We start from the raw sequence: 72,089 nt of genomic DNA on the forward strand, positions 1-72,089 counted from the left end.
TTTGCTAAGGGTTTTAATCATAAAGGGATGCTGGATTTTATAAAATGCTTTTTGTACATCTATTGAGATTATGATATGATTTTTGTTTTTAATTCTTTTTTTGGTGTATCATATTTATTGACTTGCATATGTTAAACCATCCCTGCATCCCTGGTATGAAACCCACTTGATCATGGTGTATTATCTTTTTGATATGCTGTTAGATTCGGTTAGCTAGTATTAGTGGAGGATTTTTACATCTACGTTCATCAGGGATATTGGTCTGTAGTTTGCTTTTTTTGTTGTGTCCTTTCCTGGTTTTCTATGAGGGTGAGATGGGCTTCACAGAATGATTTAGGTAGAATTCCCTCTTTCTCTATCTTTTAGAATAGTTTCAGTAGGATTGGGAAATCTCAAATATCATTTTATTTTACTCATACTTAGTGTGATTCTCTAACACAAAAAGAAATTTTTAAAAATGATCTGTCTCTTTCACACACACACACATGCACATACTCAAAATTATAACCCAATCCTATTGCCACGCTGGTAGGTCGCTCCTCTACACTGATCTGTGCCAAAAAGTAGGCCTGTAGGATACTGAAAATTATCACACACACTCCCCTCCAATGACAAGTTATCAATATCATCTAATAAGCAGTTGTGGCAGATTATACTTTCCAAAAATGTTTATAGCAGCATCTCCTAGCTTCTGCAAGTGAACTTGCCACTCTGAGATAAAAAGGTGAGGTCTAACTCCCCTCCTCTTGACTTCTGGTGGGCTTAGTCACTGGCCGGAACACTACAATGTGAGATTTGAAGTGCTGTCTGATTTCCAAGTGGAGGTCAGGAAGCCACCTAACCTCCACTGGGTTTCTTGGGATGTTTACCCTCCAGAAGTCTCCTCTCAAATTGGTTTCTCTCAGAATCCAGGCGGCAGGCTGTGAGAAGCCCAGTCACATGGAGAGGCCACATGTCAGTGTCCAATCAGCATTCCCAGCAGAGCCGAGCCATTTAAGTCTCCCAGTTGAGGCTCCCAATATTATGGAGCAGGGAAGGCATCTCCATGTGGCCTGTCCAAATTCCTGACTCAGGACCTGTGAGCATAATGGCTGTTATTTTATGCCACTAGGCTGTAATGTGGTTTCATATCCATAAAATTTAGAAACACCAGTTCATATTCAGTTTGTTCTCATCATTTCAAAAATTTGCCTTTATGGTTGACATGTTTAAATTAGGATCCAAGCCAAGGTCACACATTGATTTTGGCTGACGTTTCTATTAAATATGTCTTAGTCCACATGAATTTCTGCATTTTTGTTTTTTATTTTGATGGCATATATTCATGAAGAAGCTAAGTCTTTTGTTTTATATAATATCTCCTATTCTGTTCTAACTGATGTATCAATCAGCCAAGCAGTGCTTACCATCTTCCTCTCTGAGTTGTTTCCTGTAAGAAAATGGTTGGTTAGATCCAGTCAGGGTTGGCACACTTTTTCTGTAAGTGGCAGAGAGTCAATATTTTAGGCTTTATGGTTCATTCAGCTCTACCATGGTAGAACAATTGGAGACATGGGAGATATGTGACTGAGAGTGACTGTGTTCCAAAGAAACTTTATTTACAAAACAGACAGCAGCCATGGGCTACAGTTTGTTGGCCCTGATGCAGATGAAACCAGAATAATCAAATACAAAAATGAGTACAAAATCTAGAACCATCAAATATTTATAGAAAACAAACATCAAGAAAGGAAAATAAAACTAAACAAATTTCAGAACCAACACCTGAAGAAATAGAGTAAATAAAACAAACAGATGAAAACTTTGAGGGTATACCAAATATTGAACATTCTAGAGAATTAAAAGATGCTATCATATTCCTGAAGCAAGAACAGGCTGTTATGATGACAAGCATTTAGATATCTTAGAAATTAAAAATGCAATCATCAAACTAAAAATCTTAATAGATGTGTTGAGTAATAGAATAGACATAACTGAAGAATATAGACTATAACTACAGAGTATGCTGAGAAATTGTTCCAGAACACTATATTAAAGGGAAAAGAAATGGAAATACTATAGCAAAAGTTTGGAGACATCAAAGTTAGACCCAGAAATGCCAACAATCATCTAATAGAGGTCACAGTCAAAGAGACTAGAGAGACAGAGAAGAAACAAGCAAAGAAATAATAATAATAAATATTTTCCTGAGCCAAAAAAAAAAATCCCAAATGTGATATGTATTTATTTTTATTTGAAACAGGGTCTCACTTTGTCACCTAGGCTAGAAAGCAGTGGTGCCATCACAGCTCACTGCAGCCTCTAACTCCTGAATTCAAGCAATCCTCCTACTTCAGCCTCCTCAGTAGCTAGGACTACAGTTGCACACCATCATACCTGACTAAATTTTAAAAAATTTTTTTGTAGAGACAGCGTCTCACTATGTTGCCCTCTACAATTTTTTGTAGGGGCTGGTCTCGAACACCTGCCCTCAAGCAATCCACCAACCTCGGCCTCCCAAAGTGTTCAGATTACAGGTATGAGCCAATAATCCCTGCCAAAATGTGATTTTTTAAAATAGATATGGCCCACTGGGTAACAACCAGCATTAATTAGGGGTGAGAAGATGATACATGGACACATAATGATAGAGTTTCAGAGCTCCTGTTATAAAGAGTTCTGAAATCCCCTCCATACATATCCAGTCTTATTCAGTAATTCTGGGTTGGAACTTGGAAATCTGTCATTCACCTGTTCATTTGGTTTCAAAAACAAATCTAACATGCAGACAAAATTCACAACTGCTATTCTCTAGAGCAATAATCTGGGACTCTGTACCTAGCCACCCTTTCCTGCAGTCTGATGCTGGTTGTAGAGTGAGGTGCTTCTGGGCTTCTCTTGTGCTAACTGGTTACTTCTTCCTTGTGCATGAGCCACTGCCTGGAGGCGCCTCTTGTTAACTTCCTCCCCTCCCCCACCACCCACCAGCACATAGGATCCTCCTTTGACCTTTGACCTTTGACCTTTGACCAGGGTTTTGCTATCACTCCCCCAATGCACTTGGTTCTCTAACATTTCCTGAACTGCTGCTCTCTGGGCCAGCCAACCCCTGTGCTGGGTCCCCTGGTTCCAGACTGCTCCCATCCCTACTGAGGCCTCAGGATACCAGCTCTGCTGTGATTCATTTTCCCATGTAATCAACACAATAGGACAGCTTGGTGTGTGCAGAACTGTGCTAGGTCCTGGGAAAACAAAGCTGAATATGGCCTGATGCTCACCCTTAAGGAGTCCCAGGTGGAGGCAAATGTGGAAGGAAAAAAGTGGACTACATCGTGATGAGGCGGATCACCCAAAGTTTCTCCAAAGACGGTCCAAGGACCACCTGCACTGACTTTGTCAACGTTCTTAAGAAATTTCAGATTTCCAGCCTTGACACCCTGGATCATACTCTTGTGAGGATGTGGCTGAGGAATCTGCATTTTAAGCAAGCTCAAGTCATTTTTATGATCACAAAAATGTCATAACCATATACCTTACAGAGCTGTGCCCCAGGTCTATGATTTAATTCGGAAGGTGCATGGGGAGTATACGCAGGGATGATGGCAGAGGGGCTGGGTCGGTGGCTAATGGGGGTCAGATCCTACAGGCCTTGTCATTCTACGGAGTCTGGGCTCTATACGACGAGCTGTAGGGAACCAGTGAAATGTTTTACGGTAGGGAAAGGGGGAAAGGACAACATGGTGTAATTCTAAGAGACAACTCTTATTAGCCGGGTTGAGGGTAAATAGAGGCAAAGTGAGGAGGCTGAGGTTGGAGGCAGAGAGGCTAGCACAGGTGATCCGTGATGGGGACCTGACCTGGTTAAGTGGCAAGACAGAGAAGGAGAGATGGGAAGTCTGCTTGGGAGGTAGAATAACAGTGCTTGGTGGGAAGGATCACTGCCCTGCCGGGCTTGCTCCAGCTCTAGTCATCCTCTGTCTTGATCTGCCGCAGTTAGCAAGCCCATACCCAGCCTAATACACTTGGCCTAATATGCACCGATGACGAGAAGAGAAACACACACTGCATACTTCTGCAGTGTTTTTAGACCTTATCTAATCGGGCTGGGTAAATTAATTACTCTTAATAATTTGTTATTATAGTGAAATATTTGCCTTTTTTAAAAGCTAAACATTATATGCTATTTTCCTAATGGTGCTTAGTTGTCTACTCTTTGAATGGTTCACGCCTAAACCACTCTCCCAGGTCAGCAAACCATCCCAGGGCAGCAACCTCAAGAAGAAGCAAGGGCAGAACTGACCATCTCGTCCTTCCTGGACATGCCTGAACTTTCACACGGTGAGAGCACACACGCACTTTCATAGGCTGCTCCAGACGGCAGCGAAAACCACACATTTTACAAGTGAGTTATGAGTGATCACACAAAGGGTTACTCAATCTGTTTCCAGTTGACTAAGAGTTTTGAGGTAAATCCTTTGAAGCTTGCATAGTCACCTGGGACTTCAAAAGTAAATTATTTAGAGTTGTACAGAGTGAAATAGTGGTTATTGCTGATTAATCTTGATAAACACGACACAGCAATGAAGTAGGTATTACAGAACTGCATGCTTGATAAAATGAATTATTTCTATATAAGAGAGACATAAAAATGCTGTAACAATGGAAATAAGTTATATGCATAATCATAAGATTCAAATTGCTGCTTATAATTTACAAAGCACCATCTCATTTATTACTTCAGTTGATCCTCACAAAATGTTCTAAGGTGCATTATCTTACTATTCCCATTTTATAGATGAGGAAACTGAGGATCAGAAAGGCAAAGTGGCTGACAGATATAGTTTGTATATTTGTCCCCACTCACATCTCGTGTTGAGATGGAATCCCCAGTGTTGGAGGTGGGGACTGGTGGGAGAGATATTTGCATCATAGGGGCAGATCTCTGGTGGCTCGGTGCTGTCTTCCCTACTGTAAGTGAGTTCTCACGAGATCTGGCTGTTTAAAAGTATGTGGCACCTCCCCATCCACACTCTCTCTCTTGCTCCTGCTTTCTTTTTTTTTTTTTTTTTTTTTAAGGCTGATCATCTTGCTCCCACTTTTGCCATGTGAACACTTTCCACCATGATGGTAAGCTTCCTGAGGTCCCTCCAGAAGCTGATGCCAGAGCTATGCTTCCCATACAGCCTGCAGAAGTGTGAGCCAATTAAATCTCTTTTCCTTATAAATTACCCAGTCTCCGGTGTTTCTTTATAACGATGCAAGAACAGACTAACAGGACAAGGACACACAGCCAATAAAGTGGCATCGTTGTATATTTGTTGCAAGTAACAGAAACCCCAAATCAAACCATGTTTTCTAAACAGTATTGTGAATGTATAAACATATGTTACAGAAAAAATCCAGTGGTATGGTGGGCTTCAGGCATAGCTTGATCAGAAATTCAGCTCTGTTTTATTTCAATTGTCTTGGATTTACCCTTCTTTTTGTGCCAGTTTTGTTCTCATCCTCTCTTTCTATTAATAGCAAAATACTGAAGCAGTCTCAGGACCCACCACACCATCCAGAAGGAGAAAGGATGTTTCTTTCTCCTATTATCAAACAAGGGTCATAGACTTCCCTTTTCTTGCACCAGTGACCAGCGAATGCCAAAACAGGCCTAGGGTATATATCCATGCATGAGCCGATGCCCATGGCAATTAAAGCTACAACCTAGAGGCTAAAGTTGGACCAGTAGCATCCAAGCTTTGCAGCTGCTATGCCAAGTGGGAGGGGTAGAATGGATGCTGGAGAGTAAACCACAATCCACCACAAGCCAGGACCTGAATTCACAGCTTATGACTCTAAATCCTAAGGATTTTTTTCCTATACATTACATGTTGTTGTCCTTACTTGTAGACCTTATGGCTCTAAATAAAGCTGCTATTTTTGCGTATAAATGTGCCTTAAAAGGCTCTCAGGTGACCCGACATCTTTTCCAGCTGCTGCACACCAACACTGGACATTTCTTTGTGTGTGCCGCCATGATCTGTGAAGTCTTTTGCTTTTCTAGTTATTTCTCTAACTCATGTTCCTCTAGATTCTTTTGCCCCATTCATTTTTGTTTCAAACACATTTTTGTCTCTTTGTGTCAGAGCCCAACCAGGAAGACAGAAATCATTCCAAATATTTAAAACAGAGAAAAGTTAATGCAATTAGATCAAAGAAACTTAGAAGCCAAACAAGGGATGGTGAGGCAATCCAGAGACTAGCAACAGCAGGAAGTTGCCGCCACTCCTAGGCTGGAGGGACAAAGGGAGGAGGTGATGCTAGCAGAGTCCAGGGACTGGGATTACCCAGAGGAAGCTGGAAACATGACAGGCTTCCTGTGCAAACTGGAGTCGTGGAAGACAGGGAGCAGCTGCCAGAGATACCATACCAGGACAGAGGGAGAGGGAAAAATACCTTGACGTCTTCTTTCCTCCTGCTCGTCAAACTCCCACCAGAGCCTCCCATTAGCCAAACTCCGCTAGAAGCCAGCTAACACAAGGGCCTGAGAACTGCAGCCTGGAGGGGTCAGGCCCCCCCACAATACAGAACAAGGGAAGGAAGGTGAGGATCTCACGTCACACAGTCCAGAACGAGCTATAGTTACATGATAAATGTCATAGATGTTCATTGAGGAAGCTTCAGAAAATACAGATGTGCAAAAATGAAAAGGTAAAAATCATGATTCTATTAGTTCTAAAGGGGTAAGTCTCAATCAGCCAGTCCCAGGGTACTGCTGAATGCTACCTGTGTCTCATTAATGATTGAGCAAGCCATGTTCGAGTCATTTCCCTATCAATAGGCCAAGCACTCTAGCGGTGTGACATTTTGTTATACACGCTCTGAGAAATCCAATTTCTCCTTTCTATTAAATCAAAAGAAAAAAAAAAACCCAGAGTTTAGAAAAGTTGTTAAGAAAAACTTTATTTCTTCTAGGAACGTGTTTTTGCTTTTTTTTCCCAGGTAACATATGTCATACGATTTATCAGGTTTTCTCTTTTTGCCCAGGCTACTAGGAAACTCAAAGATACATCTCGTGCTCAAGATCAGCAACTTTAACCCTTTGGATAGACGTGTGCTTCTTCCCTCTTCCCCATGTTCCAAACTGTATTTTATCATATCAGCTCTATTATGCATGTGTGTGTGAAGAAGACAGGGATAAATATAGCCACAGAAGGGAGAAGACCTTGAGTTATTGCCCCAGAGAGTTGCTGGGCATCACTTGCCCTGTCCAACTTCGTCCACTCTACGCCAGCTGGCCAGCACTGGGAGAGTCATCTGCCACACTAGAACAGACTCTGTCTGTCACCCTCCTCAACAGCAGATGGCCGCTCCGCACTCATCCGTGTCATACATCATTGCCTAGTGAGACACCACCATCCACTGTGCAAATCACTAAGCGTCTTTGCCTCCAACTCTGTGGTAGGCTGGGAATTATGCCTGTGTGCTCAAATCGACTCCGGTTCAATAATTTTTCAGCTAAGGGGGCTCGACTGAGCAACTTGACAATGGAAAGGGTGGAGCTAGGGGCCGTCAGTGGGATTATGGTTAGATTTTTAATTAGATGGGGCATTTTAATTAGGTTGGGCAAAAGCTTTTTCAAGGAGGTGAAAGCATTGTCTCCTCCGGCGAGCACATCTCTGGCTTATTTAGCTTACTTGATTCACAAGTTAGTCCCTCTTGAAGTGTTTTTCTTGTACTTTGTTTATTTGAGGCTGATGGTCTGGGCACGGGGCCCAGTTTAATATAATTTTTACTGTTGCTACCACATCCCAATTTCTACTGAGATGGTTATTATCATTGTTGTCTAAGACACCTTACAGTGGCAATGCCGCCCCTTTTCTACTTCACCTATTAGAAATGAAACTGATACTTACTCCCATGCCATTGAGACAATGTGCTTTTGTGACTCTGTAGCATAGTAAAGTAGATATTTGGTAATTATCTAGATAATTTGATGGGGATAGGGAAATAGTTCCAATCACTTAGGTCCTAGAGTTTATCTGTGGGTCTAAAGAACATGAAATTCCCCCCCCACATTGCTTACAATTTCCTCTGAGTTCTATGAATACATAGGCTGCTTTTACAGCAAATTTGCCTCCCTAATTATGTTTTACATAATCTAATACATTCATATTAGTTTGCGTCCTCTAAGCATATACCAGCCAAAAGACACCTTGGCTGGAAGGCTAGAGAGGCAAACTGACCACAGGCATCATCAGTGTAGAGGTGACAGCTGACAATAATAATATAGATTCGGCACTGACAAAAGAAAGGAAATAGTGCAACATTTGGTTTGAAAACCGTGTGCGCGTGCGTGCCTGTGCGTGTGTGCACGCACGTGTGTGTGCACGTGTGCCTGTGTGTGTGTGCATGTGCCTGTGTGTGCACGTGCATTGCCTGTGTGTGCGCACGTGTGTGTGCGTGCGCGTGCATGTGCCTGTGTGTGCACGCGTGTGCATGTGAGTGCACGTACATGTGCCTGTGCATGTGCACGCATGTGTGTGTGCACGTGCGTGTGCCTGTGTGTGTGTGCGGCTTGTGTGCACGCGTGCATGTGCCTGTGTGTGTGCGCGCACGTGCGCGTGTGTGCGCAAGCATGTGCCTGTGTGCGTGCGCGTGCGTGTGCCTGTGTGTGTGCACGTGTGTGTGCGCACGTGTGTGCGCAAGCATGTGCCTGTGTGCGTGCGCGTGTGTGTGTCTGTGTGTGCACGTGTGTGTGCATGCGCATGTGCCTGTGCATGCACGTGCGTGTGCCTGTGTGTGTGCACTCACGTGTGTGTGTGCGTGAGCCTGTGTGTGTGCGTGCGTGTGCATGTGCGTGTGCCTGTGTGTGTGCGTGTGTGTGCACGCGTGTGGGTGTGCCTGTGTGTGTTCCAGTTTTCCATTTGGGTCTGACTCTTAGCATGAGTTTAGAATGCAGGCGTTTAAGGTGAGGGATTGTAATAATAACCCACTTCAGGAGTGTGGACATTAGCCAATAGACATGTACCTCTGGCTTCCCACCAAGACCTGAGGTGGAGCCTGGGCCTGGGCTTGTCCACAAGGTTCATGTCTTCAGCAGATACAGTCTTGCTGTAGAATTGTACTGCACTAACAATGAGACTCACTGGAAAAACAAATAAAATGCTTTAGATGTTTAAATGCATTTCCAAGTATTCATCTTCCAAATATTTAGACTCTGAGCCGATTTGGGCCAAGAGCCCAAGCTTCCTGTGCATGCAGGATGGTTCCAGAAATCTCCTGAAGATCAGCAAGTATGTAACAACTTAAAATATCATCCTCTCAGAGCCAAAAGAATAATTCCCTAGGTATTGCTCCAGGAAATCAACTAGGTGTCTCTGTCCGAAGTCCTCCTTCATAATGTCTATAGGAGCACATTAGTTTTAGTAACTTTAATAACTTCTTACAAAGGCCTCCATGAGACCATGGTCTGTGTCCACCGTGAGATTCCAATATAAACAGGAGTGGGAAAGGAGATTTGGGAGTTGAAACGTGTAGGATGAAAAGTGAAAAGGGAAGGGCGAGAGGTGCAGAAAGAACAAACAGCCTATTGAGGATATTGCTAGCCATAGAAGGTTTTGATGCCTGAACCAATTCTTGAAGGGTAAGTTTGAGTAAACCAAGGTTGTTTGTTTTGTTTTGCTTGCTTTTTTAACAGAGGGGAGGGGTGCTGGTGAATGACTTCCTTTTGCATTTCCATTTCTCTATATTCAGTAGTAAGGTAATTTATTCTCCTTTTTCCAGCCATATCCATACTAAAACATTGTTTTCCTTTTTCTTTCTAAGCCACCACAGCAAAAAGAAAAACAAAATCGTAGCACTGCCAAGGAATTTATCTACTTCTAAAGTTCAGCAAGCATATCTTTATCTAGGAAGCTCCACAAAATAAAATAAATACCTTCCATATAGATTTTGATTCTAGGATACCCTTATTAGTGTTTTGTTCAGTCTTCCTTGTGGACTAAGTAGAACAGTGAAATTGAATCTTACGTGCACTCAACTTTTGTAAGTTCAATTATATGAGAGAGAGAGAGAGAGAGAGATAGAGAGAGAGAGAGAGAGAGAGAGAATATGTTGGTCTTAAAAAGCACATGCCCCAGAGTGAACATGAGAAATGAATCTATTGTGCCTGACCTGTCTCCATGCTCAAAGATAACTCACCATGCAGTCTCTTGCTTAAAATACACATTTCTCATATACATGACCCCAAAATTCAAGTAAACTGCTTCACTGATACTCAAACAAGAAAACAGCCCTGCTTTCCAATGACGGAGGGAAAACTGGCTGTGAAACCGTGTGCCAATCTCTGACATGACACCTCCCTAAGAGAGTTGCAAGGGTAGTTTTGATAACCTGTGATTTTCATCTTGGGGCTGTCTTTAGAACCTGGCCCTCTCATCAACCACATCTCTGCTGAGTTAATCCCCCTTGGCAAATGCAAAAGTAAAAATAAGTGGGATCATTTTTCCGAGATCTCTGAATTTGTGCCAAGGCTAGAAACGTTGCTTTCTCAAACTCCATGGCCAACTACAAAGCACATTGCAATCTCTTTAGCCTTTTCACCAATTTGGAGTACAAAAATGGTCCACAAACAAAAGGCACAAGAGACAGGGAGCCATTTGTTCTTTTATTCATCAAATATTTGTGGAGTGCTAATGATGTAACAGGAACAGGATTTAGTGGGGAGCTACTGCTGAATGGAAAAAGGAGTCAAAAGCCCTACTTTGACTTGGCAATTATCAAGCTAGCTTGGTAACCTACTGTTGACTTGGCAGTTACCAAGCTTGCTAGCTTGCTGTGTGACATTTGAAGAATTGCTCAACCTCCCTGAGTTTCCTTTGCCTACCTGACCAAAAAATGTGAAACAATATGGCACATAAGTCCTAAGGTTTCTCTCAGTTATATATTATGTGAAATTGGCTTAGAAATATTTTTTAAAACCTGAAAGAAATATAACAAGCTTCCTTATAGCAACGTTTGTCTAATACTAATAAGCACTTTGCCCTTGGTGGCCTTTTTTCTCAGCTTCACTCCCCAGTGTTATGGTCAATTTCACCGCCTATCTCTCTTCCACATGCATTGCCATTCGCTGCTCCCCCTCTCCCACTCCTGGAGCTTCCAGTAGACACATAAACAAAATGAAGGGGTTTCTTCCTAGGTTTTCTTCCCTGTCATAGTTGCTGTTGTTCAAGCCCTATCAGGATGATTCAGGCTTCAGTGTTTTGATTAAAAGTAGTGATAACCATGTTGTGGACAAAAGATATGGAAATAGATCTCTTGATTAATCATACTTTTGGTTGTGTAAATGTTTCATTTTCAATGACTACATCGTTGGTAATATGACTTTTGTGTTATATCATCAGGCATGTGGGCCTGTTCACACTTAGTTATTGAATTTGGCATAATAATGGCTCAAGCACCAATTGTCTTTATCTCATCTAACCGAAGGAGTAATAACAGAGTATTGGTTACTCTGGGGGGCAAAAATTACTTCTATAAAATGCTTAAATGTTTGTGATATTATATCAGGGAATATTAGCCAAATATTACTTTACGCAATACCCACTTCTTAGTTGTTCTATTCAATCAATAAATGCATATTGGAAGAGGGCCTTCTCAACCAAGAGTTGTGCTTAATTCACCCCCTGAGCATTCAGGAGAAGACTGAGTAGAAATGTACAATTTCCTGAAATAGGAGGCAATACGGTGGCAAGTCAGGATGCCTCAATTTGAGTGCCACTTTTGTAGGTGACCAAATATTTGATCCTAAAGTAGCTACTCTGTCATTTTGAGCTTCACATTCTCCACAAGGACTTTAATAACTCCTGCTTTATCTTCTTCACAAAAATTTTGTGAGGATAAACTGATGGTGTAAAAAAAAAAGAGTAAGAAGTATTACACATACATAATGCTTACTTGCCAAGCGTTTCATATATATTCACTTATTTACTTCTTGTAACAACCCTGTCTTATAAGACACCAGTCATTGAGAGGTTAAGGGGCTTGTTAATAAAAGGTGGAGTTGGCATTCAAATTAAGACAGCATTCATACTTTTATCCTCTATATGATAATAAATTATACAGAGGTAGCTACTAAAATACTTTTAATGCATAGAAGGGAAGAAATAAACTTTTTTCGCCCTCTCCCACTTTTAATGGAAATGTGGAGGTGGGAGAAGATAAATATCTGCAATAGTTTTAGTGCACGTTACATGATTAAGATGACTTTGCTGGGTTAATAAGATGTTTCACATTCTGTAGTTTTTCTCACAAAGTTATAATGCTTTTGATTATTAGGTTTAAAAATATCATGCATTTATGTAACAATTTCCTATTTTCCTCCTGAATTTGCATGCCAATGAATTACAATTTTTTTTTAATATCACAACACTACAAATTGCTGGACTCAAGGGAATCTAGTATCTCATGCATTCTGCCCGCTTCTATAAAGCAGGCCGAAACTTGAAAATCAAAGACACCAGCAACCTTCCAGCAAACAAAGGCAGTCATTATGTTTCCTGCACTTAGGAGCTTTTACTCTGCCAGGCAGATACAGAGAGCACTCATCTCTTTCCAACTCCCAAATCTCTTGACTTCCTCTTTCTCCTTCTCTCTGGCCAGGGCCTTTTGAGAGAGATGGCCAATAAGCCCCTTGTTTCAAATCTTTGCAGGAACAAGTGGATGCTACTCTCAGTGTCCACTAAACCATAAGTCCTTTGAGGATACAGGAAGACATCCACCAATCTCAAGATCAAAATGCAACAAGAGGAAGTCTGCAAGCAAAGAAGATATTACCCACCAACACCTCTTACAGAAATGGCAGAATCTCTGGGAATAGTAAACAGTTTATTCTTGCATGCTACATATACTAACCAAAGGTTCAGGAAAAATACTCTCCACTTAGTTTTACCTTTAAAAATGTTCTATTGTACAACAAACTACACTATCAAGAATCGAGTATTGGCCAGACGCAGTGGCTCACGTCTGTAATCCCAGCACTTTGGGAGGCTGAGATGGGCGGATCACTTGAGGTCAGGAGTTCGAAACCAGCCTGGCCAACATGGTGAAACCCTATCTCTACTAAAAATACAAAAAAATTAGCTGGGTGTGGTGGTGGGTACCTGTAATCCCAGCTACTTGGGATTCTGAGGCAGGAGAATCGCTTGAACCTGGGAGGCGGAGGTTGCCAAGTGATCTTAGAGTGAGCCAAGATCGTGCCATTGCACTCCAGCCTGGGCAACAGAGCGAGACTGTCTCAAAAAAAAAAAAAAGAAAGAAAGAAAGAATAGGGTATTACAATACATATTCTCTCTGAACCTCATAATAATTCTATTCTATACTTGAGAAGGAGCCAGTGACAGGATTTGAACCTAGGTTCAACAGATTCCAAAGCTGCCCTTTCCTTAACAACATACTGTCCCTGCATGGATTCCAGAGATCAGAAAATAGTCACTTATGATCATATTTCTTAATTGTTTTATTCTACATTCTAAAATATGTATAGTTGTACCTTATCAGGAAAATAACAAAAAGATCTAAAGAGAATAAGTGGAAAGTTATGTGAATCGTTCAGGTTTTAATCACTAAAAGCAACATATCCACACCAAACACATTAAAGAGCAATCTCCTTTGGGTTTACGGCTCTTGTGATGTTTCCCCAGCCTTGACTGCTAGGAAGAAGCAATTGAATAAGCCCAGAGAGGGTTACCAATAGACAACCAAATCAACGTAGGAGGTAAACTTGAAAATAAAATGGTTTAAGATGGGATTGACTGCTGGAAAATCAGAGCAGCCATCTCTTTTTAACATGACAGTACATGTCCCAAATAGTGTCCTCCAACCTATAATTTGCCTGTATAGTCCAGTCAAGAAGGACTGACTGCCCAAGGGCGTGGAACTGAGACTGAATCTTCTCTCTTGCCAATCCCCCTTCTTCTTCCCACTAACAATCCAGCAGATTTCAGTCTCAAAGATGGGAGTTTAGACTTGATAGCTCTTCACTGACCCTATCCCTTCCCAACAAACCTAATGTTTGTATCTTCACTTCTCTGCAGATGGTTTTCACAAAGAAAGCATTCCTAATCACTCAGGAGGAACTAGGTCACCACCACGAATTGTCCTCCAGTTAAAAGCATGAGCTCTTCTGGACACGAATTCTCTTCTAAGTGTGAGGATGCCGTGACTGTGACACAGGGTAAAGTGGGATAGAGTGCTTAATCCCCAAGAAACTCCATCAGGAATAGGAAAAGGCCAGTTTTAGGAGCACTTAATGTTGTCCAACAAGTCCAACTGAAATCAGGAGTGGTTAATCTTCATAAATATAATATCTATCATTAGTTATTCAGGAAATATGGGAAGTCAGTACCAGGTCAGATGGTCCAAAACACACAAGTTAATTAAGCAGCCTCATGGAGGTGACACAAGGCATGAGTGATGCCCAAAGAAGGTGACACGCCCAGTGTAGCTGGTTACAAAGCAAGCCTCCTGATAGCTGGACATGTTTTGAAATACTTGTAAACTCCTTGGGTAAGCATCTCCCATTCTTGTGATAAATAAACACTACCAAGGAAAAAGTACTAAACCACTAAATTGAAGTTTGAATTGATAAAGACTGGTAATGTGCACAATACTGAATGACCTTGGAGCCTCTTTGATCTGTGCATTTCTATATGCGGCTCAAGGCCCCATTGAAACCAAGGAGTTTATGTTTGGGCCAATAAATAGAGCTAATAAAAGTTCACCCTTGGACTGGGACTCTTTGAATGGCTGGAACATGGGTCATTTATGGTGTTTGATGACTGTGAATGCCAACAAACTACTGAGTATATACGGCTTCTTTTACACCCTCGATGAGAAAAGCCTGCCTGTAGCATGTAGGAGAATAAACAAGAGAATAAGCAACCTGATGCCACTCATTGAAACTTCATTTGACAAATATGCATTGAATATGTGCTATGTGGCAGACAGCCTTGAAGCAGGAGGGATACACAAATGAACCAAATGTAGGCCCTGCCTGTGGGACTCCAGACTAGACAGAATGCACTTAAGTCCACATAGCAGTAATACACGTCGGACGGTAAGGATGGCTGAGCAGAAGGAAGAGCAATGAATTCTCCATAGGAAGACTCTGGAAGGCTTTAACAAGGAGGTGCTCTTTAGCTGAACCTTAAAGCATAAGTGAAAAAAAAGAGTAGAAAAAGGTGATGTTTTGAGCAGAGAACAGACACTGAGCAAGAAGCAGAAGAGTGGAGGAGTCGAGAAAGCTGGACAAAATTCTAGAAATGTGGCATGGAAGGAATGCAAGGTCTGAGGAGGGAAAGGGAGTCAGGACCAACTACGAATGGTCTGGAATGACTTACTACATGTGCATTTGACTTTATTTCTAGGCCGGGGGTTGTGAGGTTTTATATTTTTATACATTTATTTTTTAATTTTCATATTTCAACAGAACTTGTTTCAAGTAATTCTTATGTAAAGTGAATGTATACAACAAAAACAAGCGGGTGATGTTTCATTAGTAAAATGTGCTTTTATAATCTTAATTTTATTAAACTTGCTTATTCTTAAATTAACCAATGAGAGCAATTCTAATCGTTTGCACATTAGTGAAGATTTTGCAGGGTAAGGGAGGTGCAAGTGACTGAAAACTCAATTCAAACTGACTCAGGAATAAAAAAGCGGGGGAAGGGAGGAAGAAGATTTATTACTCATGTAAATCCAGGAGGGGTTCTGGGATTCAGGAATCAGGTGATTGTGGGGCTGAAAGAACATTTTCAAAGCCTTCAGCTCATTTCTCAGCTCCATGTCCCCTCTATAGTAGCTGCTTCATTCTCAACATGAGCATCCTTCCTGTGGTAGTCCCCGGAACAATGAACTTAGAATCATCTTTACAAGCGACAATCTTCTCTTTCCTACCAAAGCCCACCACAGTCCCAGAACTAAGCCTCAGCGACCTGGGCCGCCTCACATGTCCATCCCTGAACCTGTAGCCAAGACAATGGTGTATCCCAAATGAGCATGGTGGCTCCTGCATACACCCAGGTCTGGAAGGAAAATCGAGCTGCTGTCACCAGAAGAAGGATGCACAAGGGAAAAACAACACAGTTTATTCTATTTTGACTAATGTGAAATTTTAAAATTTAGGATAAAGAATGGCAGATTTATATCAGTTTTAACACCCACTTTGTTTCTGTATTTTATTTGCACAGTATTGAGAAAATTCTGATTCATTACTGGTAACTGTTTTTTAACAGCATACCTGTTTAAAATATACCTGGAACATTCACAATAGTCTTAAACTTGTGCCAAAGTATAAGTAGGTTGAAAGTCTGAGTAATGGGAAGTTTTATTTCAAAATTTAATTATATAAACCATGACCAATCTCCTCTGTTAATTTAAGTGTTCACTGGGAAGATGTTTCTCAAACGTATCTACAGTATCTGACAAGAAATTCAACAATGTTACTTATTTTTTAAACTTAGACATCTCAGTAACTATTGTTCAAAGCTTGAGTATGGTAAAATTAATGTTTTGTCCTTTGAGTCATAAAGTTAGGTTTCAACTTACTTGCTGACATGCTATCAGTAAATGTAAGCATGGTGATATTGCAACTTCACATTGCCAAATTGAACTCATTCAGTTTCTTGAAAAACATCAGCAAGTTGATGCAACTCTGTTATATCAGAGAACTACTTGCTAAGTCTCATTTGGAATACAATATTTAGTGATTTCTTGTCTCATTTGAAATAGTAATAACAACACCTTGCCTCAAGACAGTTGGTAAGTGTTCCCAGGAGAAGGTACACTGTGGAACCCACTACCCAATACATTCCCAAAAACTATAAAAAGGCTGAAATTGGAATCTCCTGTCTCATTAAACGGACACTGTAAAGGAAATCACTAATCACTGTTTTAAGAGATGCTCATGTCACCTTAATAGCTAGTGCTTTTCTGTGCAACTCGCCGTGTCTTATTCAAAATCACATTTCACCAAGAAAATTCCTCCATACTTTGCACCACTTTAGCCCATTCTGCATAGCCTTATTTTTCCTGATTGGGCTAACATGACTATTTTCCTAGCCTGAGAGCCTTGCAAGGGCTGGAACTCTCTTATTATGTGCTGTCTCTCCATTGAGCTTACTAATGTATACTCAGAGCTTTGACTGTAAATGTTTGCTGAATAAATATATATGTGTGTATATATATATATATATATATATATATATATATATATACACACATATACATTTAAAGTGTTTTATTTACAAAAAAATTATTAAAGGGAAATTTTCATCAAGCCATTGTTTCAAATAAAATTCCTTTTTTTTTTTTTTGAGACAGTCTCACTCTGTCACCCAGGCTGGAGTGCAGTGGTGCCATCTTGGCTCACTGCCACCTCTGCCTCCTGGGATTCAATCAAGTGATTCTCCTGCCTCAGCCTCCCAAGTAGCTGGGATTACAGGCACCCGCCACCACGCCCAGCTAATTCTTGTATTTTTAGTAGAGACGGGGTTTCGCCATGTTGACCAGGCTGGTCTTGAACTCTTGGCCTCCCAAAGTGCTAAGATCACAGACATGAGCCACCACACCCAGCCTCAAATAAAATTCTTGAGAGTAAGAGTTTTTACACCACTTATGAATAGCAAACAAAGCAAGAAACCAAAAACTTACTTCCTCTACAAAAATGTTTTCCAATGGCTATTTTGACCACAGGACCACTTACATTCCTCATTCATTCATCAAACAGTTAGAAAGCACCTACTACATGCTACTAAACTGTCTCCATTGCTGAGGATATTTTTTGAAAGACATTAAATACAGTCTTTGACCTCAAGGAGTCTAGTCAGGGAGAATCATAAAAACTCAAATCATCATCATGCCTTCTGATGGGTGCCATAAGAGAGATACGAATATTACATGGTGTTGATTAGGCTCTTTCAGGTTGCCAGGAAAAGAGACGTGCTCTGGTGACTTGCATTAATGTGGTTCATTATGAGGCTACAGGAGGAAGTAGGGAAGAGCAGGAAGCAGTTTTAGCAGCTGCCTGACGGGTCTGGCAGAGCCGGGAATGTCATTCAGGACATAGTATACCTCCAGCCACCTGTTCTTCTTGACATTGCTTCAGAGGCAAGCATCTGTTGCTCCTTCTCTAGTGCTCTGCCAGTGTGATGACTCAGCCGCACTCTGCTCTGCTTTCTCTGCTCGTGCTGCTAAATCCTCTCTGCATTCCTTTTCTCTCCTCCATGGCTCCCGCTTTGTTGCGGCTCCCACTGGTGTGTGGATATGGCTTGCAGACTCCTCTCAGGATGTCTGCCTTTTTCGACCCAACTTTTTGGCTTAGTCCCCTGATAAGTCTCAAATTCAAAGTGTGTGAAAGAGGCTTTGTTTGACTGGCCACTCATCATGCAGGGTACAGTGACCTCGCTGGGTGGAGCTCTGGCATCAGCCTCTGGCCACTGGACTCTCCACGGATGGCTGCCTTTGGGTCGGGCACCAGTTCTCGGTTCAGTGCACCATAGCCAGGGAAGCAGGGTCCTGGCAGAAATCATATCCACCCATGCAGACAGCACTGTCTGCAGCAGCTCTCATCCCAAGAGCAGTGTGGCAGAGGCTGGCAATCATGCCAGCGCTGACTTTTCTCCAGCATGATGTCCCAATGTATTGATTGCCATCCTAACTTTGACCGTGTCAACCATTCAGCTTTGCTGCAAATCATGTCAGAGCTATGACAGATATTTGAAAACACATTGTTAAAGCTATTTAAAATAACCAAAAGTTCACTTTGGGAGGCCAAGACAGGCAGATCACTTGAGGTCAGGAGTTGGAGACCAGCCTGGCCAACATGGTAAAATCCCATCTCTACTAAAAATACAAGAATTAGCCGGGCATGTTGGCAGGTAGGTACCTGTAATCCCAGCTATTTGGGTGGTTGAGGTATGAGAATGGCTTGAACCTAAGAGGTGGAGGTTGCAGTGAGCTGAGATTGCACCACTGCACTCCAGTCTGGGTGACAGAGTGAGTGACTCTGTCTCGAAAAATAAAATAAAATAACTAAAAATTAAAAACAACTTGAATACCAGAGGAAGAGAAAATACTTGAATAAATTTTAATATATTTGTAAGGAATATCATACAACCGTTCAAAAATATGACTTGGAGAACATCATGACAAGGGAAAATGCCCACTGATATAATGTTCAATAAAAGTCAGTGCACGCAAGTTATATAGTATCATTACTGAATTAATTATACACATTCACATATAGAATATAGAGAGAATAAACTTGAAAGATAAGTTGACAGTGACTGTTGATGGTGGGACGATGTGTGAGTTTTATGTTCTTTCTTATGCATTCCTTGTATTTATTAACCTTTCAAAAGTTAAAAAAAAGTAGTTCTCAATTATAAGATACAGAAAGCAGTATACAAGACCGCATTATTTCAGTAGGCAAAGCCCATAAATTGGTTTGACAAAAAGTGCAAGATATCTCAGATCCCATTTCCAGTAAAGAAGCAACATTTCCTTTCTTATTCATGAACTATATTAGCAAAGAAAACAAAGATGACAATGAAACCAAAAGCATGACAGAGTAACAGGATGCACGGTGCCTACTCATGAGTGCTGGACTGTAGCTCTTAGAAGGATGTCTGTGTTGTCAAAGTACAATTCTATTTGGTGGATGGAACATGGGAGATGGCCTTCGGAGAACTATAATCCAACAGGAAAAAATGGAAATAACAGAAGATTATACAAAGGAGTATGGGAGCCCAGAAGACATGGTTAACTCTCCCTGTGAGAGGGAGGGGAAAATTTAGAAAGTTACCAACCTTTGAGCTGAGCCTTAAGTGACATTTATTTAATTTTCAAGGGAGCCCCGCAAAAAGGGTTACCTTTCTTCCATTCTTGAATTATCAGCTGATTGAGAAATAATATCAGAGAATAGAGCAGACGGGAGACCAAACTATCACACATACTTGATAAAGTTGATATTGAAGAAGACTTTATAGCTTCAGGTAAGGTAAGTGGTTTTCCAAATCTGAACTCAGAAATAGACAGATTTGTCCATCCAGTATTGCTAGGCCACAGCAAGCTTTATAATGGAGGGCAAGGCCCTTGGAAAACCTACACAGGAGAATCAGAGCATAACACGTGTTCTCAACAGACAGACTCACTCCGAGAAGAAAAGGAGAGGAAGAAGCTGAAATGCACACACCCGGTGTGGTGGGCTGAGTGTGCCCCACACACCCACACATACTATGTGTATATAGAGAGAAAGATACACATACACATATAGAGAGAGCCTGTAAACGTGGGCTCGTTTAGAAAAAGGATCTTTGCAGATGGAATTAAGTTAAGGACCATGAGATGAGATCATCCTGGATTAGAGTGGGCCCTAAATCAAATGGCAGGTATTCTTAGAAGATAAGGGCAGAAGACAGACAGGAGAAAGCCTTGTGAAGATGAAGGCAGAAATTGGTGTGATGCATCTACAGGTTAAGAAATCTGGATTCAAACCAAGGATTTCAGAAACCCAGCACCCAAAACCAGGAGGGAGGCAGGGATTGAATTCTTCCTCAGAGCCTACAAAAGAAATCAACCCGGTCCACACATTGATTTTGGACTTCTGGCCTCCAGCACTGTAAGAAAATCCATTTCTGTTGCTTTAAGTCACCCAGTTTCTGGTAATTTGTTACAGCAGCCATATACTCAGTTTCTCCTAAACTCAGCAGGCTGTGAGTGGAGAGAGGAGGGAGAGGCCAAATTATTCTCCAAGTGGACCTTCCTCCACCTAGAAAATACTATGAGTGGGGAAGACACATCTCATTCAAAAATAATAATAAAAGCCACTAACATTTTTCAAGTGCTTGCTATACCAGCCACAGTTTTGAGTGGTTCCATAAAGACGACACCAGGGACTATGCAGGGGAAGGGAATTCTAGGCCAAGGGGAAAAGCTCTGTGGGGCTTCCCCATCCCACACACTTCCTCATCTACTCCTATGCAACTTCCACCCATTTCAGGGACATTTATTTGGTCAAGGACAACATACTTCCCACACACTTCCTCATCTATTCCTATACAACTTCCACCATTTCAAGGACATTTATTTGGACATTTACTCTGATTTACAGCTTTGAATCTTCAGGTTTCCCACATCCTCTGATAACAAAAATACAGGCAGTGTTCGTTTAATTATAAAATTTTTATAAATATCATATAAGCCTTGTGAAAAACATGGGCGTATTAGTCAGTGTTCTGCAGAGAAACAGAATCAATAGAATGTATATAAACAAATAAATACACACACACACACAGAGAAAGAGAGAGATTGAAAGCTTAAAATAAGGAATGGACGGGCCGGGCGCAGTGGCTCAAGCCTGTAATCCCAGCACTTTGGGAGGCCGAGACGGGCGGATCACGAGGTCAGGAGATCGAGACCATCCTGGCTAACACGGTGAAACCCCGTCTCTACTAAAAAATACAAAAAACTAGCCGGGTGAGGTGGCAGGCGCCTGTAGTCCCAGCTACTCAGGAGGCTGAGGCAGGAGAATGGCATGAACCCGGGAGGCGGAGCTTGCAGGGAGCTGAGATCCGGCCACTGCACTCCAGCCTGGGTGACAGAGCGAGACTCCGTATCAAAAAATAAATAAATAAATAAGGAATGGACTCACCTGATTGTGAGGGCTGGCAAGTTCAAAATCTGCAAGGCAGGCCAGCAGCCTGGAGACCTAGGGAAAAGTTGATGTTGCAATCTTGAGTTCAGAAACAATCTGGGGGCAGAATTTCTTCTTCCTCAGGGGACCTCAGTCTTTTTTCTTAAGACCCTCAACTGACTAAAGGAGATTCATTCACATTACGGAGGGTAATCTAGTTTCTCCAAGTCTATTTATTTAAATATCAGTCGTGTGTAAAAAATTCTTTCACAGCAACATTTAGACTAGTGTTTGACCAAACTACTGGTATCACAGCCTAGCCAAGTTGACACATAAAATTAACTATCAAAAATGGGCTTTTTTTGTCTTTTATTTATTTTTGAAATTGTGATAAAATACACATGAAATAAAATGTATCATCTTAACCATTTTTAAGTATCCAGTTCTATGGCATTGAGTGCATTCACATGGTGCAACCATCACCACCATTCATCTCCAGAACTTTTTTCATCTTGCAAACTGAGATTCTGTGCCCATCACACAATAGATTCCCTTGTTTCTCTCTTCTGGCCCCTGGAAACCACCACTGTCCTTTCTGTCTCTGTGAATTTCACTACTCCAAGTACCTCTTATGAGTGGGATCGTACAGTGTCTTTTTGTGACTGGCTTATTTTATCTACCATAATGTCTTTAAGGTTCATCCATGTTGTAGCATATGACAGGATTTCTTTCTTTTTTAAGGCTGAATAATATTCCATTGTAGGTATAGACCACATTTTGTTTCTCTGTTCGTCTGTCACTGGACATTTTGGTTGCTCCCACCTTTTGGCTATTGTGAACAATGCTGCTATGAGTATTGGTGTATAAGTCTCTGTTCAAATCCCTGTTGTTAACTATTTTTTGTGTATATACCCAGAAGTGGAATTGCTGGCTCATACAGTAATTTTATGTTTAATTTTTTACTGTTTTACTATGTTATAGTCAGCATTTTAAAATTTGTGTCAGGGCCGGACATAGTGGCTCATGCCTTTAATCCTAGCACTTTGGGAGGCCAAGGAGGGTGAATCACCTGAGGTCTGAGGTTCAAAACCAGCCTGGCCAACATGGTGAAAACCTGTCTCTACTAAAAATACACAAAATTAGCCAGGCATGGTGGCAGGCACCTGTAACCCCAGCTACTCAGGAGGCTGAGGCAGGAGAATCACTTGAACCCCGGAGGTGGAGGTTGCAGTGAGCCAAGATCACGCCATTGAACTCCAACATGGGCAACAAGAGTGAAACTCCGTCTCAAAACAAAACGAAACTTGCATCAGAAGATAGGACAAACAGTTGCCTAAGAAAGCCAAAATATATGTTAGTACTCAGATTACAGCCACACATCCAAAGGTGAGCAAAAACACTCAAAGAGCAATCAAAATACGTCATGGATTCTGTAGGTTGACTATCCAGCCTCCACTCTACCCTTCTTCTTTCCTAAGAGAGCCCTGGTTTTATTCATAAAATCTCCTCTTTCCTACAGCATCATGTTCCTTGGTGTAAACAAACACTAGCTTTAGGAATGGGTCTGATTGATGTGAGGAGAATTCCATTGCCCTTGTCAGCAGTTAAGACAAGCTTAGGCACGTGACCTGATTTTGGCCAAGAAAATTAAAGAGAACTCTGGAGTGAGACTCCTGGAAAATTATTCTTAATTCTTAAGAAAGCACCATAGGAAGAGGCCCTCCTCTTCTCCCTCTGGCATTGTCATTCCTACATGTAACTCCTAGAATTGCCATAGCCAGGCTGCCACTAACACGAGGATGAAGCCCACATCAATGGTGGAACAGTGGAGAGATGGAAAGTATCCAGGTTCTTGATGTTAACATCACTGAACTGCCTAATGGACCCAGTTGGGAGCCCACCCTACACACTTTGATCTACTTGATGACAAAACAAACTGACAACAAGTTTTGGCCTTCTGTGAAAAATCAATCTGCTTATTAATATGCAGAAAAATAAAAACAAAGAAAAAGGATAAAGGTGAAAAAAAGAATAAATTGTTCACAATCCCACTGTGTTAGTGAGAGTTCTTGGTGGCAAGCAACAGAAACCAACTCTGATTCACTTAGGCAGAAACATACTGTATCAGATGGATTATCAAGGAACTGACAAAACCAAAGGTAGGAGAACCAGGCGTCTTTCCCATGAAAACCAGATCTAAGCGTATCCCAGTGTTCACGCTACCATTGGAATCAGCAACACTTCAACCACAGCCACCATTGTCACTGTTTCTGCTGTTACTAGTACTATCACTACCACACACTGCACTGCCATCATCTCCGCCACCACTGTGATGATCTCCTTGCTGACTTTCCAGACTTTCTAAGTATCACACCAAGGCTGTGTGACTAGGAGAGTCAAGCCAGCAGCCTATGGCACACCATTTAAGGAGGCACTCACTCTCAGGGTCGTACAAATGCAGATCAGCACTCGCATGACTCTGAGAATGAGTGCCTTCTTAAATGTTACCCCCAGCACCCTAGAGGCTTCTTTGCCTCACTTAGTCCCATTCCTGTGCCATCATCCAAGTTTTGGAATTTCAGCATCAGTGTCCAAGCCTGATTCATGTGACTACAACCACATTGCTATGCAGTGAGCAATGAAGGGTCTCCCTCTTCAGCTTCCACAGACAACTAAGGCACTCTAGCCAAACTACACACACAATGGGAAATTGCCCCCATATAGGAGCCACATCAGAGATAATGACTCTGAGCTGTTCCTACAGTCTTTCTTCCATGCGCGATACTGGGATTGGGGTGCAAAAATGACTTTATGTTTCTTAGCATAGTTTTTTGGTTCTCAGAAAATACACAACATTCTCAAGTGAAATTTCCCCCCAAATTTCCTCCTAACCAGCCTCATGCCTGATATCTGACCTGTGTAACCCCCTGCAATATGTGACTCGAGAAAATGATATATTTTAAGTCAATCACATGTTAAATTTATACTTTGATTGCCAATATTTGAGCAGTGACCAATTACCCAATCTGTTAATTATTTTCTAAAATCATTGCGGTTTGCCTATGAAAGTCCATGGATATCTAAGTCATTACAGGCAAGAAGATTGACAGCCAAAAACTCCTCATACCCGCACACATTCTAGTGACAAAATCCTGCCAGAGAATTAACACCAATACTATTTTTTAAAAACCCAGAGTGTGGAATGCACTAAACCACTGGCCGATTTCACTTTAACAGTAATACTTACAGAAAGGGGAAAAGCTTTTGAAGCGTAAGCAGTCTAATAAGGAGAGAAAATAGACATTCAAACAAATCATAAATGGAAGGAAACTGTAGAACAATGCAATGTTCAAACTAGCCATTCAGGGTAACTTCTTCTTTTTTAAAATTTAAACTATGTTTACTTTCAATTTACATAGTTCCATCTTTCACAAAGCATAGTCAGAAGTCACTTTTTAAAAAATTTCACTTTCTTCAATGGCAAAATAATCACTCACACCCTAGCCGCAGGTTTATTCGCAGTTTTGCTCTGTCTTTATAAAGCTGATTCAGTTGACAGTTGCCAAGGTGACGGCCTTTTTACAAGACACTTTGTTTATGGAGAAGAGTTAAAGGATAAGCACTTTTCACTTGAGACTTTCTAGAAAAATGATACTTGCATTTGCCATACATGCCACTCCAGGCCAAATTTTAAAGACAAGAGAATGAAGAGATGTTGTGAGACTTAATTAAATTAAGGACAAATGTACTCTGTAAACAAAAGCTTTAAAGTTTCCTAGCCAGTGTCTATTTTTCAACCCTGTACGTTTTGACTGTTTAAGCTGTGAAACACAGAGCTCATAGTTGCCTCTAAGATTTAAAGAAATATACTTGTTATTACATGGCTCAAGGAGCAGATATAAGTAGTCAAAATAATCACATAAAGAGAAAATTTTGAAAATTATTTGTTTTAATTTACTTGAAATGCATTGATCCACATCACCTCCTACCAGATGAATTAGTGTTATGTTTGCACAGATGTTTACCATCCATTGTTGTTGTTATTATTCTTATTAAATAAATCACTGTAAATGGTAGGAACATCCAGAAGGATAAACCCAAATCTGCTATTCTGAGTACAATCAGTTGCCCTACATTCAACCTTCCTAAGCTGCTATATTTCTTGAGGAAATTTCTCACCACCCAATTCCCACCTTCTCTCCTTAACAGCTAGTAGTATGATGTCAATGAGTAGAGCTTTTCAATCCATTTATGCTCAGGCATAGGAATGTGATGTGATGGGACCCAATGGGAGTACTGCAAGGGCTTCTAAGTAGATGTTCCTCACTTGTGAAAGAAGACACAAGACAGAGCCATTCCATTTTTCTCCTCTGGATTCTATCATCTGTCAGTACAGTCTGAAACTGTCATGGACATCTTGTTAAAATGTGGACAAAAACCAACATGCTGGATATGACAGAGTGGAAAGTAAAACTTTAAAAAAAACAAACCCTAGGACCATGATGGCATTGCTAAGCAGCTGAAGTAACCCAGGAATCACTTTTCCTCCAAATGTTGTATTTCAAGAGATACATAATGTGTTTTCATCATTTAAACAACCTGGAGTTATTTTTTGTTACTTAAGGCAAAAGCACCCCAGTTGATTGTGACGTGTTGCAAAAATGGCCCCCATTCTTCTTCCCTCCCTATATCTACAGCCTATGCAATGCAACTCTGCCTCTCCTTTCAAGAGACAATTTATTCATCCCTTGGATCTGGTGAGGCTTGTGACCTGCCCGTGGCAATGGAATGTAGCAGAAGTAACAGTGAAAAGTTCAGAACCTGGGCTTCAAGAGGCTTTGTATAGTTCCTTTCTCACTTGTAGACTTCTAATGCCATTATATAAAGAAGACGAGGTTAGACTGTGGAGGAAGAGAGATCCTGTGGAGAGTGACCCAGTTTTCCCAGCTGTCTCTGCTGAGCTGTCAAACCACCAAGCCCCAGTCAACTTACCAGCTGATCACGGATACTTAAGTGAATTCAGCCAAGATCAGCCAAGCCAGCCCAGACCAGAACTGCCCGGGAATCCCAGCCCAATTGCCAAACTACAGAATTAAGAATTAAATAAGTGGTTATTTTAAACCATCATATTGTGGGATTACTTGTTGCATAGCAAAAACTAATCAATACATAGATAAAAGTAAAACTCTAGGTTATTGCTAAGAGCAACAACTTCCCTTAAGTGAATGTTGCATTATATAATCATTGAATATATATTTATCTTGAAATTGGAAATAGATACATATGTGTACTGCCAAAATTAAATTATTAAATATATAGTACAGATGAGACTCTTGCCAGGTGCGGAAATGGAACAATTGAAGGTAATAATGGCATCCTACCACCATTTCCTATTTTTGACCTATTGTAAGGTTGTCCCTGTTAATGGGAGAGAGGAGAGAATAGAAAGGATGGCTAGTATAAAACTGTACACAATCTGAAACCATTCATATTTGGCATCAGCAAATGGTATTTGTGTGCATTCATGAACCAAATCTTTTCTTTTCTTCTTTCCTTGGACTGACATTGAGGGTAAATTGCATTCTCCATGCACTCAGTAATCAAGTGAGGAATACGCAGCTTAGAAATCTTCTCATAGGTAGGGACATGCAACCTGCAATCAAATTAATTATAAAATTTTAGAGCAGAAAGCCTTAGAAAATGCCTAGTTCAGCTTCCCCGCTCCCCAGTTCAATGCAGTCATCTTCTTTGTAACATTGATTCCATTCAGCAGTCTCTTATGTGCAAGTGACTATGCAGCAGGGAATTCAGGAAGAGTAATGAGCATCCCTGCCTTCAAGGAGATTACCATTTGGTAGTGAAGGTGAGAGACTTACATAAATAAGATCCTAGCACAAAGTGTTAAGGAGACCTAAATACTAGGAGTTCAAGGGAAGAAAGATGTCTCCTATAGTGGACATAGGAAAGAGGTAGCATTGGAAATGGGCCTTTAAGGATGGATACGGGCTGGGCATGGTGGCTTACTCCTGTAATCCTAGCACTTTGGGTGTCCAGGGCAGGTGCTTCACTTGAGGTCAGGAGTTCAAGACCAGTCTGGCCAAGATGGTGAAACCCCATCTCTATAAAAATACAAAAATTAGCTGGCCATGGGGGCACACGTCTGTGGGCCCAGCTACTTGAGAGGCTGAGGTGGGAGAATAGCTTGGATGCAGGAGGCAGAGGTTGCAATGAGTTGAGATGGAATGGATATGCATTTAACACATGATAGTGAAGAGGGAGGAGAAAGTTCCAGATTGAGGAATTATGAGCATAGTATGGAGACAGAAAACAACAAACTAGTGTGTCAGGAGTATCAAATGCTGATAATAACCTTTCAGCATTTATTATATGAGCATTCTGGCTTTCCTATCCAGTCTTCTTCATGTAAGTAAAAAGCCTGTCCCTGGCCAGGTGCAGTGGCTCACGCCTGTAATCCCAGCACTTTGGGAGGCTGAGGTGGGCGGATCACGAGGTCAAGAGATTGAGACCATTCTGGTCAACATGGTGAAACCCCGTCTCCACTAAAAATACAAAAATTAGCTGGGCGTGGTAGCGTATACCTGTAGTCCCAGCTACTCAGGAGGCAGAGGCAGGAGAATCACTTGAACCCAGGAGGCAGAGGTTGCAGTGAGCTGAGACGGCGCCACTGCACTCCAGCCTGGCGACAGAGAGAGACTCCGTCTCAAAAAAAAAAAAAAAAAAAAAAGCCTGTCCCTTCACCTAGCTGCTCCAGCCCAAACCTAGGAGGCATCCTTCATTTCCTCCCCTCCCTCAAATCCCATATCCAAACCATTATAAAGCCCAGTCAGCTCTAACCACCAAGATATGTCTCACCACCTCTATCCCCACCAGCTGAGTGTAATCCATCTTCTTCCATAGTATCTTCCTAACTTGGTTTGCTTCCTCCACTCTTAACCTCTTCCAGTGTAGTCCTCACACAGCAGCCTGAGTGAGCTTCATAAAATGTAAATCAGGTCCTGTCACCCCTCCATTGGAGGGGAGCCTCTGATGGTTTCCTGTCACACTGGGAATAAAATCCAAACTCCCAGGACTTGTAGTATTTAACATCTGCATCATCTGGTCTCTTATTATGACTTTCTCACTTGCCGACTGTGCCTTGGCCACACTGACCTTTAATTCTACTTTAATTCTCTGAGCTCTTCCCCTTTTTAAGGCTTTTGTAGCCTCCGTACCCCTGTCTGAAACGCAGACCCATGGCTTGTCCTCTCATTTCATTCAAACATTTTCTCAAATGTCATCTTCCCAGAGATGCCTTCCCTGACCATCTAAGAGATCCCCCGTCTCCCTCGTTCCCTGTATCCTGCTTCACCTTTTGTTTTTCTAATCTCCCAAGACTCGGTCATCCATATCCTGCTTCATCTTCTTCCTAGTGCTTTTCATTACCTGAAATTATACTTTATATTTGTTCGTTCACTTACTTCTTATCTGCATTAGTATTAGTTTCCTGTTGGTGCTGCAAAAAATTATCACAAACATAGTGGCTTAAACAACACAAATGTATTGTCTTACACTTCTGGAGATCAGAAGTCTGAAATGCATCTTAATGGGTCTCACTAAAGCCAAGATTTCAGTAGGACTATGCTCCTTCTTGGGGCTTTAGGGGAAAATTCATTTCCTTTCCTTTTCAGTTTTTTGTTTTGTTTTGTTTTTTTGTTTTGTTTTTTTTGAGATGGAGTCTTGCTCTGTCAGCCAGGTTGGAGTGCAGTGGCATGATCTCAGCTGACTGCATCCTCTGCCTCCCAGGTTCAAGTAATTCTTCTGTCTCAGCCTCCTGAGTAGCTGGGACTACAGGTGCACGCCACCACATCTGGCTAATTTTTTTGTATTTTTGGTAGAGACAGGGTTTCACCATATTAGTCATGCTGGTCTCGAACTCCTGACCTCAGGTGATCCACCCACCTCAGCCTCCCAAAGTACTGGGATTGCAGGCATGAGCCACCACATGCAGCCTCCTTTCCAGTCTTGTAGATAAAGGTTCTACATTCCTTGGCTTGAGTTCGCCTTCCATCCTCAAAGTCAGCAGCAGCAGGTCGACTCCTCCTCACATGGCATCACTCTGACACTCACTCTCCTGCCTCCCTCTTCCTTCTTTTAAGGACGCTTGTGATTCCATTGGGCCCACCTGGATAATCCAGGCTGCTATCTCTATTGCAAAATCAGCTGATGAGCAACCTTAATTCCATCTGCAACCTTAACTCCCCTTTACCATGTAACCTACCATGTTCATAGGTTTTGGAGACTAAAACATGGACATCTTTGTGGGGTGGCATTATTCTACCTCCCACCCCACAATCACTAGAAGGTAAGTTTCATGAGGGGCAGAACTGGGCCTCCTTTATCATTCTCTCATGCCTGGCACATAGCGATGTATATTACTCCATATATGTTACTTAACTAAATTCTTGAATGCAACCTACTGTTCCAAGAGTTTTAAATGTATCAAACCAATTCCATCATCACAACTACTCTGTGAAGTAAGAACAATTTTTATCCTCATTTACATTTCAGGAAATAGAAGCACAGAGAAATTAGGTAACTTGCCTAAGATCACATAATTAGCAAGTGCCAGAGCCAGGGCACAAATGAGAGCACATAAACTCTATGGCCTGTGCTCTTGACCACTGTGCTACATCCTCCTCATCAGGGAGTCATGGAAAAGATAAGGTAGGGCCCCAGTAGAACCTTCCTTGAATGAACTTTGACCTAACTGGTAAGCACCAGTTGGGAGAATGCCATTCTCCCACACATGCCTATTCAGTCTCTGTCTGGATACTGTTGATGGAGACAAACTCACTATTTGAGGAGGAAGCTTACTTCGATCTTTCAGCCAGGTCTGGTTTTGGTCCAGCTAACCACAGCCACCCACAGATTTCTGAGGATACTTTCAAGTTAAATGCAAACTCATTTTTCCTGAGCAGGCCTTCTACACAGAATTTTTCTCTGCTTTCCTACTCTGGTAAAATGGGCTGGGCCTTGAAGTAAGTGTGGGACCCACCACTACCTTCACTTCGATGCTAGATCAGAGCCAGCCTCAGCAATCAACTTATGTGGGCTTTCTCTTGGATTCCACTCTGCTCTCACTCAAAGACCAAAAACCTCCACTCTACACACAACACCCCTTGCTCCAAAACTCAGCATCCAGAACGTCTCAGAGGAGGGAGAGTAAGTGAGGGACTTTCATAACCGTTTCGCTTCATTCCTCCCACAAATTTCCAGCTCCCAGGCCAGGAGAGGGGGTGGGTAAGGCATTGTTCTAAAGGAACCCCACTGAGTGTCTGACAAACACCAGGGCCCTTCCTTCAGGAGGGTGGAAAGGAGAATGGAGAATGGGTGGACAACAGAGAGTATTTTTCTTTTTCTGGCCAACAATCCAGAAAATGGATAATTCCCACAAACATAATCAAGTTAGTATTCCATGTGTAATTTGGCTAGTCAATGATTTACATTGCATGTGGGATTTTTAAAGGAAAATTTACTTAGTCATTTTAATAAGAATATTCCTTGGAGAAAAATTTTTCGAAGAAGACCAATAAGGCTAAGGTCAAAATATTATCTCCAGATCTGTGTTATAAAAGCTGTCCAGAGTACATTACCTCCCCTGTGATCTAGCTACCTTACCCACACATCTACACATTCTCATTCTTTCTCTCTGTCTCCCTCTCTCTTTCTGTCTACTATACACACAAATATACACATTTAACCATCTCAACCATACACATGCATCCATTCATATAGACACTCATGCACTTCCTCCTGGTATTTCCCAGTCACCCAAGAATTCTCCTGGCCCTTCTCATGGATGTTGTCCTGCTCTACATGTGCAGACACTTTCATAATGGCAGCACTGGAGTTGCTGAGAGCCAACGAAGTAGGGTGTGGGTATCAGTCCCTACACGTAAGTTGGTTTCTCAGCTCCACCACTTAATATCTATGTGACTTCAGGCAAATTAACTGCTCTGAGCCTCTGTTTCTGTGTCTGAAATTGGCAAAGTAATATCGATCTCATGCTAAATATTGAGCACCAACTATGCAACCAGCATTGTTCAGGTGCTGGGGGTACAGCAATAAAAAAGATGAAATTCCTGCTCTTGGGAAGCTTGTCTTCTAACGGGGAGGAAATGGGTCTCTACCAAAAAAAAAAAAAAAAAAAAAGGATAATTTCAGATAAAAACTATGAAAAATAGAACACAGTAATATGATAGAAATTTAGGGGGAAGATGTGGTAGGCAGCTTCAAAGATGGCCACTAACAAGCCTCGCCTTCTTGTATTCATCCCCTTGTGGGTTCCTCTTCATGTTGAGTGGGCTGACCCAGGTAACCAATAAGATATTGTGGCAACGGGAGAGTGTTATGTCCAAGCACAGGTCATGAAAGACATTGCAGCTACCAAATCACTCTCTTGGGTCACTCATTCTTGGGAAACCAACAGCCATGTTGAGAGAACACTCAAGTACTCTAACGGACAGTCCTAGGGTGAGGTGGTAATGAATGAAACCTCTTGCCCATAGCCAGCACCAAGCTTGCCAATGGCCAGAGCCAGCCTACCATGTTGAAACTGATCTTCCAACCCTGGTCAAGGCTTCAGAAGACTGTAACCTGCAGATTCATAAGAGATGTCAAGCCAGAACCACCCAGCCAAGTTACTCCAGAATCCCTGGCCCATAGAAACTATGAGACGATACATTTTATTATTGTTTTAAGCCATGAAGAGTTGAAGTAATTTGTTACATAGCAATAGATAATGTATACAGGGAGCTTTGAATAGGATAAGGGAAGGCTTCAGTAAGCTTCATTAAACTTGGTTTATTGTGAGGATTAACTAAAAAAGTAAAAAAAGTCCTTAGCAAAGGGTCAGGTTTTTAGTCCATGCATAGTAAACCTCAGCTATGGTAATTTTTATTCTTTGTGGTAAGATTAATCTTCATCCAACACCCTCATATTGCAGATAAGGACCTTGGGATCTAGGAACTTCAGACATTTGCCCATATCCTACAAAGCAAGTGTTGGCCAAGCTAAGCTGGAGGCTAGGTCTCCTTGCTTCTCCTAGGCCCTAAGCCACACTTCTTTCTTCTATACTCTGTTGCTTCCCTCCTTGCATAAAAAGCTGCTGGAATGAGAATCTGACAAATCTGCACAGAGATTCAAACTCCGCTGAGTCTCCTCCGTACCCTTGGACATGGAGACAGAGCAAGGGACAGAGAGAAGATGGGTGGGGTATATGTGGGACTGGCAACTCCACAGTTGCCCACAAGAACTTCTTCAGAAGCCAATGGCCATGGTCAGGTGAACATTTCTGGATTTCCATGGAATGCTCTCTTCCTTGCTAATTGCTGTTAGGAGCTCAACAGCTGTTTTTAATATTTTGATGCTAATCACCTGAAGGGCCATGGAGAGAAGGAAAGAGAGAAAGGCAGATTGTCTGCAAAGCCTAGAAGACTATCTGTACCTCAGCTCCAAAGAGTTTAGCACAGGCTGGTTCCCATGTGCTGCTTTCCTCATTCTTCCCTGGGGTCAAGGATGCGGCCAGCTTTCCTCTCTTGGTGGCCGCCACACCCATTCTCTCCCTGGGCTTTCTGTCCTTCCCTCCACCCCCATGACCAGCTGTGGAGTTGCACATGACCCATGTCCCTCCCTCCTTTCTTATATCCTCTCAAAGATGAGCTCACAGGCTCTGCTTGTTATAAGAGATTCATTGCTGGTCACTATAAACAGACAACAGACAATGAAAATAACCAAAGTGGGAGAAATTACAAAACAGTAGAATCTTTTGATGTGACCACACCACTCCCTCACTTAAAATCTCTGGGTCACTCTGCATCCCTACAGAGCAATACAGAAATCCTCAAAGAGGCATACAAAGTTCTTCAAGATCTTGCCTAAGTTCAAATCCTTACTCTGTGCTTGCCAGCTGTGTGCCCATGAACAAGTTACTTAATCTCTTTGTGCCTCATTTTCTTCTAATATAAAAAGGTAAAAACATAGGGTTCTGTTAGAATTATTTAAATGAGTTAACATATAGAAAACCTTAGATCCACATCTGGCATATATCAAGTGTTCAATAAATGGCATCTACCCTGATGATGATGATGATGATGATGATGATGATGATGATGACACCTCTGCAAACTTACCCATTACTTCCTGCCTTCACCTGCTTGAAAAGCCCTCACATATGTACCATGCTGTTCATCACCTCCATGTTTTCTTGCTCTGTTTTCCTGGACCTAGACAGCCTTCACCTTCCCTCAAGCCTGGTTCACATCCAGGTCTTTAGAGATGTGAAATTTGCTAGTCAAGCCAAACTTCTTTGGAAAGCATTCAATGCCTATCCCATCATCACCACAGGCTGGCTCTGGGACCCCTCGTCTGTGCTCCTGTAGCATCCTATGCATATCTCTATCATTATCTAAGAATATGTGTGTGTGTTTGAATGATCTATTAGCTGTGTCACAACCTACTCTGATACCTACTGGGTTCAGAGGACAACCATTTTATTTGTTCACAATCTATGGATCAAGAATTTAGGCAAGGCTTGGCTGGTCAGTTCTTCTGTCCCACAAGGCACTGGCTGAGGTTCACTCACTCAGCTGCATTCAGCTAGAGTCTAGGCCCATGAAGGGTTCACTCACAAGCCCAGTACCTCAGTGTTCTTCTCACACTCTCACTTCATGTGGCAAACTTGGGCTTCCTCACAGCATGGTGGCCTCCTTACAAGTCAGGATCCTTACAGGATGACAGATGCTCCTTACAAGCAGCATTTTAGGAATGACAGAAGCAGAAGTTGTAGATTTCTTAAGGCCCAACCTCAGAAGTTGCACATTTCTTTCACCACATTCTGTTGGTCAAAGCTAGTGAGAGAGAGGGTCAGTCCAAATTCAAGGGAAGGAGTAGGGAGAATGTGTGGCCATCTTGAAGCCACCACCACAGGTTCATCTCCCATTAAGATTCTGAGCTCCTTGAAGGCAAGGACAGAATGTGTTAGTCTTGGTATCCCCAGCACCTAACTGGGACTAGTGCCTGGTATGGAGTAGGTGCTTAACAAGTTGTTGAACTGAACTCCCACACAAACACAGGAAAGCTCTAGAGGAGGATGAGACATTCTAACAAAACCCCCGAGGAAGCTCCTCTGGGAGCTGCCAAAGCCTCCCCGCCTACAACTTCTGCTTCTTGTCAAATCCATCTTCAGTTTCATTCCTGGCACAAGGTGTGTGAGCAATGCCAAAATCACTAATTAAGTACCAGTGTCTCTAACTGGCTTTAACACGGATAAAGGACAGAAGCAAAAGAAATGAGTGTAGTTGGAATGTTCTACAGGCCTATCCAAAGAACAGATAAAATGAGAAGTGCATTTGTATAAACATTTCCAACTCTAGCCCTGCGCAGGTCAAAAGCATCCCCAACGAAGAGGACTTTCAAGTCTCCTTATTTGGGAAAAACCCTCCCCCAGCCTCATGCAGTAAAAGCCAGTGGCTAGACCGTGAGACTCACTCCTGAATTCCCTAAAGAAAGTCCTGTTGTTTTTGCCTATGGCTCATGGCAGCAGCCCGAGATTGCTGCAAGAATGCAAACCTCCCAAGACCAGGCGCCGAGGGCAGAGCCATGGGAGGTGAGGATGTGAGGGTGAGTCAACTCAGACCACCAGCAATTGTCTGCAGAGGGAATGTCCAGGCTGTGCCTAAGCCAGCATTGGCATAGGCACTTAATTTTTAATGAGCAAACCATTGTGAGAAAAACAAATACAACTTTAAACTATCTGAGTATGCAGGTTTGCTTCTTTTTTCATCTTAGTGTCCGTAAGTCTTTGGCAATGAGATGGACTGGGTTCGTTCCTAACCTAGGATCTCAAACAGCTAGAAGCACCAGGGGCAAACAACTGCCGACAGAGCCCACCTGACACCAACAGGCATGGGGAAGCAGCTGTCCTTCCCTTGCTGTCACTGGGGACAACTTGACAGAGTCAAGCCAGCCTGAAGAGAATCACTTACACAAGTTAGAAGTGTTCCAGATGCATGAAAAAGTGACCCATTTAGCAACTCTCTGGAATCCTGAGAGTGAAACGTATTGCCCAAGTCCCCATGTTGTCTTCTCATGAGGCAACCAAGGGCGTAGAAGACTCTGCAGGGAGAGGAAAGGTGCAAACCCCTTTCCTTCACGCTGCAAGCTGGCAGAATCCTGACATCTGTGACACAGGCGAGGGCATGTGGGGTGTGTCCATATTCCCCAGGCTCCCATGTTCCTTTTTCAGTGCTCTTCATTTCCCCTCAAAACTAGGTTATAAAGTAAGAGTCCCATGCCAGACACCCACGTTTGCAACCAACAGATATCTAGTTGAGCACATTCCACATACTAGGCCCCGATCCAGGTGCTGGAGACAGCAAAGAACCTAAGAGATGAGGTGTCTGTTATATTGGAATTTTCCAACAGGCAAATAAAAAGGCAATTTCAGATCACAATAGGTGATGGGAACAGAATAAACTAGGAGAGCAGGAAGCATCACAGAGAATGGCTTCTTCAGGTAGAGAACACCTCACTGGGCCTTCAATGATGACACAAAGAGAGCCGTAATCTAAGACAGAAGAGGCTCAGGCAGAAGGAGCAGCAAGTGCACACAATCCGAGATAAGCCTGGTGTCTGAGGAGCAGAACAAAGGCCAAAGTGAACATAAGAAGTGCAGTGTGAGACGAAGTAGGGCTACAGTGTGCAGGGCCTCGGATATTACAGTAAGGAATTTGAGCTGATTTTACTCCACATTTTCTCCAAACATTGCTAGCCATTTTTTTTTTTTTTTAGAGAATCTCACTCTGTTGCCCAGGCTGGAGTGCAATGGCATGATCTCGGCTCACTGCAACCTCAGCCTCCTGGGTTCAAGTGATTCTCCTGCCTCAGCCTCCCAAGTAGCTGGGATTACAGGCACATGCCACTACGCCTGGCTAATTTTTTGTATTTTTAGTAGAGACGGGGTTTCACCATGTTGGCCATGGCTTGTGTCGAACTCCTAACTTCAGGTGATCCAACCGTCTTGGTCTCCCAAAGTGCTGGGATTACAGGCGTGAGACACCACACCTGGCCTACTACTTTTAATTCTTTAGCACTATGAGGTTTCATTTGTCAGAGACTATGATGTTCCAAAGCAGTGGTCCTCAAAATGTGGTCTTCAGACCAGCAACATCAGCACCACTTGGGAATTGGTTAAAAACACAAACTCTCAGGTTCCGACATGGACCTGCTGAACAAACGCTCAGGAGCCGGGAGCCCGGCAATCTGCCTGTTATAAGCCCTCCATGTGATTCTGATTCATGGTGAAGTTTGAGAACCACTGTTCCAGAGAAAAAGGATTTCCTAGACTGTGGAAACATCCTTTAACACAAATACACTGTTAAGGAAGACAGAGATATGTGTATTATATGTTTTAGTGTGGTTTCCTTATAAAAGAATGGAAATAAACAGTACAGTACATAGATTCTGACTGGCCTTTGCTGACTTATGACCCCCCACGCGGCCTGTGATACAATGAGGCTCTTAGTATCGAGGAAAGCTGACAAACCTAGTTGCCCCTAAACATAATGGCCCAAGGTAGCTATTCTTTTGGAGTTTAGAGGCTTCCTTTTTATAGCTGCTCTATAGCTCTCTCTGTTCTTAAGCATTCACTTTTCTTAATAATAAATAAATATAATAAAAATTAAGGTAGCTATGTATTAAGAAGTTACTAAATATCAGGATGCTGTTTCAAGAGCACTGTAAGTACATATTATTACCATTTTGAGAAAACAAAACAGGCCCCAAGAGATGAAGTCATATGTTCAAGTACATACCTATTAAGGGGACGATGCTGGTATTCAAACCCAAGTGTATTATGTATCTACTGCCAAGTAACAAATGACTCCAAACTAAGTAGTTAAAACAGCAAACATTTATTACATGGTTGCCTAGCATCAGGGATTCAGGAGGTGCTTCGCTTTATGGTTCGGTCTCAGGGTCTCTCATGAGGTTGATGTCAAGCTGCAGTCATCTGAAGGGCTAGAACTGGATCTTCCAAACTCGTTCATGCAGCTGTTGGCAGGAGGCTTCAGATCCTTGACAAATAGGCTTCTTCATAGAGCAGTTCATGACATGGCAACTGGCCTCCTCCAGAGCAAGTGACGGAAGAAAGAGAGATAGCAATCAAATTGGAAGCAACAGTGCCTATTGTAAGCCCATCTTATATGTAACATGCCATCACTTCTGCTGTACTCTTTTGGTCATGAAGACCAATCCTAGTATAGTGTGGGAGGGAACGACACAAACAGAAGAATATCAGGAGGTGGAGCCCTTGGGTGCCATCCTGGAGGAAGGCTACCACACCATGTCTGTCTCACTTCGAAACATATAATCTGTTTATTTATTCCTTCAGTAAATATCAAAGGATCAGTCATTTCCAGATGCTGTCCTAGACTCTGGGTATTGTTGGTAAATGAAACAAACATAACCCTTACCATCCTGGAGCTCATAATCTAATAAATAAGTAGACAAACAAATACATATATAATTATAATTTGTGATAAGTACTATGAACAATATAAACAGAGTTCAGTGGGAGGAAAATGGGGTGAGGGTAGGGAGTAGAGACCTATTTATCCAAACTGGTAAAACTTAGAAGGCAGCTTTCCAGAGGCAACCCTAAATAATGGTCACCAAATTTTGGGGACTAATCAATAAAAACTTTTGAGTAAGCATTCCTAAAACACATATATTTATTCAGTTTTAAATTTTATATATGTGTATATATGCATATATAAGTATAATATAGGCATTGTATACTTCATATACAGAAAACACATTATATATAATATATAGAAAAAGTCAAAAGATGAAAGTTGAAATATAAAATATTTTACATTTTTATAACATTATTAATGATGCAAAAACTATTTTGTGCCTACCTTTGAAATTTTCATTAATAATATTTTGATGAGAGCTATGTGATTGAATATGCTTCACTAAGCCTCTATGAATAAAAGGTCTGATTCTACATTAATTTCTTTTGGTGCTTGGTTTTTTGTTTTTTTGTTTTTGTTTTTTTTTCAGACAGAGTCTCACTCTGCCACCAGGCCAGAGTGCAGTGGCTTGATCTCGGCTCACTGCAACCTCTGCCTCCCAAGATCAAACGATTCTCCTGCCTCAGCCTCCTGAGTAGCTGGGACTCCAGGCGTGCGCCACCACGCCCAGCTAATTTTTGTATTTTTAGTAGAGACGGGGTTTCACCATATTGGCCAGGATGGTCTCTATCTCTTGACCTCTTGATTCACCCGCCTCAGCCTCCCAAAGTGCTGGGATTACAGGCGTGAGCCACTGCACCCAGCCTGGCGCTTGGTTTTAATAGTTATCAGACATGGAAAAGATACTTCCAAAATACTTTGATCAAAACAAGAGAAGAGCTTTATCACTCATTTCACTGAAGTATGATACTTGTTTTTCAACCCTATCCATCAATTAGTTTCCAATAAAAATTGGATAGTAAATTTTTACCTTCCCTAATGTCAACTACTTGTTAATACAAACTTTAAAAAATTGATTCAAAGTCCCCTAGAACTGTTTATTTATCATTTTTAAAAGGTTAAAAATTCCGTTTCCAAGTATGTAGACATGAGAGTTTTTAAAGAGGCATATTCACTGCATTTTTGGCAATAAAAATTACATAACTATTGGAGATTTTCCAAATATCCATTTTCAAAATGCTCTACTCATAGCATTAAACGTGGTTACTTCCTCATTTATTGTTAAAAGATCACGTTTATCTGAATAATTTCACAATTTTTTGGCCACATTATTTTGTTTATGGCTTTCTCTGGTAACGTAGCTAAAGAAGCACTTACATGAGGAGCTAGAAAAATGTCAGCCCTGCCATTTCTTGTTGTTCAGCTAAATTTGTATTATTAGGGAAATCTCTAGACTCAGCCTCTTTTTAAAAATATTTTTAGAATTACTTATTCATTAATGGAGATGTTTGGTTAAACCTAGATTATATGACTTCCTGTTCTAGGAATGGAGAACTAGGTAATTCATACCATCTCTCCTACTGAGGACAATCAGCAAAACAAAATATATTTCAAAAATCTACTCCAGTGTGCTAGATAGCTAACAAGATGGTGCAGAATTACTGGGTTAGTATCTGGTAAAGGATACAGATGAAGGGAGTTGAGTCCAGCATGTAGGGCAGTTTTTTCTATGGTATATGCCAATACGTTATATGCCAATATGGTATATGCCCATTTCTTTTTTCTTTTCTTTTTTTTGGAGACAGGGTCTCACTCTGTTGCCCAGGCTGGAGTGCACTGGCATGATTTCAGCTCACTGTAATCTCTGCCTACTGGGTTCAAGCGACCCTCCTGCCTCAGCCTCCCAAGCAGCTGGGATTATAGGCATGCACTACCACACCCAGCAAATTTTTTGTATTTTTAGTAGAGACGATTTCACCATATTGGCCAGGCTGGTCTCAAACTCCTGACCTCAAGAGATCCACCCGCCTCAGCCTTCCAAAGTGCTGGGTTTACAGGCGTAAGCCACAGAGCCCAGCAGTATATGCCAATTTCTAAAAGCAGGACTGAGGGGCGAAGTGGCTGAGCAGGAAGGTGGTTAAAAAGTGTCTCACAGAGCTAAGGCCAATTTTGGGGCCCAGCATCACCAAGCCAGGATAGCTCTGGTGAATCTCTTTGCATTTGGATGGGCCACCGAAGGACAGTACACTAAAAACAATGATAAACCAAAAGAAGGTTCTAGAAACTCAGTTTCACAGTACCTGGAATTGAATTAACATGATCTCATAATGCTAAGGCCCCAAGTACCTAGCAGAAGTAAATATGAATTCACTTTGGAGAATGACAACATCATTATAGAATTCTAATTATGACTACAAATAATGTTTCAAGTACAAATATCTGAATACAATAAAAGAAAAAAAAAAAACAAAACAGAAAAACAAGACAAGACCACACAAATGAAAACCAAGAAAACACAGACATAGATCACAAAGGCTCAGAAATTAGAATTTTTCAACTTAAAAAAAAAGTGTATTGACTTTAAATAATACTATACTTAATCTGCTCAGAGAGACAAAAGTCAACCTTGAGACTTTTGGCAGAGAACTGAAAACTATTTGTTTAAAAGAGCCAGTGAAAATGCTAGAATTTGAAAAATAATAACAATTAAAACACAACAGATTTCACATTTAATTACAAATAGATGAAGAGAGAATTTGTAGTATGGAAGAAAATATCCAGACTACAAAGCTAAAAGACAAAACTAAGAAAAAAAAAGAAAAAAAAATTATAAGAAGGTTAAGGAACCTACTAAAACACTTTCCAAACTTAAAAAAGAAAACAAAATGTCATAAAATGATACCTTTGTAAAATGTAATTTAAATGAATCATTAGAACAATGAAATAATAAAAAGACACTGAATATATGCTCAAATTTTTACTGGATTCAAAAGACATAAAATTACTCTGCCAGTTGGCTTCAGAATATTTAATCTCAATTTTGTACTTCTCTTTTTCCAAATCATGACACTGATATAAAAGCTCCATGAAAAGTTTTGATATATATTTAGCTAAAGTACTAAACAGAGAAAGATAATGGAACAGAAACATCATTTACGAGTAATTAGTTGAACCATTTCTAAAACTAATTAAATACATCAATACGAATTCAGGAAATCGAAAACTAGCTAAATAAGGGAAAACCTAGGTGCACTTTATAGTAAAACTGCTAAAAACAAAAATCTGAACAAAGAAAATATCTTCAACACAACCAGAGAAAAAGAGTGCCATCAATGGAACAATAATCAGACTTACAGTTTATTCCTCAACAGCAACATTCTGAGCCAAAAGACAATGGTACAATAGCTCCAAAGTGCTGAAAATAAATTATTGCCAACCCTGAATTCTGCTCCCAAGATATAAATGTATGTCAAGAATGGAAGTAAAAAGAGACATGTTCAGACAAACCAAAACTGGGAGAGTTCATCCCCAAGAGACTTGAATTTATATATCTACATATATATAAATTTGCCTTCAGGCAAAAGGAAAAGGTTTGAGGTAGAAAGTCAGAAATGCAGAAAGGCATGATAACTATAAATGAATATTGACTACATAAAACCAAAAGTAAAATCTTGTAGAGAATTATACTGAAAATTATAATACACTGGAAAAGCATTAAGTCAGGGGAGACATAAATAGAGTGATAGTGTTTTACAGTACATACATTCCCCGGAAGAGAAAAAAGAACCAAATGATATTTTGTTTTTATGTCAGATATACATATTGCAATATTTGCTGCGGTCACCAAGAATTTACAGGATTCTAATAACTTTTAAAAATTTTAAATCAATGCAAATGAAAGCAAGAAATGAAAAAAATAACATACAACAAGCAGTACAAATTGAAAAGCTGAGCAAAATGGTAGATTTAAACCCCAAAATACCAGAAATTAGATAACATGTAAATATTTAAATTCAGTGATTAAAAGACAAAGTTTGTTATCCTGAATAACACTAAATTTAATATGCTACTTACAAAACACAAGACTAAAATAACAGAATTCTCAAAGATTTAACAATAATGTCAAACTAGACGCTAAGGTTAAAAGCATTCCTAAAGACAAAGAAAGTGACCTCATGATGATGAAAACTAGATTTGTCAAGAAGATATAACAATTCTAAATTTACATGTAGCCAATAGCATAGATTCCAATTTTATTGCTCTTTCTGAGATCTAATAGAAAAATAAGACAAAAATCAGTTTACATTTACAGGAGTATACATTTGTAAACTTGACTTAATTGGTCTTCATAGAATACTGCACCCAATATCTGCAGAATACACACTTAGTTCATACACCAAAATTACAAAATGCTGGGCCAGTAAGCAAGTCTCAACAAATTTCAAGAACTGAAATCATAGAGTATGTTACCTGACCACAGGGGAAGTGAGCTAGAAATCAATAACAAAACTATATTCACAAAATAGCCATATGTTTGGAAATTTCAAAATATACTTCTAACTAAAATTATAGATTCAGAGAGGAAATCACAATGGGAAGTTAGAAAAATACTTTGAACAGAATAATCATGAAAATATGACAAATCAAAATTCATTTGATGTAGCTAAAGCTGTGCACAAAGAAACTGTACGGCCTTGAACATCTCTAATCTGAGAGACAGTGTCTTCAAAAAAACCTATGGAAAATATTATACTTATTATATTATACTTATTTAAGTAGGTGCTCATTCTCATTAATAATCAGGTAAATGTAATTAATGCCTCAATGATATTTTATTACAAACTCACCAGAATGGCTAAAATTCAAAAGACTGACAAGACCAAATGTTGAAGAGGATAATTACTGCCCATGCTGCTGGTGGAAATGTAAACTGGTGCAATCACTTTGGAAAATCGTTTGGTGATATCTACTAAGCAGAAATATACGTGTGTAGGTGTGTATACATATATGACTGTGCGTACACACACACACACTTTTTCTGTCAAAGGTCCTGTCCCCCATGCACCTCGAGGCTCACAAGGCAGAGATGTAAGTGCCTTGTGAGCCTCTAGGTGCACAGGGGGAACAGGACCTTTGGTAGAAAAAGTGAAGCGATTGTAATACTACAAGGCAGTCTTTGTAGTTCTTTCTCTTTTCTCCCTGGAGACTTTGAATAGAAAAACGTTGTGACAGGGTTTTAGAGGTGATTGTCTGGGAGCCTTTAAGGTTTTGGTAAAAGTCTTAGTCCATTCAGGTTGCTATTAACAAAATATCTTAGACTCGGCCGGGCGCGGTGGCTCAAGCCTGTAATCCCAGCACTTTGGGAGGCCGAGGCGGGTGGATCACGAGGTCAGGAGATCGAGACCCTCCTGGCTAACACGGTGAAACCCCGTCTCTACTAAAAATACAAAAAACTAGCCGGGCGCGGTGGCGGGCGCCTGTAGTCCCAGCTACTTGGAGGCTGAGGCGGGAGAATGGCGGGAACCTGGGAGGCGGAGCTTGCAGTGAGCCGAGATCGCGCCACTGCACTCCAGCCTGGGCGACACAGCGAGACTCCATCTCAAAAAAAAAAAAAAAAAAAAAACTTAGACTCCGTCACTTATAAGCAACAGAAATGTATTTATTCTGACAGCTCTAGAGGCTGAGAAGTCCAAGGTCAAGGTGCCAGCAGAGTGTCTGGTGAGGGCCACTTCCTCATGGACAGGGCTGTCTCATTGTGCCCTCACATGGTGAAAAGGAGCTAGCTGGCTCTCTACAGTCTCTCCTATTTGACAGGGCACTAATCCCAATCATGGGGGTTGCACACTCATGACCAATCACATCTGAAAAGGTCCCACCTCCCAATACCATCAACTTGGGGGTTAGGATTTCAACACATGAATTTGGAGGGAACACATTCAGACCATAGCAGTCGGTGCTTTGAATACTGGGTCTAAAATCAGGTACTCTGAATATTGGCTCTACATTCAATGTCCTGCTTTTTTCTTTTCTAGTTGTGTAAATTTGGACAAATTATTTAACTTCGCTGGGGCTCATTTATAAAACGAAACAATGTAAGGCTGAAATTAGATCATCAAGGGGCCTTATTAGTGCATATATTAAGACACTTTCCCCTTCTCCCAAAGCATGTATAGAGAAAAGGAGGTAGGATTTGCCTGAAAGAGGTTTAGGTGGCCGGGCGCGGTGGCTCAAGCCTGTAATCTCAGCAGTTTGGGAGGCCGAGGTGGGTGGATCACGAGGTCAGGAGATCGAGACCATCCTGGTTAACACGGTGAAACCCCGTCTCTACTAAAAAAAAATACAAAAAACTAGCCGGGCTTGGTGGCAGGCACCTGTAGTCCCAGCTACTCGGGAGGCTGAGGCAGGAGAATGGCGTGAACCCAGGAGGCGGAGCTTGCAGTGAGCTGAGATCGCGCCACTGCACTCCAGCCTGGGCGACAGAGCAATCCAGCCTGGGCGACAGAGCAAGACTCCGTCTCAAAAAAAAAAAAAAAAAGAGGTTTAGGCAAGAGAGATTCAAGGGATCTTTGAGGGTGCAACAGGTATAAAAATAGAAAAGATGTCTAGGGTATAAGAGGAGATGGGTCACAAAAGCAGAGTAAGAAACTAGGTCTACGTGCTGAGGACAGAAGGGAAGGTTGACTAGGCAGTCCTCTGAGTTGCTAAATGAAGATTCTTTACATTATCCCTGACCACCCATTGTGGTCAAGTGGCTCTAGAAATGAGCAATGGAAATGTGCCAGCACAGGAAACTAGACGAGGCATTACATAACTCCTCCTGTGTGTGCACACACACCAGTAAGAGTGGGTTTTTCACTTCATTTGGCCTCCCATGGCATCCTGTATAATCCTCTATTTCAGCACCTGTCAGTGTCAGGCAATCAATAGTCAATGGCATTTCCGTCCACCTCCCACTACACTATGAATTTCTGAAAAACAAGGAAACAGCATTTTATTCATCTTTGAGCCCTACCACCTAACACAGAGAGTAGCATAAGAGACTCTCAATAAATGTTGACTTAATAAATAAATGAATAAAAGAATGAATGACATTCTGGTTACAGAAATCACAGCCCTGGACTGCACAGCCACCATGAAAAACCTGCCAAATGGAGCACCCTGAACCTCCCTCCCACAGTTCTCACCCACCCGACCCATAATGTCTCTTCCATCTGACTTGTTCCCATTTTGCCTCCCCCAAATTTCTTCCCAACCTTGCAGGGAGAAGCCCAGAGTCTGAGGGTACATGCCTTGGCTTCTCTTATTTCATCTAAAATATTCTATCAGTTGACTGATGTTAATTTGAATGTTGCTTCTGTTTTCTTCTTCAGATCTGGGTGAAACTAGATTTTTTTTTTTCTCAGACAGGGTCTTGCTGTGACACCCAGGCTGGAGTGAAGTGGCATGATCACATCTCACTGCAGCCTTGACCTCCCAGGTCCAAGCAATCCTCCTATCTCAGCCTCCCAAGTAGCTGAGACCACAGGCATGCACCAACACACTCTGCTAATTTTTGCATTCTTTTGTAGAAACGGGCTTTCGCCATGTTGCCCAGGCTGGTCTTGAGCTCCTGAGCTCCAGTGATCCACCCACCTCAGCTCCCAAAGTGCAGAGATTACAGGCGTGAGCCACAGCACCCAGCCTGCAACTAGATTCTTGACAGTGACTGTGACGAAATGATGTGGCCTTCCTCAAGCTCTGTCCCGGCCTTCATTCGTTGCTTCCAGACCAATAACTGGGGTTAGCTCTCAGGGTAGTCCAGGTAGAGAAATACAGACCTGGATGCAGAATAAAACACCTTATGTTCAGAAAGAGCTGCAGAGCTTGGCTTGGTATCAGCATGAACTAGGGGGCACACAGTGGGGACTGTTTGGAAGGATGATAAACAGGACAGGGAGGGAACTACTGACTCAGGAACTGTCTTGGAGGTAGTATTAATTTGTTTCTGAATGGTTCCTTGGGGCTTGGACATGAGGATGCCTTACAGTAAGTTACAGGAAGAGGCTGCAGTGCCTTGGCAGAAAATTGAGGAAGGGGTCAGAATGCTCAGGGAGACAGGATTGTTGGAACAAACTTATTATGTGACACCTAGACTTCCTGGGAGGGCTCAGGGACATTCCCTTCAAATATATCAGTGTGGGGCAAGAACATCTACTGGTGTGGGGGTGACAGCATCTTTGGGAAGCTTAGTAATGATTATCCAATGTACACCAGGGTAAGAATAGGCGATTCTGCCATTTCACTGGGCTCCCTAGTGTCAATGGAGATGCTAGGATTTCAAAATAACAAAGACCAGGTGTCTGCTCTTAACCATCAGAGTCAAGATGAATATAAACCATAACAGCCAGCAAGGCCAGAGTGCTTCAGTCCACAGAGTTTTTGATGATGGCTAACAGACCATGGTGTTCCTACGAGTGAGATAGATGAGCAGTCAATGAGGGTACTGCATGACTTGTGTAACAATTTAAAAACTCAAGAGCCGTCAAGATTGATGGACCCACAGTTTCTAGATCTGAGCCAGTTCTCAGACCCCACAGTCTGCACCCTCTTGTGCAAGGATCCTGCAATGTCTCCCACACTAGTGAAGTGTTTAGGAGTTCAATGGTCTAAGGCATGTTGAGATATGCCCTGTAAGATAAAGAACAAGTTATTAGCCAGGCTCAGTGGCTCACGCCTGTAATCCCAGCACTTTGGGAGGCCGAGGCAGGTGGATCACGAGGTCAGGAGTTCGAGACCAGCCTGGCCAGCATAGTGAAACCCCATGTCTACTAAATACACACACAAAAAAAATTAGCTGGGCATGGTGGCGCATGCCTGTAGTACCAGCTACTCAGAAGCATGAAGCAGGAGAATCACTTGAACCCGGGAGGTGGAGTTTGCAGTGAACTGAGATCGTGCCACTGCACTCCAGCCTGGGTGACAGAGTGAGACTCTGTATCAAAAACATAAAAAATGAAAAAAATAAAACAAGTTATTACACCCTGTATTTATTAGGGCTGAGAAAGAGATACAGTGCTTAGTGAGCCTCTTTGGATTTTGGAGAACTATAAGCTGTCCTGGGGAATACTTCTACCAATGTGTTGAGTGACTTAAGAGGCTGTCAGTTTTGTGTGGGGCTCAGAACAAAGAGCTCTGGAACAGATCCAAGCTGCCACACAAGGTGCCCTCAGCTCATATGATCTGCCGATCCAAGGGTGCTAAAGGGATCTGTGACAGATAGGGATGCCGTGTAGAGTGTTTGGCAAGCCCCATCGTAGAGTCATAGGCGAGGCTCCTACGGTTCTTCTTAGCTACCTGCTTCAAAATAGAACAACCCACTGTGTGAAAACCAGCTCCTGGCATTGCTATTGAGCCATTTTAGAGACTGGGCATTTCTCTCTCCAGCAAATGCCTCTATTTATTTCTTCCCTTTATATAAAATTCCTTAAAAGAATTTCCATATTCACTATCTCCACCTATTTTTTTTTCTATTGTTTTGAAACTACTTCATCTTTCATCCTCACAATTCCACCAATACCACTGTTACAAACTCACCAATGACTTCCATGTTGTAAATGCAGTGACCGACTTTAAGTCTTCTTCCTACTTGATCTGTCAGCAGCATCTGACCTAATTGGACACTCCCTCATTGAAACACCTTCTTCCCATGTTCCCCAAGACATCATTCTCTCCGTCCTCTTCCTGTCTCACTGGTTATCCTCATCCCCTTGGCTGGTTTCCTCTCATACCACAAACCACTAAATGTTAGAGGACCCAAGGCCAGTCACTAATTTCTTTTTTGCTTTTTCTTTCTACCTATACTCTCTTCTGAAGTGACCTTGTCCCACCCATAGCTTTAATTTTTCATGGACTGCCCACTTCCAAGTTTATATCTATGGCCCCATCTTCCCTCCTGAACTCTAGCTTCCTGTATCCAGCAGCCCGTTAGACATCTCCACTCTGTGAGGCATCTCAGGCTTAACAATTCCGAAACTAAATTTTGAATCCTCTACCTCCCAACCTGTTCCTCTACAAGCTTTCCCCATCTTAGTAAAGGTCAGCTTCATCCCTCCGGCTGCTCAGACTGAAGATGTTGACTCATCTTTACTTCTTTCCTTCCAGTTCCATCCATCAGAAAATCTTGCCAGCTCTTCCTTCAAAATATTTAGAATCTAGTAAACCCTTAGTCTAAGGCACCATCATCTCTTGCTTAGATTATTGTATCCTGTTTCCATGCTTCCACCCTTGCCCTCTTCAATTTGTTTAAAACAGCAACCAGAATAATCCTGTCTTGCTTCTGAAAACCCTCCACAGGCTTCCCCATCTCATAAAGAGAAAAATTCAAGTCCTCAGAGTGACCCATGAGGCCCACAAGGTCTACACAGTCTCTGCCTCTGATTCCCCTCTGACCTCACGTCCTGCCACTTTCCCTCCACCCTTTCCAGAACACCCCCTCTGCTTTGGACAGCTTCCTTCAGCTGGCAGCAGGCTTGCTCCCTCACTTCGGCTCCAATTGCCCGTCCCCATAGATACCATCCCTGTCTATCTCTTGTATCCTCTTCATTTTTATTTTATTTTTCTGGTAGCATGTCTTGCCATCTGACATATTATATGTTAATTTCATTGTTTGCCTCCCCCTAGCCCGGTAGATTAAGTTCTGGAGACAGCAAGAGCCGATTTGTTCTGTACGTGTCTATGGCCCCAGGACTTAACACAATGGCTGGAAGAAGATAAATGTTCAATCGATTTTTGCTGAGTGCATGCATGAATGTCAAATCCTTTGCTAAGCGAAGGTGTAGGGGAGAGAAAACGCAGATCGAAAATGATCAAGACCTAGCCCCAACCTTTAGGACCTCCCAGCTTGGTACCCTTCCCCAGAGCACAGAGTGTGCTCTTTCATAGGCCACAACACACAGTTACAACCAGAAAAGTGTGATCAAGCACACCAAGTAACTGTTTTGCTTTTGCCCCCTCTCAACTTAGGATATTACTTTACTTCAGAGACTTGCCAGAGATCCGTTTGCTACAGCAAATTCAGATGTTAACACCCAAAACCACATATATTTTCTGCTGTCTTGTGAACGTTAAGGATTTCATGTGGCTGACCTGGTCGTAAAGATAGACCAGGTCAAGGGTTTCCTAGGTGTCTGAGTGACATCACCCATGCGTCTCCCACCAATCCCCTCAAAAGTCTCCTGACCCTGCATAGGCAGATCCTGAAATTACACAATTTACAATGCATTGATCTCTGAAAGAGCAAGTCATGCTCCAAAGAGGGCTGCAGACAAAAGCGTTCCAAGCCAGATTCCTTGTTGACACTGGTCTCTGGTTACACCCCAGGCATAAAAAGGGAGGAAATTCTTCAAAGCCAGTGAATGCTTCCCTACCTTTGTCTGTCCCCAGCAGAACCCCTTCCCCCACTCCACCCTCCACAGAGGGACTCACTGTAAGTTCAACAGCACAAGTGCTGCAAGGGGAGGCATTTTCAGGTTACATGCCATGGTTACACGCCATATATACATATACATATATATATATACACATATACATATACATATATATATATACATATACATATACATATATATATACATATACATATATATATACACACATATACATATACATATATATATATATATATATATATATATAGTAAGTTACAGGTCTTGTCTCACGTTATTCGCCTTGGCGAGGGTTGAAAGCCTTAAACAATTCCTCCCAAGCATGCCCTGTTGTGAGTCCCACTTCCTGTCCAAAACCCTTCCTTGGCCCAGACCCTGGGAGTCACCTTTCTTCTTCTGGCCACTCCCCACTCATCCTCTTTCAGTCTCCTCACAAAACAGGGACTTTCCATGAGTCTAGGTCTGCCCTGGAGTTGCAGGACCACACCACGGCCAAGCAAGGCCTCTGCTCAGACCCTTGGCAGTTTCCTGAACTGTGAGTGTCCTGTTTTTTCGAGGCCGAGGTCAGAGGGAACAAATGCAAGACCCGGATGAAGCACCTCCCCCACCACTTGCCAACAGCTAGTTCTGTCCCTCTGCCCTGACACCTGCCCTGTTAGCCTCGCCACCCTTCTCAACACAACCTTCTGAAACGGGAAAAGTTCCCTTGTCCCCCTCAAAGGGCATGCGATGCGTGTGTGGTTCACTTCTTTGGTCCTGCTGCTCAAACCCCTAGTGGGAGCAGGCAGATGCGCAGGTCATGGGGAGCGTGGGTTCTGACCCCAGGGCAGCATCTAGGGTTGAGTCTTTACAGCTCCTGAAGCCCCAGTAGGCATGTGTTACAGTGCACTCTTTCAGCTTTGCCATCTGCAGGCAGCTTGTGTTCATCAGCTCAGTTAGACCCTCTGCCTTATCACAAGGACAGAAGGCTTTCTGTATCCCGGGTTCTTGCCCTAGTGCACCAGAAAAATCGAATCATGTGTGGGCTTAGAGAATGAGTGCAAGGTTTTATTGAAAGGTGGAGGTAGCTCTCAGCAAATAGATGGGGAGTCAGAAGGGGGATGGAGTGGGAAGGTGGTCTTCCCCTTGAGTCGGGTCGCTCAGCAGTCAGGCTCTCCTTGGACCACCCTCCGCGTCAGTCTGCTGTTGATGGCCTGCAGCGTCTATGTGTTCTTCTGCCAGTGTGTTCCTGTCGATGTCCAGCCACTTGTATGTGCTTCCGCCGGTGTGTTCCTCTTGACCTCCCGCTGTTAGTCTATGTGCCCACTACCGTCTCAGGGTTTTTATAGGCACAGGATCGGGGTCGCGACGGGCCAGCGTGGTCTTGGAAAATGCAACATTTGGGCAAGGAAACAGGAGTGCCTGTCCTCACCTAGGTCCGTGGGCTCAGGCCCAAGGGTGGAGCCCTTGTCAGGGATCCTGCCTTTCTCTACTCAGCACTTCCCTGCACCCCTCCCAAATCACTTCCACACAGCCCTGGACCTGGGCTAAGACGTAGCAGTATTTGCCATTCCCAGTTGGTGCTGTGGGGTTCATTTGTGCCAACTTTATCATTTTCACAGAGGAGAAGACCAAACCCCAGGAAGTGGAAGCCATGTGTACAAGGTCAAAGAACCTGTTAGGGTCAGAGCTGGAATCCCTGACTTAGAGACCCCGGCCAGGGCTCCTCTGCAGCACCAACCTCTTCACTCGTGTTCCCTGGTGTTTTTCTGTTCCTGGTTCTTGCTCTTCTTGTCCCACATTTTGAATCTTTCTTGGAGTTATTGCTTCCAGGGTTTCCATCCAGGCCCAACCTACAGGAGCAGCTCAGTAGCTTCCCCCTGTTAGAATTCAGCCCCCAATCCTGTTCCCTCCCAGCATCCTGAGCCCATGTGCTGGGTTCAGCCTCCTCCACTACTCCCTGCTTGCTTTCCTACACATCCTATTGTGAAGAACTTTTAGTCCTTACAGCACGTCTATGTACAGTACCTCACGGGCAAGTACAAAAATGAAGTCATCCAGGGAGGTGGATGACTTTCTTCATTTTTACAGATGCAGAGATTGAGATGCCAGGTGAGAGTGAATAAGTGGTGGGGCCCAGGCTGGGGTCTTCATGCCCATCACGATTTTCAAAGGTCTTTTATTCTCAGTGTCCTCTCCTTCCGTGGAGTGGCCCCAGGACACCAGCATCATCTGACTTCTTCCTCTACACATTCATTTCCTAAAGTCCATTATCGTATGTCAATTTCCAAGTTTCCAAATGTATATATTTATAATACTTTTCCCCAGACATCTCCATGCTCTCCTGGCACCTCAGGCATCTTAAGACCTCTCTGGGTATGCTTACCTCCCTCACTAGCTCATGCTGTCAGAGTTTAAGGGTTAAGATTCTGAAATCAGGCAGGCCCAGTGGCTCATGCCCGTAATCCCAGCTATGTAGGGAGTCTGAGGCGGGTGGATCAGTTAAGGCCATCACCATGGCCAACATGGTGAAACTCCATCTTTACTAAAAATATAAAAATTGGCCAGGTGTGGTGGCTCACACCTGTAACCTTAGGTACTTGAGAGGCTGAGGCAGGAGAATCGCTTGAACCCAGGAGGCAGAGGTTGCAATGAGCCAAGATCGTGCCACTGTACTCCAGCCTAGGCAACAGAGAAAGACTCCATCTCAAAAAAAAAAAAAGATTCTGAAATCCTACAGACCCATATCCTGGCTCTGCCTCTTACCAGCAGTGTGACCTTGGACAAGCTATTTCACCTCTGAGAACCTTAGTCTCTTAATTTGAAAGTTGAGAGTATGATTATCTATCTTTCAGGCCATTGAGAGGATTAAATAAGAACAGAGTAGCACATAAGTTCCACTGTACATAAGTGCTTAATTAAATATTCGCTGTCATCACCAACATCATCAATATCTCTTGCCTTCTAACTGTGCCGCCCCGCCCCCAAGCATGCCCTCCCACACACACAACTAATTTCCCAGGCCACCTACAAGTTACCTTTCACACATACACATATGCCTAGAAGAAAAATTAAGAAAATTTTCGGAAAAATTTTACTCCCATACAGAGATAAGTAAAAGAATGTTTTAAATTACTAAAGTCTCACACCCTCCCATACCTCATTGGCCCCCGACTCCAAAAACCCCAGTTGCAAAATTCTGATCAGGCTTGTGATTAGGAAATATATCACTTCCCGGGTGAAAATCCAACCATCTCCCACCTAGGAAGCAGGCTAGGCTCTAAGTTTACCAAGCTCCTTAATAGGGCCCAAACAGAGCAGATCCTTTCTGCAAAAACAGGTTAAGAGACTGGACTCTGAGATTCAAATCTTGGTTCTACCACTTACTAGCTGTGCAACTGAGGGTAAGTTGCATAGCCTTGCTCTACCTTGATTTTCTCTGGATTAAAATGGGGATGAAATTGGACCCTAAGTTTTTTTGTGGTTGTGAGAATTAAATGAGATAATCTATGTAAAATAGTTAGCAGAACAGCTGCCTGTAATAAACTCTCAACAAGTGCTAGGCACTCTTATTATTATTAGTTTTCATACGCTTTTTTCCTTTGCCCAAACTAGTTCCACAGGATCCCGTCACCACCACTTCCTCCTCGCTTCCTGTTTATCTAGTTATTTGCAAAACACCTCCTCAATGAAGCCTTTTTGGATTGGCTGCTCTGAGTGTGGCAGGTACACACCTCTTCTACAGCCCTTTCCACTCTGGGCTATCTGCATTTGTTTGTTTAGAGTCCTCCTTTACTCTCTCACAAGCATCACGAAGAAGACATGTCTCAAACCACTGCAAAGGAGAAAAGGGACCGAAAAGAAATTCTGATGCCCGTGCTGAAAACTCCCTAGACCTTAACTCAAGCCTCACTGTGATCAAGAAGCATCAGACTGACCCATCCATCCTCAGTACTATCTTTCCAAAAATTATTTTAGAATATTTAAGAACCCCTATTGGCATATTACATCTGCCTCCAGCTCCACCCCTCAATCAAGAATCTGTTTAAGGGCGGGTGCTGTTTTGGCCACGTTTTTCTGACATTCTCTTTTGAAATGGTTTTTTAAAGAAATTAAATTGTGGCTGGGTGCAGGGCTCATGCCTGTAATCGCAGCGCTTTGGGAAGCTAAGGCCAGAGGATCACTTGAGCTCAGGAGTTTGAGACCAGTCTGGGCAACATTGGGAGATGCTGATTCTACAAAAAATTTTAAAACTTAGCCGGGGTGGTGATACGCACCTGTAGTCCCAACTACTCGGGGGGATGAGTGTGGGGTCCTGAGGTGTAAGGATTGCTTGAGCCCAAAGGTCAAGGCTGCAGTGAGCCGTGCTCGTGCCACTGTACTCCCGCCTCCATGACAGAACAAGGCCCCATCTCAAAAAAAAAAAAATAAATAAATAAACAATTCTTATGAATTTGTTTATCTGCTCTTTTGCTTTAGCCTGGTCTCTCAATGAGCCACAGTTGCTTTGGAAGAGTATACTGTACAGGCGGAAGAACCACAAAAACTAAGGCTCAAGACAGCCGTAAAAGCATAAGCCTGCATGTAACAGTGACAGGCTTATAAAGCACACTCACACAACACAAATCTTGGCCCCAAAGACCAGGAAATTTTATTTGCCATTAACTGTGCTCTTTCCAGGAATTGGATGCCTTATGGCAAAAAAGAGAGTTGTTTTCCCACACCACCTCCTCCTCCCCACCCCCCCCAAACCCTGTCATTCCCACCAAATTCATACTTTCTCCCTGTCTCTTACAAACAGGGTCACAGTTCACATCAACAACTCAAGGCAAAGATGAGGGAAATGCAACATCTCCTGGAATTGATACTTTTGCATTTCACCAAACAATAAATACATGTCATATCCTCTTTTGTTTGTCATGGCACTAAAAAGGGAGGAAAATCTCAATTCTGCTAGTTTCTATCTGGAATACAAACGACAGGCGCCAGGCTTCCCATCTCACAATGAGTGCCTTGGAGAGATGGTGGTGTGCCAGGGGTGGGGGAAGAGCTGTTTTTAAAGAACCCAAACAAAAATTACAGAAACTGCAAAACCCAAACGTTTGCAGCATCTAAACTGGCAGAGAAACTGTGGGGTAGAAACTTACAGTCTGCACTAACAACTACCTGAGTGGCCCGGAAGTACAGAGCTCTCCGAGCTGAATCCTGTGAACTGCAGGTGCAGGTTACAGACGGGAGGTTCAGCTGTGGGAATGTGCCAAGAACTTAACAACACTCAGCTGAAGGGAACCAAGTTTACCATCACAGCCCGAACTTGAATACAGGGGCGGCAAATTCCACAGGATTTAGGCATAAAAGAAGAATTGCCATGTTTTTCCATAGGCGTCCATTCAAATACGCATAATACCGTGTATGGAAAGGTGGCATCAAGTTTACTTTTCACCGAGTGCATTTTCATGATAGAGTTAACTCTTCAGAGACAAAATTCTGCATGCAATTTAGTTCTCCAAACATTATATCAGAATCAGTCCAATCTTCATCAAAATAAAAACAGATCTGTTTTGTTTTAAGAATGTTTACAAAAACTTGTATATTTAAAATACAAGTATAAAATGAAGCAGTCAGAAACAAACCACCACTCAACCCCATCCTAACGCAGATCACGGTTTTGCCTTTTTTAATCTCTAGATTGACTTGTAGTGGTGGAATGAATTGAGGAAGTTGAGAAAGGAACTAATATAGTCATAAGCCTTTACAACATGTAGGTACCACTGAGATACTTTACAAACACCCACAGCAGCCCCATGAGCTAGGTATTATTTTTTATTTATTTATTTTATTTCGTTTTTTGAGGCGGAGTCTCACTCTGTCACCCAGGCTGGAGTGCAGTGGTGAGACCTCAGCTCACTGCAATCTCTACCTCCCGGGTTCAAGCGATTTTCCTGCCTCAGCCTCCTGAGTAGCTGGGATTACAGGCACCTGCCACCATGCCCGGCAATTTTTTAATTTTTTTTATTTTTTATTTTTTTTTTTAAGTACAGATTGGGTTTCACCATCTTGGCCAGGCTGGTCTCGAACTCCTGACCTAGTGATCCACCTGCCTCAGCCTCCCAAATACTGGGATTATAGGCATGAGCCGCCGCACCTGCCTCTGAGCTAGGAATTATTATTCCTGCTTTACAGATGACACTGAAGCTCAGAGAAGCCAGGTAACTTCCCAAGATCACACAGCTAGTGAATGGCAAAGACAAGATTCAAATCCTAACATTTGGAATTTTTCTTCCCCATGTTTAGAAAGAACCTTGTATATCACTGGGTATCCCAGAGCATATGATGAGAATCTTGGTAATAGTTAAACCCTTGTTAAAATGATATGGTTTGTAGTCAGCTTTTACTATTCATCAGATAATGATTTCTGGGGAGATATTTATATATTGTATTTTTTATGTGTCCAATTTTAACCTTAGAATTTACCGTCGAACTTGCAATACTTTTAAAATATCTGCTCTAATATAAAGACATTTTTACATTTTCTGTTTTTATTTTTTATGGCATAGTTCTAGAATTGAAAGTGAAAAATTCTATTTCAGCATGTTCTCTGCACCTCCAAATTTTCTTGGCTATTACCAGTAGTTCCTTAGAGGCAAACATATGAGAAATCTCTGAAGAGCAAATTCAGTTTCGAAAAACAGCTAATGATATCAAAGAAAAGTAGGCACTGGGGGATACTTTCTAGAAGACAGTATTAATATAGCAATACTTCAGGAATAACAGTGAATCTGTTTAAACGCAAAAGATCACTAACCTAATCAGATCACTTAGAGGAATAAGTGCTTTTCCCTGTCTTATCCTGAGATCATACTGCCATTTAACCTATTTTTAAACAAACAAAAATTTTTAAACATTTTCTATCCTTTAAGCAAATCTTCTTTGCTTGGCTAAATGACAATGTTCAAGAAATGCCTGCCACAGAAGCATAAAAAAATCCTTGGCAACATTCCAGAAGAAATTCACCCTGCATAATGTGTTCCAGCAAATGCTCAATAGCTTTCTGGTGAACCTGCTGGCTCAGTGTGCACTTGAGCAGGATCTAGAGAGAACAAAAGAAAAACTGATAGACGTTTTCCTTTTTGTCAGTCTGGTGAAGTAGCCCTCAGCTCATTTTAGCAAACTTCCCCAGCTTGGAAAAATGAGCATGCGCATAGCTAACTTACGAACCCTGCCCTGGAGTCTGGTGCACACACTGTTGTTGTACTACTTTTGATTCCCTGAAATTCAAGTATAATTATGTTGTTTGTCTTTTCATCCAATAAAATGTGCATTAGCATTTGGTTCACTTTGGAGTGTATTTGTTGAGATGAATCTATTCTTTCAAATGACAAGTTAGTGCTTTCATAATGAGAACACTTTAGATTATATAAAACTCTTAATACAATATTAAAAAGAGGGAGACTGGAGAGGCAGACTTCTTTAAAACATCTCAAAAGTGTGTTCACAATTGGCTGAAGCTATTAATTCTCTAGATATTTATGCAAAAATGTCACCGAGTACAGACGTAAAGACTTTAAAACGAGATCCATTTCCTTTCTATAAGGTGAAATAGATGCATATTTTTAATATTTATGTCTCTTTGCAACTTTTTCTCAGGATGAAAATTTCCTACTTCAAAAAGAAAATGGTTGGACATTTTACAGGTCTGTTAAACTACAGTGATACATTTGGCCCAAATTCTCTCCTTGGGCATGGTGGGAGGGAGAGTTGGGCGGAGCGGGCACAGCGTGTGTATTAAAAGCCTGTTTGACCTTAAATGCCCTCAATGGAGGCCGGGGAGGATGGTTAGGAAGGTAAAATTTTTTCCATTCATTGTTGTAGAACAGCAGATAGTTCTGAAATAAACCCATTTTGCAGGAGAGAAACTCTAGATCCAACTGCCTAGGAGAGAATTTACACCCTGGGGAAAGAGCTGAAGTCACTAGAACATGCCTCCACCACCCTCCCATCACCAGTCAGCCAGCCTGTTTTATACAAGGCCTTTTTCTGATTCCTTGGGGCCAGCAACAGGGTCACTTGGAGGAGGGAGCGGGCGGGCCATTGGCTCAAGGTTTAAAATGTAGTCTTTGGATGGTCTCATAGAGACATGCCAACAAGAGTCAACGGGAAGGATTCATCACACAACTTTAACAGCTAAATATAAACATTAAAAATATACTGTGCTTGTGCTGGCTGTAACATTCTTTTGGCTTTCTTCATTTTTTACTATGCTGGAAACTCAAAAAATGGAAAGACCCAGCTCTCTGGACCTCCGACTACCAGGAAGTCATGTGGTCTATTAGAAGAAGGCAGGATATTTACAAAATCCTCAACTGCTTTCTGCAGAAGAAAACGGCCTCCAGACTCCCAGTCACCAGAGTAAAACACCAAATACAAAACCAACACAAAACACGTCAAACTAAGGATACCTTCGACTGGCTCCTTCATCCTGGTCTCCTCTCTCTCTCCAAAGGTTAACCATGATCATCAATTCAATGTGTTTTCTTCCAGAGCTTTAAAAGGAAACACACACACACACACACACACACACACACACACATTAAAAATAATATTATGTGGGTTTATAAAACATATTTTGTTGGACATTGGATTATTGTCTGTTGATGATCTGATGTATTCTTCTGACTTCCCCTTCTCTGATTATACCGGATTACCCCTTAGTTGTTTCATGTATGTGAGGTCTGTCTCCCAGACCAGAAGGTAAATTTCCAGACCTCTATGTCCAGCATGCATTGCAGAATAATTTTTTGAATGAATGAACTTTGCGTTTTTGACTCCCTCATAGATTAATAGTAACTTTGGACTCAACAGAGGCTTAGCAAATTCTATTTATTTATTTATCTTTTTTCCTTTTTAAAAGAGAAATTTTGTATTTCAAATCAGGTTCATCTAAAATCCACTTTCTTTCCCAGTCTAGATTTATGGCAGTCAACATCTCCTTAAGATGTTCCACATCCTGACACTAGGGATATAATAAAGGTTGTGCTTTTTATTATTATTATTTTATTTGAGACAGCGTCTCACTCTGTCACCCAGGCTGGAATGCAGTGGCGCAATCTCAGCTCACTGCAACCTCCACTTTCGGGTTCAAGCGATTCTCCTGCCTCAGCCTCCCAAGTAGCGGGGACTTCAGGCACATGCCACCACACCCAGCTAATTTTTGAATTTTTAGTGGAGATGGGGTTTCACCATGTTGACCAGGCTGGTCTCGAACTCCTGACGTCAAGTGATCCACCTGTCTTGGCCTCCCAAAGTGCTGAGATTACAGGCGTGAGCTACCACACCCAGCCCTGGTTGTGCCTTTTAAAGATGAGTGTGTGTGTGTGTGTGTGTGTGTGTGTGTGTGTGACAGAGAGAGAGAGAGAGAGAGAGAGAGGAGGAGAAAGGAGCAGGAAGAGAGGGAATGGAGCCAAAACCACCTTAGGGTGTGGCCCTGGGGCCCCTGCTGGCCTTCAGACAAAGCTAGACACAAAGGACTTATTCTCTTTGCAAATGAAACCTGGAAAACAAGCACTTTTTCTTTTTATTAAAATCTCATCCTGCCACTTTTACTTTACACTTTTAGGTTGTTGGTGTCAAAATCAATTTTCTTTTTTTTTTTTTCTTTTCTTTTGAGATGGAGTCTTGCTCTGTCTCCAGGCCGGAGTGCAGTGGCACAATCTCGGCTCACTGCAACCTCTGCCTTCCAGGTTCAAGCGATTCTCCTTCCTCAGCCTCCCCAGTAGCTGGGACTATGGGAACCCGCCACCATGCCCAGCTAATTTTTGTATTTTTTAGTAGAGATAGGGTTTCACCATGTTGGCCAGGATGGTCTAGATCTCTTGACCTTGTGATCCACCCGTCTTGGCCTCCCAAAGTGCTGGGATTACAGACCTGAGCCACCGTGCCCAGCCAATCAATTTTCATTTATTTCCCTGGAAACTTTATTCTCTGATACTTTAGGCTTCCTGTAAAACAGCAAAGGTGCCCTTTATAGGGACAAAGGGAAACGCGCAAAGTCTCCACATCCATCCATTCACCAGTGATCCTCCAGACCACTCAACCAGACCCTGGGTTATGTCATAAAGAGCTGATCTGAAACCGTGAAAACTTGCCAGAGACTCAACCATTACATTGTGTGTTAGAGGGAGCAGAATATATGGAAGTTGTATGAAAGCTGCAGAAGTAGATGGGTACTTAGGGACCTCTCTGTGCCTGTGTTATGCCATCATTCCATCTTGTGACATCATTTTTATTCTTCCCTAGTCTGAGACACTCTCAGCGGCAATTCTTGGCTTTTTTGTGTTTTGTTGTTCTTGTTGTTGTTTTGAGTCTGCTCCCTTTTCTCTGGCCAGCATTCCCCCAAAATACAAATATGCTCATACACAAGCAATTCTGCAAAGAATTTCAAGGACATAAAACATCTCCTAAGAGAGAACCCAGGTAAAGAAGATCTAAACTAAACTGGTGGCAGGTGCCTGTAGTCCCAGCTACTGGAGAGGCTGAGGAAGGAGAATCGCTTGAACCCGGGAGGCGGAGGTTGCAGTGAGCCGAGATTGTGCCACTGCACTCCAGCCTGGTGACAGAGCGAGACTCCATCTCAAAAAAAAAAAAAAAAAAAAAAAAAGATGTTTGCAGAAACAATAAACCTGACAGGTGTAATAAACACTGACAGTAGCTGCAAAATAAAGCCAATCTTCATATTTGAGTATTGGAAAAAAGAACTGCTTATCCTGGGTTGGTCTTTTCAGATACATTCATCTCTCTATGGATAACAAAAGTAACCACATGTGATAGCAGACATTTGTTCCTTTCAAATCTCATGTTGAAATCTGATCCCCAGTGTTTGGAGGTGGGGCCTGGTGGGAGGTGTTTGGGTCCTGGGGCCCAAACATGAAGCTTGGCTTGCTGCCTTTCTCTTGGTAATGAGTGACTTCTTCTTCTATTAGTTCCCTCCAGATCTGATGTTTAAAAAACAGTCTGGCAACTCCCTTCCCTCTCTCTTGCTCCTCCTCTTGCCATGTGATCTGCGCACTCCAGCTCCTCTTCACCTTCTTCCATGAGTGGAAGCTTCCTAAAGCCCTCATCAGAGCAGATACAGGTGCCACGCTTCTGATACAGCCTACAGAACCATGAGCCAAATAAACCTCTCTCTAGATATAGATAGAGATATAGATAGATATTGAGTAGCAATGCAAAATGGACTGAGACAATATGTCATAAATATACCATCTTTTTTCAAAAAACAAAAAACAAACCAAAAAAACAGTCTCAATCTGTCACCCAGGCTGGAGTACAGTGGCACAATCATAGTTCATTGCAGCCTCAAACTTCTGGGCTCAAGTGATCCTCCTGCCTCCACCTCCTGAGTAGCTGAGAAGACACAGGTACATGCACATCCAGCTAATTTTTTTTTTGAGACAGGGGTCTCGCTATGTTGCCCAAATTGGTCTCCAACTCCTGGGCTCTAGTGGTCTCCCCATCTCAGCCTCCTAAAGTGCTGCAATTACAGGCATGAGCCACCATGCCTGGCCTGTCACCATCATTGAATACAAAGAATGACTGTGTCCAGGAGATAAATCATGTACAAGGCACAAAACTGATAATGAGATTTTCTCATCAAAATATTGACACTGTTACAAGTGTATACATGGGTAATAAATGAATAAATTATCTCGTCCATCAGAGCCCCTCATCTGAATTTTTTTTTTTTTTGAGATGGAGTCTCACCCTGTCACCCAGGTTGGAGTGCAATGGTGCAATCTCGGCTCACTGCAACCTCTGCCTCCCAGGTTCAAGTGATTCTCCTGCCTCAGGCCTCCTGAGTAGCTGGGATTACAGGCACCCATCATCATGCCTGGCTAATTTTTGTATTTTTGTAAAGACGGGGTTTCACCATGTTGGCCAGGCTAATCTCAAACTCCTGACCTCAGGTGATCTGCCCACCTTGGTCTCCCAAAGTGCTAGGATTATAGGCATGAGCCACCATGCCCAGACCCTCATTGGAATTTTTAAAATCACATCCTTTGCATCATTTATTTCAGTAGCTGCTCTACCCTCGAAGTCATTCTTAGCTCTTCTTTTATTTCAAAGAATTCTGCATATGTCATCTTCCTTAGATCGAATCTATTTCAAACCCTTAGCTAGTCCAAAAACCATGTGGTCACAAGTAATCATAAGATTACTGTCATCCTAGTAACTTTTGCCATTTTCAGAATGACTGCTATGGGCCAGCTAGGCTTGTAGCACCTCAAATGTACTATGAACATGTACTAAATCCTTACAACAATGCTGCTCTGTAGATAGTAGTATTTCCATTTTAAAGAGACAATCCCAGCCAAGTGCCGTGTCTCATACCTATAATCCTAGCACTCTGGGAGGCCGAGAAGGATGGATCACTTGAGGTCAGGAGTTTGATATCAGCCTGGCCAACATGGCGAAAACCCATCTCTACTAAAAATACAAAAAAGTAGCCAGGCATGGTGGCGTGTGCCTGAAATCCAGCTACTGGGGAGGGTGAAGCATGAGAGTCACTTCACCCCAGGAGGCAGAGGTTGCAGTGTTATTTTTCCAGATGAATCTTAAAATTACAGAATTCTCAATTTATATGTGTTCTTAACCTTCTTTGGCTCAATGAATATTTGAGCAGAAAAGGATCTTGGAGGCAATTTTGCTTGACTCTCACACTTCACAGATGAGGAAACTGAGACTCAGCTGCGGTAGGTTACTGCTCCAGTTATGGCCTTCCCTTTTCTGGTTCTGAGAAGGTAGGGCCCACATCCTTTGGGAGGTGATCTCATCCTTCCACTAACATAGTTTTAAGTGCACCAAATGTCTTCATGCAGACATTTGAGGACCTTCCAAAAGGAGCATAAAAAGTCCTGAACACCTGAATGACCCAAGCAAAGGAGACCCACACTTAGATGGCATCTACTACAAAGGGAATAGAGCAAGTTTGTTCAACCCACGGCCCTCAGGCCACATGTAGCCCAGGAAAGCTTTGAATGTGGCCCAGTGGAACTTCATTAATTTTCTTAAAACATTATGAGATTTTTTTGCGATTTATCTTATTTTTTTTAGCCCATCAGCTATTTTAGTAGTAGTGTTTTTTTGTTTGTTTTGTTTTGTTTGAGACGGAGTCTCGCTCTGTTGCCCAGGCTGGAGTGCAGTGGCTCGATCTTGGCTCACTGTAAGCTCCGCCTCCTGGGTTCTTGCCATTCTCTTGACTCAGCCTCCCGAGCAGCTGGGACTACAGGCGCCCGCCACCATGCCTGGCTAATTTTTTGTATTTTTTAGTAGGGACGAGGTTTCACCGTGCTAGCCAGGATGGTCTTGATCTCCTGACCTCGTGATCTGCCTGCCTCGGCCTCCCAAAGTGCTGGGGTTACAGGCGTGAGCCACTGCACCCAGCCGTGATAGTGTATTTTATGTGTAGCCCAAGACAATTTTTCTTCTAATGTGGCCCAGGGAAGCCAAAAGGTTGGACACCCCTGGAATAGAGCAATCCAAGATGTGTCCCATCCTACTCCCCACAGGGCAAGCCAAGGATGTTGGCTGATCCACAAAGCTGGTACAGCAACAAAACAAGACATGTAAAATTCCAGCAAAGGAGATCCAAGAAACCAGCACCTGCATCCCAGAGCCACTTCTAAGGACAGCAGTGACATGCAGCCCAATTAAGCAGCAAATGTCAAAGCCCTCCACTTTAGGTCCATAGTAGCTGGAATGAGGAAGAGAAGGACAAATCAGTGCTCAATAGTTTGCCCTTAGATTTGTTATCAAGCTAGAATAACAAGCAATTGTCATATTTCAAGTGTGTTTTAAAAGAACTGAATCAGATAACTATCATGCCTTGCATTGTTCTTGAAAATGCAAAAATAGAAAAAGGAAGAAATTATCTAAGAGCAATAAACCAAGGAAACAGAGCCCAGGCAGGAGTGGGGCTGCCTTTCATCACTGCTGATGCTTATGAACATTCACTGCATGACAATAGTTGACAAGTCCTATTAAAAAACAAAGAGTAAGACACAGTTCCAATCTCTCTGTCCAAGAGAAAGAAAGAGTAATAGAATAAGAGAAAAAAAATGTAGCTATTTAAAAGAATGTAATGAATTACTAATAATAGAATAAGACAATAATATAATTAATAAAAGAATGTCACATTTGTATTTTCTAAAGAAAGCAGTTTAGGGTGACCCTCATGTTTTTCAACATTAATTTTTTTACTTTATTATGTTGTTAGGGAACATCAAAAACACAAACTACTATACTAAATATTTCACATATCACAAAGACGGTACACATTGGGTGGTGGGTCAATGACTGAGGCTTGCCCGAATTAGCTTTAATTGATTCACTTAACATCTCCAAGCTTTTCCGGGCTGTTTTGTAAGTAAGTATGATCATATACGAGGTGATACATAAATATTTAACATAAGCATATGTATATCTCTCTACATACACATGCATATGTATATATCTATACATACACATACATATCTATATATGTATGTATGTGTGTGTATGTTTTTATATGTAATTTATTGAGATCATTTGACATACCCATGTACTGAGCCTACTGTCCCACTGAATAAGTTAATTTACTAGGCTCTCAAAGTATAGATCCTTAGCCTTCTCAGAGCACAGGCACTGTTTGCTCAATCTGAAAACACGTAATTATTTAACTTGCCTTCTAAAGTAACACCACACCCTGGATATGATGCAAGACCCAGCATTACAAGATAAGCTCTGTCTCAAGTTTCTGCTCATTATAGTGCCTGAAGTATTTGCTCATATGCTCAGGGACTGAAGCAGAAGTAAACAGTCAGGCCAGTATTATAGGGACACCTGTGTTACAAAATCGACTGACTTACATTGTGAAAGCAATGAATGAAGTTCAGCAGGACTCCAGTAAGGATGCCGATTCAGCCCACATCACCTTGGTCAAACAGGGCTTCAGCCTTATTGCCGCCCTCCCTAACAAACTCAGGTCAATCTACTTTCCTCAGGTATCTGATCCAAGCTACAAGTCATGGGTCTCCGCTGCAGCATTTCTGTTTGCACCCGTCTTCGGTGAAGTTAACCTTGCTTTCTCTCAATATGTGCTACCCCGGCATCTCCAAAGAGGCCTTTGTATGGCGCGTTTAACAGGCCTGGACTCTTTATCTTTAAAATTCTACAAAATCACACCAGGCGCGGTGGCTCATGCCTGTAATCCTAACACTCTGAGAGCCCGAGGCGGGCGGATCACCTGAGGTCAGAAGTTCGAGACCAGTCTGGCCAACATGGTGAAACCCTGTCTCTACTTAAAAATATAAAAATTAGCCGGTTGTGGTGGTGGGCACCTGTAGTCCCAGCTATTCGGGAGGCTAAGGCAAGAGAATCGCTTGAACCCAGGAGTTGGAGGTTGCAGTGAGCCGAGATCATGCCTCTGCACTCCAGCCTGGGCAACAGAGCAAGACTCTGTCTCAAAAAAAAAAAAAATTCTACAAAATCACTTCGTTTATGACTCCCTCTCTAATTAAACAGAACATGCTGTCCTGGAAAAAAGACACAGGTACAAGTTTACATTTCTATTAGGCTTGATGCCTGGTATCGTCCCCACTACAGGAGTACTGAGATTCGATATAGCTGAGCGGTTACGAGCAAGAACTTGGAGAACCAGTTAGCCAGGGTTTGAATCCTGGACCACCACACACTAACTGTGCCTCACTTTCCTTACCTTTATTTTTATTTATTTATTTGTTGAGACAGAGTCTTATTCTATCACCCAGGCTGGAGTGCAGTGGCGCAATCTTGGCTCACTGCAACCTCTACCTCCCGGGTTTAAGCAATTATCCTGCCTCAGCCTCCCAAGTAGCTGGAACCACAGGCAGGCACCACCACGCCCGGCTAATTTTTCTATTTTTAGTAGAGATGGAGTTTCACCATGTTGGTCAGGCTGGTCTCAAACTCCTGACCTCAGGTGATCCACCCAGTTTGGCCTGCCAAAGTGCTGGGATTACAGGCATGAGCCACCGCACCTAGCCTTTTTTTTTTTTTTTTTTTTTTTTTTTGAAACAAGGTCTTGCTCTGTTGACCAGGCTGGTATACAGTGGCCTCATCACAGCTCACTGCTGCCTTGATCTCCTAGGCTTAAGTGATCCTCCCACTTCAGCCTCCCAAGTAGCTGGGGTTACAGGTGTGTACCACACCTGGCTAATTTTTTGTGGTTTTTGTAAAGACGCAGTTTTGCCATGTTGGCCAGGCTGCTGGAACTCCTGGACTCAAGCAATCCACCCGCCTGGACTTCCAAAGTGCTGGGATTACAGGCGTGAGCCACCACACCCAGCCTTCCTTACCTTTAAGATAGATAGATAGGTAGGTAGCTAGGTAGATAGATGGAAAGATGGATGGATAGATAGATAGACAGACAGATAGACAGATGGATGATAGTTAACCAAAAGTGCTCAGACTAGTGCCTGGCATGCAATAAATGCTACCTAAGTGCAAGCATAACAAATGTGATGATAGTAGCACTTCTATCTGCCTTGGCGTTCGGGAGAGGATGAGGAGTGATGGGGCCACCCCCGTGGTAAGCCTGCAGTGGCTGCAGCCGTGCCGCACTGTTCCATTGTCTCCACGGAGGGCCTGACTTGGTGTGACCAGCTCTGTACATTTTCAAGAGAAAGCAAAATCTAAATTTCTGGATTTTAAATTGTTGGTTTACATTTTTAAAAATTAGTGTTTGAGTCAAAGAAATCATGTCTACAAGCAGATTTTTCCCTTAAGTCACCATTTTGTGACCTCAGACACATATGAATCTATAATGTGTGGGTTTTCATTTTTCTTTGCTTATCATCCATACTTCTTTCTCAGCTGAACACCCCAGGGGCAAGAGAAAGCACACAGAAGGCACTCAATGAAACCCAGCTGAACAATGACCTGGTTTGTTAATAAACAAACACCAGTAGGCTTTTCTGCAAGAAAACAATGAGTAACATAGTGTCAGCTACATTTAGGAACTTCTTTTTTTTTTTTTTTTTTTTGGAGTCCGAGTCTCACTCTGTCACCCAGGCTGGAGTACAGTGGCTCAATACCGGCTCACTGCAACCTCCACCTCCTGGGTACAAGCGATTCTCCTGCCTCAGCCTCCCAAGTAGCTGGGATTACAGGCGTGCACCACCACACCCAGCTAACTTTGTATATTTAGTAGAGACGGGGTTTCACCATGTTAGCCAGGCTGATCTCAAACTCCCGGCCTCTGGTGATCCGCCTGCCTCAGCCTCTCAAAGTGCTGGGATTACAGGTGTGAGCCACTGCGCCCGGCCTAGGACCTTCTCTCAAAGTGCATCTTTAGGTCAAAAAACCAGGCCCTGGGAGCACATATCTGAACAAGATGCAGCCCCTGATTCTGAGGAACTTACAGACTTGTGGGGGACACAAAAGTGCAGACAACTGGCCGGGTGCGGTGGCTCATGCCTGTAATCCCAGTGCTTTGGGAGGCCAAGGAGGGCGGATCACGAGGTCAGGAGTTCGAGACCAGCCTAATCAACATGGTGAAACCTTGTCCCTACTAAAAATACAGAAATTAGCTGGGCGTGGTGGTGCACGCCCGTAATCCCAGCTACTTGGGAGGCTGAGGCAGGAGAATCACTTGAACCCAGGAGCTGGAGGTTGCAGTGAGCTGAGATTATGCCACTGCACTCTAGCCTGGGTGACAAGGCGAGACTCCATCTCAAAAAAAAAAAAAAAAAATGTAGACAATTGCAATGTTTACAAAACACACTGGCATACATTATGTCATTTCACATAATGAGAATCCACTGCAATAGGTATCACATGTGATTTTATACCCAATAGAAGAGAAACTGAGGCACAGAGAGGCTAAGTAACTTACCTCACTAGTAAGAGGAGTTGTAACAAGAACCAGTTCTGCATACTTCAAGCCCAGGGCTCTTTCTGTTGCATTCTAATGCTCCAGCATAATGTGCATATTTTCCGGTGCCTGTGATACTAGCAACATCAGGCTCATTAAGAGGGCTGATATCCTGTGAGCTGAAAGAGGCATTGATAGCATCATGGAATGCAGTCCTTAAACACACCTGAGAATAGTTAGGAAAATTTTTTTCTTCTCACGAATTATAATTTCCCTTCTACCAAAAAGAATTTGAGGCCACTTTCAACAAAATGTAATGCTGTTTTTAAACAGTTAAAAGAACAGGTGATGAGGGGAAATGGAGATGAAATCCCTGCTTCAGGAAATCAAAGTTAAGAATAGGCAGCACGAGTGGGCACAGATCGTAGCTCTGAGCCTCCTGAATGACAAGACAAACTGGGAAGTGACAAAGTTCTTGTTGTCTATAAAAGGAGGCATACTAATTTTAAGTTTAGCATATATTATCACCATTTGTTCTCTAATTTCTAAAGCACATAGCAAAAATCCCTATTATGGAAAACATTGATTAAAAAGTAGAGCATCTGGCCAAGCGCAGTGGCTTATGCCTGCAATCCCAGCACTTCGGGAGGCCGAGGCAGTGGATCACTTGAGGTCAGGAGTTCAAGACCAGCCTGGCCAACATGGTGAAACTTCATCTCTACTAAAAATACAAAATCAGTGGGGCATGGTGGAGTATGCCTGTAATCCCAGTTACTCTGGAGGCTGAGGCAGGAAAATTGCTTGAATCCAGGAGGTAGAGGTTGCAGTGAGCCGAGATTCTGCACTGTACCGTGCCCAGATAATTCTTTATTTAAAAGTAGGATAGCTACTAGGAAGAACGATTGGAGATTGTGCCAGCCTGGGCAACAGAGTGAGACTCCGTCTAAAAAAAACAAAAACAAAAACAAATATATATATATATAGAGAGAGAGAGAGAATTTTATTTAAAAATTGATTTGTTCTATTTGTAAAGTCTATAGTTGATCAGAAGATTTGTAAATTTATTAAGAACATACTCCCTAGCCTATGGTCACCAATATTAATAGTCTAGTACATCTTGAAAAGGAAAATGGGACAATTGTCATCCAATTTAGAAGGATTGTATAGGAAAGTTTTAGAACTGTAATTTTGGGGAAAGGATAAGCAAAGTGTCACCTTTGTCATAAATAGCACACATTTCAAATTCTTAACTGGATGAATGATAGCTGCAAGAGCACTTCAAACAGGATGACACACAGCAGCTCTGAGCACATTTCCTCCTTCACGCACTCATTCGGCCAGTAGATTCTGAGGGCTCACAGAGCAGGCATTCACACATGGTTCTTAAGGGTGGGAACAGCAGTAAACAAAAACCTCTGCCTTCACCATGCTCTTCCATGATAAAAGACAGTACGTTGCACAAATTAAAGATGGTTGTTCTCATCCAAATCAGTTTTCCTAAAAAGGCAACTGTGTTTAGGGCAGCCCTGTGTTACTGCAGACGTTGAGACAGATCCTTGGCTTTTGGTACAGCACTACCTAGAGCTTAGGAACAGCTAGGAAAAAAGGAGGAGCAAACCTCAATCCACAAACAAGGCTGAGGCCTAGATCCCGCCCTTCTGAGATCACTACAGATGGAGGGTGGGCCTACCTTCTGCTGCAGAAGCAGCCAAGTACCTCTTTCAGTCTGATGCTGTAGTTCTCGTCTAGAAATGGCTTCAAGAAGTAGCAAGAAGAAGAAGAAAGCAAGCTACAACAGCCATAGAAGCTGTTAGCTAGGTTGAAAAAAAAAAAAAAAGGAAGAGGAGAAAGACAAGTTTTTAAAACCCATACAGGCATTCATTCAACAAATATTTATGAAATCTTCACTGTATATACAAAAAGGCCCTGAGGAAATAGTGGGAGAGAGGGAAAGACATGGTTCTGCCCTCGTGTCTCTTCCAATCTAGAGAATCAGATGTAGAACAAGTAATCAATTCTTTTTTTTTTGAAATGGAGTCTCACTCTGCCACCCAGGCTGAAGTGCAGTGGTGCAATCTCGGCTCACCACAACTTCCACCTCCTAGATTCACGCGATTCTCCCACCTCAGTCTCTCAAGTAGCTGGGATTACAGGCGCCCGCCACCATGCCTGGCTAATTTTTGTATTCTTTGTAGAGACGGGGTTTTGCCATGTTGGCCAGGCTGGTCTCGAATTCCTGACCTCAGGTGATCCATCCACCTTGGCCTCCCAAAGTGCTGGGATTACAGGCGTGAGGCACTGTACCCGGCCTAATTCTTTATTTAAAAGTAGGATAGCTACTAGGAAGAATGATTGGAGATTGTGAGCTATAAAAAGGCAAATTAACCTAGTGCCAAAGATACCAGAAACCCATTTACTCATTCCAACTCACCTTCCCTCCCTCTCTGGCACACACACAAGTGGGCACAGACACAGGCATACACAGTCACGATATAATCAAGCTCCTACTATCTTCCTTTTTCAAGGAGACTGCTTTGGGGCTGGAAACACTAAGGATGCTTCTTTCTAGTTTTTAGGCCAACAGGCTGAAAGCCTAGAAAATCCCATGGCCAATATTCCTACTCTGAGCTGAGATGCAGTTGGGTCCAGAGAAAAAAAGAAATATTGACTGGGCGTGGTGGCTCACGCCTGCAATCCCAGCACTTTGGGAGGCCGAGGCAGGCAGATCACCTGAAGTCAGGAGTTAGAAACCAGCCTGGCCAACATAGTGAAACCCCGTCTGTACTAAAACTACAAAAATTAGCTGGGCGTGGTGGTGTGCACCTGTAATCCCAGCTACTTGGGAGGCTGAAACAGGAGAATCGCTTTAACCCACGAGACGGAGGTTGCAGTGAGCAGAGATCACACCACTGCACTCCAGCCTGGGAGACAGAGTGAGACTCTATCTCAGAAAAAAAAAAAAAAAAAAAAAAGGAGAAAAAGAAATATTTAGACAATTACTTCTTCAAATGTCTTGTAGATCTTTGAGTTTATGGTGCTTGTCCCTATTGATACTTAATTAGAACCTCCAATAAGAACTTGCATGAGCGCACAGTGCTGAAAGTGAAAATGACAGCTTCCTGTTGGACTATGTGCTGATTTACAGCAGTTCAGTCTCAGGAAAGAAAAACTACATAAAAATAGAAGATGTAAAAGGTGAAATCGAAAAAGTACAACTTAGAATCTGCATATACTGAACTTTGATTGGCTGTCAAATTATATTAACCAACAATGTCAAGTTGAAAAAAAGCAAATGAAAAACAAGGAACATTATTCTGTACAAAGCATTGAGCTAGTCAAATTTTATCACTTTTTAGTTATAGAAATATAATTGTGGTAGATAAAATTAGAAAATTTAGACAAGAACGTAAAAGATAAAAATGCAGCTGACCCTTGAACAGCACAGGGATTAGGGGTACCTATCCCCCACAAATCCCAGTCAGGATTCTGCAGATAACTTTCAATTTCCCCAAAACTTAACTACTGCCAGCCTACTGCTGACCAGTAGCCTTACCAATAACATAAACCATCAATTAATACATATTTTGTATATGTATTACATGCTGTATTCTTACAATAAAGTAAGCTAGAGAAAAGAAAATGTTACTAAGAAAATCATGAAGAAGGGAATATATATTTACTATTCATTAAGTGGCAATGGATCAACATAAAAGTCTTCACCTTTGGCCCTATGCAGTGGCCCACGCCTGTAATCCCAGCACTTTGGAAGGCCAAGGTGGGTGGATCACAAGGTCAGCAGTTTGAGACCAGCCTGGCCAACGTGGCAAAACCCTGTCTCTACTAAAAATACAAAAATTAGCTGGGTGTGGTGGCACACACCTGTAGTCCCAGTTACTCAGGAGGCTGAGGCAGGAGAATCACCTGTGCCTGGAAGGCAGAGGTTGCAGTGAACCAAGACCACGTCATTGCACTCCAGCCTAGAAGACAGAGCAAGACTCTGTCTCAAAAAATAAAATTTAAAAAAAAGTCTTCATCTTCGTAGTCTTGACGTTGAACAGGCTGAGGAAAAGGAAGAGGTGGGGTTGGTCTTGCTGCCTCAAGGGCAACAGAGGAGGAAGAAAATCCATGCATAAGTGGGCCTGCATAGTTCAAACCCGTGTTATTCAAGGGTCCACTGTACAGCCATTATTAATAACCAAAATACTTTTCATTAAATGACTGTAACAAAATGTATTTAACCAATTTCCTATTATTGGACATTTAAGATATTTCTGATGTTTAACACAAATGCTTTAATGAACAGCTTTGTACATACATCTCTGCATAATGTATCTCTCATTATTTTCTTATGATAAGCTCTTAGAAGTGGAATTTCTCAGTTGAACAGTATTCAGATGTTAAAAAGCAGAATTACAGCAATAGCCAAATTCAGTCATTTAAATTCTTTTTTAAGGTGCTTACAGTATCTTCAAACTTAGTAAGCATTCAAAAATTGAAAGAGAACAGTCTTTATTTTCATATCAAAGTCAATAATAACATTACATATATTTAATATATAACTTCAGAACTCTGACATTTCTGAAAACTTCACCAAATACTGACAGACA

This window comes from Rhinopithecus roxellana, chromosome 2 (assembly GCF_007565055.1).
Source record: "Rhinopithecus roxellana isolate Shanxi Qingling chromosome 2, ASM756505v1, whole genome shotgun sequence".
Lineage (NCBI taxonomy): Eukaryota > Metazoa > Chordata > Mammalia > Primates > Cercopithecidae > Rhinopithecus > Rhinopithecus roxellana.